The sequence below is a fragment of the Glycine max genome, chromosome 8 (genome assembly GCF_000004515.6).
Source record: "Glycine max cultivar Williams 82 chromosome 8, Glycine_max_v4.0, whole genome shotgun sequence".
In the NCBI taxonomy this organism is placed as follows: Eukaryota; Viridiplantae; Streptophyta; class Magnoliopsida; order Fabales; family Fabaceae; genus Glycine; species Glycine max.
The window spans coordinates 13,445,249-13,517,337 of NC_038244.2; the positions used below are offsets into that span (position 1 = coordinate 13,445,249).

Genomic DNA, 72,089 nt, shown 5'->3' on the forward strand with positions numbered 1-72,089 from the left:
CTCCACATAATTTTCCAGCTGCAAATTAGGATCCAAAATCTGCCCCACATATTTTGACTGGGCCTGGCCTGTACAAAATAGTCTACTCATGTGACACGAGAAATTTGGTTTTTTGCACCCTACTTATTATTTACTTCTCAAGTTCCCGTGTCTCACGTCCATTGCTCTTTCTTTGCCCCCACAACCACAATCAATGGACTCTCTCTAATGAAGACGATGGTACATCTTCGTAGGGACCCTGTACATGTAGGTTTCTTTGATGGAGCAAAGGGGTAGGTTCATCTCTCACCTAAACTCAGATGCCAATTGATAAGGTTGCCTTGGATAATAAACAGCACCTTAATTAAGGTTTTATAAAATAAGTATTTATTATGTTAAGCTTCTATTAAAGAATAATTTGTTTTTATAGTAGTTATTGGAGGAATAGAGTTAAAGTGCGTGGTTTAATATAAAATGAAAGTTGTTTTCATAAATTATTCTGAAAGATTTGTTGAAATAAGTTGAAATCAACTTATGAACACATTATAAGTTATTTTTCTGAATTCTCACTATTACTTACATAATTATTTATGCCATAATATAAGTTAAATAAGTTCTTCAAATAGAGAGACGTGTTCTATAATTTTGAATAAGAAATCTTTTGTTTTATTTATCTCTTATTTTTATGGATAAATAATCATTTTTATCCTTAAATGTTTAGAGCACTGATAAATTCGTCCCCGAAAGATGAAAATTCAAATTTTAGTCTCCAAAAGTGGAAAAGTGCGACAAATTTATCTATCTATTAACTTTTATCCATTACCGCTATTGAAAGAGCTTACATGACATAGATGGACGAAAATGTCACAAAAATGATTGTCAACACGATTGTTGGATAAATTAGATCAAAATGTGAGTAAGTTACCATTGGACCAAAATGTCATTAATATTTCATTTGATCAAAATGTTAGTAATTTTTTTTTGGACCAAAATGTCAGTATGTTTTGATTGGACCAAAGTGTTAGTAAGTTACCATTAGACCAAAATGTCAGTAATTTTTCATTAGACCAAAATGTTAGTATTTTTTTTTTGGATTAAAATGCCAATATGTTTTCATTGGACTAATTTTTCATATCCCAAATTTCGTTTCATTTAAGGGTGAAATATAATTTAATCTTCGTCTTTTCTCCTTTTTTTATCGTTTCAAGCATAACATTAAAATAAATATTTAAAAAATAGAAAAGCAAACATAAGTTAGAACAAACATAATAATAAGCATAATATTGATTAATAAGCATAATTTGTTTATTGATATAAAATTTCTAATGTGATAATACTTTACCCAAAATATGAAACTCAAACAAAAATGTATAATCATTTAGTTAATCCTTATAAAAAATGAGACTCAACTTGATTTTGTCACTACCTAATGCTGTTACAATAGAACATTTTCTAAAATAAATATTCTACCAATGTACAAAATTAAACATTGTAACAGTGTATCAATCGTTACAAATTTATCCAAATTATAATAATTAGTTAGAATCTACTATATACAAAAGATAAACATATCACATATTTCACTTCTTTAAATCTTGGCGTCGAGGTAGCCCTGGTGTAAGTTTGAAACTCATGTAATTCAGTTGGTTCATCCTATGAGATGGTACATCTAAGAATATAATTTGAATTAGTATTGAAGGCCTAACTCGGGGTGGTCTAAACACAGTTGACAACGATGGAGGTATGAAGCTTGTTTCCTACAATAATTATAAATAGTGACTAGTTATGCATAACATAATTCAGTAATAACTAATCAGTTATATGTAAAAGTCCATAACACTAGGAGTTGGAACACTTTGAGTGATAGTTGGAGTTGGATTAAAAAATATGTTACTAGTGTTGTTGTGGTTGCATTTGAGTTACAATGTTTGTTAAAGTAATTATACTTATTAATCAATATTATGCTTATTATTATATATGTTCTAACTTATGCTTGCTTCCTTATTTTTTAAGTATTTATTGTAATGTTATGCTTACAACGATAAAAAAAGAGGAAGATGAAGATTAAATTATATTTTATCTTTAAATGAAACAAAATTTGAGGTATGAAAAATTAGTCCAATGAAAACTTATTAACATTTTGATCAAAAAATTAATTGACATTTTGGTTTAATGGAAAATTCTTGACATTTTAGTCCAATGAAAATGTATTGACATTTTGGATAAAAAAATTACTGATATTTTGGTCTAATGGAAAATTACTGACATTTTGGTCAAATGATAACTTAGTGACATTTTGGTTTAATCTATTCAGCAGTCATATTGACAATCATTTTTGTGACATTTTAGTCCCTCTATGTCACGTATGTTATTTCATTAACAGTAATGAATGAAAGTTAACGAATGAATGAATTTGTCATATTTTTTTTTTCACTTTTTGAGAACTAAAATTTAAATTTTCATCTCTCGAAAATGAATTTGTCAGCGCTCTATACATTCAAAATGAAAATGACTATTTATCCTATTTTTAAACTTTAAGAAAATGTTTATTCTTATTTTTTTCAACTATATCCTTATATTTATCCTTGTTAAAAAGGTGACAAGAACAATAACGTAAAATTAAGAGAGATTTAATACGTATTAAGAAAATTTAAATAATCTTAAAATGAATAAAAAAATATTTTTTAAAATTTGTATTAAAGTTTTTTTTAATAGATGCTATATATAAATCTGAGTATAGAATAATTTCTAAAATTTTAAGCAAACCAACTTATAGAACAACAGAGTCCCACATGGAAAGAAAAAAAAATTTTTGCAGAGGGGGCGACAGCTTTTATTCTTCGACTAAGAATTAGTCTGACATTTCTAGAAACAAAGAAACTTCGTAAAATCTAAAAACAAACAAGAAAAGGAAACCAACTTATATTAAACATAGCGGAAATAGTAGATCATAATTCATTAATAAAGAGACATTAGGTGTAGCAGGTTAGCTTGAATATTTGAATATTTCAATGAGATCAATGTCCTGTTTAAAATTTAATTAGTTAGGGTTGTTAATTTTTTTTACCTCAATTATATTTTGTCACCTATAACAGCTATAACCGACACGTGGGGTGTGAAAATATGCTGCTTACATGTTAGCCACAGTTACAAATGTCTGATTTTGTTTGAACATAATAATGTTTTGTCTGTAACAACTATTTGAATGAATGTGAAACTTTTTTCTGTCAAATTATCAACTATACTCTAAAATGGTATATATATAGTCCCTAGTGTGAGTGACACATTTTAAAAGCTCGTTTCATATTACTCGTGGTATTCGTTCTAATATGAAATTGTATGTCCTTTAAATATTATAATTAATTTTCATTCTTTTAAGACATTGAAACAATATTAAAATATCACCACAAAATTATATAATTCAAAAATATTAAATATTATTTTTACACTAAATATATATTTAAAATTCCTCCTACTTTTCTCTGATCAACAAAAGTTTTCAATTTTATCACCTAACAGACAACTGATCTGTTGACTCAAAATTGTGAATGAGATAAGCTCTTACGGAATATATGATTATATTCTATGTGGAAAAATGAAGTGTGTAAATTACTAAATTTAATAAATTATTAAATAGTAGCCAGTGAGTCCAACTCCAAGTTTTGACTTAGAATTCCATTACCTGATTTATGGGGCAAAGAAAATTAGTGGGTACAACCGTACATATACGGATGACATGTCTCTTTCACTCTTCTTTTCAAGAAAAAGAGTGTTAGACTATTAGACATGCAATAATTGTACTGATTAAATTTTAGTTAATCTATAAATTATAAGTTATGTGTTGTTTTTTTTTTTTTCCTTTTAATGTGGAGCAAAGTTTCAATTGAGAAAACTGGTATGTATGTCTATCACTTATTTTTATTTAAGTGGAGATGAGTTAGATTAGAGAGTGAGATACATTAAGAGAGATTATGAAAATACAATTATAAATTATTGAGAGAGAAAAAATGAGAGAAAAAAATCAATAATTGTGATTTTGACATATCCAATAAAGAGCGTTTTTAAGATTACAATTGCGTATTCGTTCATTATTGGATCAGACTGATTTTTGGATAGCAGGTTCTACGCGTGTGATATTTCAAATTGTTCGGTTGGATTGGGAAAAAAATATCTGGGGAGAGAAAGATAAGTGTTTCGCATTATCTGTTTTATATTTTGAGATTTTATTTTCTTGTCTTTATTGTACCAATTGAGAGTTTATTTTGATTTGACTGCCAATTCGGAGTTTGTTTTGATTTGACTGTTTGTAGCACATTTAATGCACTTTTTGGAGGTTCTCTTATATCTTTATTGATTATAGTGAAGTTATTTCTTTGGTCTGGACGATCCGTAATCTTTACCCTTGCATTGAGGAGTTTTTCATGTTAAATAAATTGTGTCTCTGTTTTCTTTAATTTCTATTTTGCGCTCTATACTTTATTGGTGCTCTTCACAAGTTATTGCAAGTTTGGGGGAATTTATTTCCGCTACTTATTACTCTGTTATAGAGTTTGTTATTGTGTTGGCCTATTTTCCCTATCAGAGTGGTATCGGAGCTCTTTCGTTAAGGGACTGTTTTTTCTACTTGCTTGAACAATGGAGGCACATATGAAGAGTGATAGAGACAAGAGCAGAAGCAAGTCCAGGTCTCAGTACAAGAATGTTAAGTGTCATTATTGTCACAGAACATGACATATCTAGAGGAGTTGTTTTCTATGGAAGAAGGAGAGTAAAGACAAGAAGGGTAAGCAAAAAGAGAAGGATCATGATGATGACCGTGTGACTACTGCTACCAGTGATGATCTTGTTATTCTCTATGACCCTGATTTGCTTAATCTTGTATCTAATGAAAGCATGTGGATAATTGATAGTGGTGCTACACTACATGTTAAAGCCAGGAAGAAATTCTTCACATCTTACGCTCCAAGTGATTTTGGACTCTTAAAGATGAATAATGATGGCGTGTCCAAGGTGATTGTTATTGGTGATGTTTGTTTGCAAACCAACATGGAAATGCAGTTGCTACCTAGAGGAGTGAAACATGCTCTAGATGTCCGCTTTAATTTGATCTCTGTGCAGGTACTTGATCATGCTGGTTATGATAACCACTTTGGTTCTGGAAAGTGAAAACTCACCAAAGGTAACCTGGTTGTGGCCAAGGGGGAAAAAATTTCAAAGTTGTATTGGACAAAAACTTTGGTTGCTAGAGACAATGTGAATGCTATGGATATGGAGGCATCTTTGTGGCACCAAAGGCTTAGTCATATCAGTGAGAAGGGGTTAAATTGTTTAGCCAAGAAGGATATGCTTCTAGGATTGAAGAATGCGGATTTGGAGAAATGTTCTCATTGCATGATTGGTAAGCAAATCAGAGTAGCCTTCAAGAAGCATCCTCCCTCTAAAAAATCTGAGTTACTTGAATTGGTGCATTTAGATGTTTGTGGTCCTTTGAAGGTGAAATCCTTTAATGGTGTTGATATGATGACTAAGGCATTACTAAGAGGGAAGTTTGAAGCTTGCTATGAGATTTCCGGTTTGGCGGTCACCTCCGCATAGTTGTGAGAGTGAGATTTGTTGGGTTTTTTGGACTCCTTTTCTATGTGGAATAAAGACCCAAATGAGAATGCTAGTATGTCTCACTTATTTAAGTGGATAGAGGTCAAATTAGAGACTGAGATACAATTAGAGAGAAAAAAAGTTACAAATTATTGAGAGAAAAAGAATGAAAGAGAAAATCATTGTGATTTTACCCACTAGAGAGTGTTATTCATATTGCAAATGCGGATTCCTATATAATTTATACATAAAAATCAAAGAGTTATAAAAAGATCAATGTTTGAAAATAATATATAAGTATATATATTTTTAATAAAATAGAACATAATTATTGTTAGCATAAGGAGATTGATATCTTTATTGCATAATATTTGTATTGTTAGGATTGATTAAGAACAAAATATTCAATGAAAATATTTATTATATCAAAAATATAAACTAATATAACACTTATATTTTTAAATAATTAAAATATTTCATAACATATAGTATTAAATATTCTTTATTTAATATTTTTACTATGTTACTTAATAATATCAATTTAACAAAAAACAAAATTATATTTTTTTTTACAAAATTCTGAAAATAACTATTTCATTTATTTATAAAAATATTAAATATTAACTTCATTCAAGATTTTTCTTATCACGCCATAAAATAAAAAATATTTTTTAATAATAATTTATCATATTAAAAATATAAAATGATTTAATAGTAGTCTTTTTTTAAAAATCAAAATATTAAACAAGATACATAATTCAACAAAAAATGACTCCATGGACACCTCTCCCCCCCTTACTATGATCGTCCTTTTCATTTGTGGGTGTAATATGAAACATTTATGAGGAGAGTTAAGGAAGGGAATGGTGTGTTTGTTTTTTCTTCTTCGAGAAAGAGTATGGGAGGGAGAAAGATGAGGGGAGTCTATTAACTAGGTAGTTTAGGAAAAAAAATTAAAAGACAACGGGAATGGGGAGTGTAAAAGTTATAAAGGGGAGTGGAAATAGTGAGTGCCTCTGATAAATTTTAAAAAGTGTCTCCTTTATTGGGCTTCCATTCTATGATTATGGGAACTGCGCATCCAATATTTTTGATGGTACACCCCGAATATAATATGTAAAATTTTGATTTTGTCCTTTCGTAAGCTTATATAGATTGACAATTTGTAAGTTCAATACGAATTTCTAATTTGCAAGCCTCATATGAATTGACCGAATTTGTAACTTTCACGTTATTAGTACAACACTTTAATCAATTGAGCTAATAGAACAATTATGTTATAAATAATTAATATCATTATATATAACACTAAAATTTCTAATGTATATTTAATGGACATGTAAATTTACATAATAAATTTTGTGATAATTAATTTTTATCTAATAATTAATTTGTTTACATATATAAATTGTAAATAAAAATCATAGGTTTAATTAAAATTTACATATGTAAAAAAATACCAAATTTATTTAATTATTAATTGCTGTAATAAACATCTAAATACATAATTCAATTAAATACCATATTTGCTTAATTTTCAATCATTGTAGTAAACATCCAAATACATCATTCAATTAAATATCAAATTTGTTTAACTATTAATTATTATAATAAACATCTAAATACAACATTTAGTTAAATATCAAATGTGTTTAATTATCAAATTTTGTAAATAAATTAAATGTATAAAAAAATTCTAAAAAAATTATAATTAAAAAAAAATTCAAAACATACATATTGACGATCCGTATGTTTTGAATTTTTTTAATACGCATCTCTTTTCCTCTGGCGATAAAAAACCACCAAACTTCATCGTATATCCGTAAACAATGTACGTACACCACTGACGACAACAAATACTCACAAAAGGATACTAACAAAAGTAAGTTACACTAAGGGAGTGCGATTTTACGAAAAAAAAGGCGCTGAAAAAATTAAAAAAACTAATATGCTATTTATAACCAGAAATATTCATAAGAACATTTTTGGTATTTTGAAAAAATGCTGACTGTACCGACAAAAATACATGGTGCTCCAAACAGTTCCCTATGATTACGCGTCTCTAGACTCTCTTGTTGAATGGACTGATGCAGAGGGCCCAATGCAAAGCTCTACATATGTGTTTGTGTTGTGTTTTATTTAAAAAAAATATAAGGAACAGTAGTAAAAAATGTTTTTATTAGGTAGATTTTCCGCAAGACTTATCGAATGATGTAAGTTCTATTGGCATTTTATTAAGTTTTACTACTTTTTATTCGACGACTCTCATCAATTTTATTATAATAGAAATATCTTAAAAGAGTACTAATAAAGATAAAGTGTTGGTGAGTTTTGTTAGAAGGTAAGTTAATCATGCCTAACATCCAAGTCTTTGATCATTTTCCAGATTGTGTTTCTTCTATTATCTTGAATAAATTGAAGTAAATCAATTCTTCAAAAACAAAAATTAAGATCAAGTGTTCTTATTAGTAGTGAAAGTAAATATTAAAAAAGAGAATGGGTAATAGTAACAATAAAACAAGTTTTTTAATGACAATATTCTAAACACGGGAATGGAAACATATATCTAAAATAACAGTAACAAGTTTTAAATCGATCATAACATTTAGATCTAAGTTTTAACCTATATAACAATGCCAATTAATAATAACTTCTAAACTCAAAATGATGTCTATTAAATATTTTTTATTGACTTACTGTGAACCAGAATTTTTTTCAGTTTTAACTTTTTTTGTGTCATTTTTACCATTTTTTGACCGATTTTCCTGTATTTTGACTAGTATTTCACAAGGCTGATCTATGATTTATTCAAACTGGACGCTAAATTAGTTCAATAGTCTTTTACTTACATCAGTCGGTCTGATTTTAAAAACGTGGGTTATATATAATTTATATTCAAATATGTTTTTGGTATATTAAGTTAATGTTTTTTCATTTTTTTCCTTGTAAGTTTATTTTTTAATTTTAATTCCTGTGAGATATTTTTTAAATTTCAAATTTATGTTTAATTTTACAAAATTAATTGTTTGAAAACATAGTTGGTCTGTTGGTTTGATATCCAAACTTTTTTAGGCTATTGTTATTACTAAGTAGAATACATTTGCGAATACTATTTTTATACATCATTTATATATAATGTCAATAATTTGATATTAAACTTATAAATAAAACTCACTAAAAGCATGAATGCGTTGTTTATGTTTGGCCTATCAATAAATGTTTCATCTCAAGTTCATTCTTTTGCTGCTAAAGAACATGGTCAAATTAAGATGCCCAAGCAAGCCACAACAAAAACTCATACTATGCCTGCTTTTCGCCGTGCCTAACAAATCTAAGCAAATTCCAGATGGTAAAAATATCCAATCTACATCATCCTCTTAAGACTTACAACATTTATCCTAGACTAAATTAAAAAAAAAAAAAAACAAATTGTGGTCATCAATTGGAGGGTACATGGTAGTATTTCCCTTTGCAAGTGCATCGGTAAACTATGGGGCAAGATTCTGCAATGGAGCACTTGAAGCTCACCATCACCCTCTTGCAGGGAGAGCATGGTCCACATGCATGGGAACAATCTGGTATTGTGGAGCCAGTTGGGTAGAGTTCCATTCCCATGTTTTCTTCTTCCTATGAAATCACAAGTTGGTATACAACAAATAATTACTCACTCAATTTGTTGACCCACAAACTCATGGGTTACCACATTATTATATAATAATGATATTTCCATGTCACAATTATTTGTCACCAACCCTACATTCCTTTTTATAGTTAAAAAGATGAGAGGAAAATTCAAATCTTACACTTTCCTTATTGTTATGGTCTTATGGAACAATGAGTGAAGAAATTGTATCATTAAAAAGTAATGAAGTCACAGTGAATAAATGGAGGGTGTGGCTGATCCTATTGTATCTTATTAGAAAGTAGGGAGTCATTTGATTTCAGAAAACATTTTCTATTATTAGTTTTATTTATAAAAAGTCATTATTTTTGTTTTATCTTTTGCTCTTTTAAAAAAAAATTGTACATATTTTATTATTTTCTGTTTTTACTATTTCTTATACGAACAGTTGATTATATGAAGTAAAAATAATGTGAGGATTTTTTGTTAGTTGAAAGTAAAGGTAAAAAATGAAAACAGAAATTATTAAATTCATATCCTTATGTATAATTTACAATGAGAGAAAATTAAACAACACATCAGTTTCAAAGATAAAGATGCTAATCCTGCAGAAAAGAGGATTTCAATTTCTCATTCTTCCATTTACCATGAAGGATAAAGTGCAGAATAATAGCAAAGAAATTGTGACACGAGAACACGAGAAAAACATTATTGCTACACAACAATGCAACTTTCTAACCTTTTTATCTCTAATCGTTGCTTTCTCTTCTTGCAAGCTGGCCAACTTATCTGCAAACAAGGGAAAAGGCACATATAAAATGCCCAGCCTTTTTAACCAGTAAAATTGTCACAATCATACAAAAGTGTCCATTTTCATGAGATAATGTAATTCTTAAATATTGGATTTTTCAACTTGAAATTTAAATTTCAAACCTCATTTGAAATGCGTTAGGTGAGATTAACTGAAGCATAATGCATTACCATTATGCCTTCTTGAAAAATGGATATGATTTTACATAAACTGATGTAGGGTGTGTTTGGATTCCTGGTAAGAGGGTTTCAAAAATACATTTGAGAGTAAAATCAATTTGAAATTATGTTTGATTACCCTTTAAAGGTATGTTTGAGAATAATTTTTTTTTAAACTCAGTTTGAAAGAAGTAAGATTTGAAATACTTTTGCAAAATGTAATCCAAATATACACATGTAATAGTGGTTATTATATGAAATTAACCTCAATATATTTTAATGTTATTAAGTTATACTCCCTTCCTTCCTAAGATCCTTTTTAAAAATTTATTTATTCTTTTTTATAAGACTCTTTTGTAATTTTTATATGCATTAATTATTTTTTCTATATATTTTGACTTAATTATTTTCTCTCTAAATATTAATAAAAAATAAACAAGTGAATAGAAAAAAGAATAAATGAGTAATTTTAAAATTATAATATAAATAATTGATAAATTTAATGTAATAACTACTTTTATTAAATGTTTTGAATTAATTGAAAGAATATTATAATTAAGAATAAAAGGAACTACTAAACATTCCTAATGGGACAAGACTTTTATTGTGATTGTTATTTAAGCTATACTAATAAACATTCTGACACATGCATAAGCAGATAGTTAGGTAAAGAAAAAGAATATTATATATTACTACATACTTACCATGATTTGGGATCACTCTAAGGCTCCAACCAATAGAAATCACAGTGAAGAAAACCACAATTAGCAAAAATTTGTGAGTTCCAAGTGAGAAGGTGCTCATATTTGCATCAAAGTATAAACTCAAGTAGCTTGAAGCCAGTTTACATTAGTAGAGGAAAAGAAGGCTAGTGATAAAAAAACATGAAGATGAACTTGTACTTGTGTGAGTTTCTTTGATGACTTACACAGAATCTTTGTGGAAATATATATACGAAGATTCAAAGGGCACCCTATTAAATGTGCAATGTGGTACATCTGCAGCATTTCACATGATGCACGGCCTTGTATTAAAGATGTCACAAGTTTTGGTGAGTCCCCAGAAACAATAAAACTGAAAAACATTTATCATCATAAACTATAAATGAAGAGGATATTTAATTATGAAATTCAGTAATAACTTGTAACCTTTTTGATATGTATGTACTGTGACACTGATTTAGACCAAGCAGATTGGAAAGTCTTCTGCCACGCACGCACGGTTTCACCAATCAGAGGAAAGGGAAATAAAAAGTATGAGAAGAAGAAAACAATGTTTGAGAGGTGACATTAATTGAAACATGTAGTAATTCACCAGAGAAAATTGAAGAGGTAAAAAGAGTGATATAAATCTGTGTAACGTGCTGACAAATATAAATATCTGAATGAAAAATTGGATGTTCCAGTAAAAACCAACCTGCAGAAATTTGAATGTTATTTAATTTGTCATCAATCCTACAAGATTCAAAAATTGATTGGTATAAATTTGTGCCCATTATTGTATGTCTTCTTTTAAGAAAACGTTCTTAAAATTAAAGAATTAATGTATTGCGCGGCAGAGATGGCACAACCTGAATTTTACTATTTAAGAGAACGCCAACATTTTGTGTCAGTGATCGACCAATAAAAATCCAACTTAGTACTTTTATTACACAAGTTTAAATTGTAAACAGTGTTACTTTGGTGCAGTTATTTAGCTAACCTTTGACATCAGGAGATGTCTTTTACTATCTATTATTTATGTGATTAATATGTATGTGTAAAATGTATTCAGATAATTAGATATGTTTCCTGAAAAAAAAAATATTAAAACTCATAATTACAAAATATAGTTTTAGTACAAAGCGAAATAATAGTTTGCTTTGTGTTAGTCACATGGGTTGTTTAAGTTTCACTATTCAGTTTGATAAACAAAAAAGCTTCATTGTCAAGTGGCAGATAAACCATAAGGTTAGTTTTAATTTAAATTAATAGGTTCGAGTTTAAGTTGTAGACAAGCAGTTTTATTAAATATTTATTATTTTAAATTGTTCTAGACTTAAATAAATTTATTTTTAATGAAAAATATTCATTAATGTTGTTATATTTAGACACGTATGCAAAATTCAAAATTATTATCTCTTGTAACAGTCTACTGCTACTATATTTTTTAATAATATATGAATAGTATATTTTCATACTGAGCATGAATAGTTTCAATAATAATGAGATCTTATAATATAGGCTCACAAATACTCTTGAAAATGCACTTGCAATGACTATACAATGTTCAATTCAATTCAAAAACGTAAAAGGCACTTAATGCCCAATGAATTTGAAGAGAGTTCACACTTGCAAGGGCAAGCAGTAAATTTATGTAGGAACAGAGACACAGACCCCAAGGGCACGCACAATTGAAGGCATAATAAACGTGAAGATGAGGTCTTCGGAATAAATGAACTTCTTTTCAGTTCTTCTATGCTTTTGATGGATAAATGCATTAATGTCTTTTCTGAACCTTTTGGTTTTATATCTTTCGGACCGTTAATGTGTCACAGGGATTTGGACTGAGCTAGTAGTAGGTATGTATGTTCAATCAAGATGCTGGATGCATGGTTGTTCTAATTAAGTAACACTAAAATTAATCTCCAATTTCCAATCGTTCGTTCATTTTCCTTTATTTTTTAAGTATAACTTAGCAACACATTTTGTATCACCCTTTTTTTTTTGTTAAAATTTATTAAAAATTAAAAAAATCAGGATACAATAATTAAATAACATGTGGAATCCATAAAATTTTAAGATTTTTTTTCATAGATTTCCACCAATAAAAGAAGTGTTAGAAAATATGTGATGAAAAATAAGTGCACAAATTTATTATATGTGGATCTCACAAAAGATGTGCAATTAAATGTAATCTACTTCAACAAATAATTGAAAACATGCTCACAACTTTACTTTTTTTTAGCAAAATCCAATTTTAATAATAAAAAAGTATACAAGGGGTACTCTAATCAATAAATATATATATATATATATATATATATATATATATATATATATATATATATATATATAATATTATTTTTAAAAATTTAAATACAATTGGATAAATTTTTATATACCAAAAATTAAGTTAGTCATGTAAAAAAATTGTATTTCTAGACATGACTTTCTTTAAATATATTAAAATATAATTTGAAGTCTTTATAAGTTAAATATTCATTTATAAGAGTGCAAGAGCTATTTTATCCCATATAAAACACATCAATGAACATCAAAGATGAGACCAAATGCAATCTATAATATATATACATCAATATGAAAATAAATACCTATCACATCTTACCTTTGCCTTGAACCAATGCCAAGATCGGGATTTGAATTCAAATTAGCTAATAAAACATAAATGCATTATACATATCCACAATTAGTCGTATTTAGTATCTATATCTAATTTCGTTTCACTACATAAAAAAAGACATTCATTTAAATAATAAATATGCATAAAATTAATCAATAAAAATATATGAAATCATACAAAACTAAATTACCAGTAAACACAACCCTTAGTTTGCAATGTAATAAACATAGTTTGGTTCATGGTCACTAGAAACATGACTAGAAATGTGCGATTTAAGGTTCAAAACTAATAAATAGAATCTAAAACATAGTTTGGTCATGGTCACTAGTAACATTACTAGTTTCTTAGAGTAGACATCCATGTTTCAAAGTTTCCGTCCCCATTTGCCATGTATATTGGCCCAGGATTGAGAATGATGGACAAGTTCGGAGAGATACTCTTAAATGACATCAAACACCTTGTTTTAGTGGCTTGTGCCCATGAACAATTATCAACAAACCAAATAGTAATTTTCTTCATCACTTTAGCTGTTGTTATTATGTATTTAAGAAACTCCACCTCAAGTTCTTCTCCTGCAAATCCCTTTATGCTAAGGGTCTTTAGTTTGTGATTTATACAATCACAGGGGTCCATGTTCATCCAAAAGAAGATTTTAGGGTAAGGAAAATAACCCTCCTCATTATGTTCATCACCATCATAATCCCTTGCATCACCATCAGCCTCCTCCTCATCTTCATCACCATGATAATCCCATGCATCATCATCAGCCTAAGAAATAAGAAAAATAATCCCTTACGAAATGTGTATTAATTTAGCTTGCATGCTCAAAAGAATAAAAATAATTATATGGAACATGTAAGTGCACCTGAATATTAATTTCAAGAGTTTGCAACATAGGGCATGACTTCAGAGTTGAGTAGAGAGACATGGCATTATTAAGCTTCTCCAAATCTAAACCAATGCATAACGTAGCAAGGTTCTCAAATATATTGGCAAAACTTGAAGTTGAACCTTGAGGTATCTGAAACAATATGCAAATACAATTATATAAGAATTGAAATAGATGAAAATATTAAGAAATTGTATTACACATCTATAAATTATAGCCTTAATTTGTTTGGATTGTATTCAGATTGACTCAACTGTTGTATTCAAAATGTTAAGGTTCCACATTATAATAAACTTCTAAAATTATTATGCCAAAGTTGTTAGAAATGAAATGCAAAAACTATTCATATGAATTCCTTTAATATTCAAAATGATTTTGTAATTATTGAGTCATAACATGATTTCACAACATCTATGACTAAAAATATTCTAAAGTTTGATCCTTATTAACAACATTATTCCAGCAAAAGAGAATGTTTAATTTCAACATAAGGTAAGTGGATTTAAGAATTATCTACCCTTTCAAATGTAAATGTATATTGCATGGAGAGGATTTTGATGAGATTAACATAAAATATTTATCTTAATGGCTTAAACATCTATTAGGCAATTTCAACTAAAATATATGGCAAATTGGCAATCCTACTAATTTAAAAACAACCAAACATACTTATGCGACAATATAATGTGATCATTGAAAAACCTATCGGAGACAATTTGGAAGAGAGAAGGAACACTTACCTTATTGCTACAGCAAGCATGTAGAATATTTTCTGATTGCAAAAGCTTGCTTCGAACCCAGCAATCATTTTGCCCTCCAATTGCATCAAAACAAGAACGAAGGAAATGAACTTTTGGGGTCTCAAAAGTAACCTTTTGAGGCTTACAAACAACAGTATCAATCTCAATGATCTCAAGGTTAATAGCAGAGACATCAATCTTAATCACCTCCATTCTACAAATTCTTAAAAACTTGAGTCTTGGGTTATTTATCTTAATAATTTCCATCATACAATTATCAATGGTTAAATTTTCGAGACACAAGCAATAAGACATAATTCCTTCCCAATCATCTTTATCAACCATCATATTCTTAAAGGTCAATTTTTTTAGAACTTGAGCAAAATCACCACTTGATGGTTTTGTCTTGAGGTAATAGTTCTTCAACTCAAGTTCCTCAAAACTTGAGAAAATCTCAAAAGGCAAATCTATAGTCATTTCATGGTATTTCACACCTTGTGGAGCATTTTGCAAGATGTCCCAATGAATAGGATCAGTTTGCTCCATGGAAAGTTTTTTCAAATTTTTTTCCTTGAGAAGCTTCTTCATCAACAAAACAACATTACCACTCGCACAACTTTCGGGTAGGTGTCGAATATTGCAACTTTCCAAGGGATGAGAGTGTGAATTCAACACTGAGATAATCAATCTTTCTGTTTTATCAATTACATCCAAGTCATAATTTTCGTTGGGATCTACCCTTTGATGTTGAAAAGGCACATCAACACACCTCTTATGGTGTACCCCACAGAGATTAGCTTGGATAAAAGGTTTCATCATTTGGACCTGATCAATGTTAAGATGTGACATATGCATCCACGCCTTTTTCCATCGCTTGGAAAAAACACAGGTTCTTACACCTTCAGTGTTAGGAAGGAGAGAAATGATAGCTCCAACGAGTGGATCGGGAAGAGCGCTGATCAAATCTTTTCCTTCAGTGACACTAATATTTTTTGCCTCTTCTCCTACCATTATTCTTCTCTACCTTGTCTCTACTTCTTTCTGTCAATGAGATATGATAAGTATTAAGTGTATAATGCCTATTGTTTTTAGACCATTGTAAGAAATATGAAAGCCACTAGTGGGACTTTGAAATAATTGAGCTATTTATAACGGTTGCAAGCTTTTCTTTGCTGTAGAATATACATAACATTAACTTTGTAACTTCTTTTCTTCTTTAATATATTCTCTCTTTAAATATGCCCTTCACAATATTTCTTTATGAGTCTATATTTTTTAATTAATTAAATATATGAATTAATGAATGTATGTTTTATAAAATATATATTCTTTCAAGGAAAGTCAAGTCAACATAAACATTTTAATTGCATTTAAGTTATTATATTAAAAACATTTATGATTGAATTTATTGTTTTATATTATTTTTAATGATATATGTATATAGTCTCCAAAATACAAAAGAAAACATAATTTTAATTAAAGGATTAATTATTTTCCTTCAATTAAATATATGAATTAATGAATGTATGTTTTATAAAATATATATTCTTTCAAGGAAAGTCAAGTCAACATAAACATTTTAATTGCATTTAAGTTATTATATTAAAAACATTTATGATTGCATTTATTGTTTTATATTATTTTTAATGATATATGTATATAGTCTCCAAAATCCAAAAGAAAACATAATTTTAATTAAAGGATTAATTATTTTCCTTCAATTAAATATATGAATTAATGAATGTATGTTTTATAAAATATATATTCTTTCAAGGAAAGTCAAGTCAACATAAACATTTTAATTGCATTTAAGTTATTATATTAAAAACATTTATGATTGCATTTATTGTTTTATATTATTTTTAATGATATATGTATATAGTCTCCAAAATCCAAAAGAAAACATAATTTTAATTAAAGGATTAATTATTTTCCTTCAATTATATAACAAAAATTCTCAAATATGAAGTCTTCATAAACATTGTGGTTGTATTAGAGTTATCAATTTAGAATATATGAATAAATGAGGAGAAAAAATATGGGTTGAACTTTTAAAATTCATTTAAACATAATACTTCCTTTGTTCCATTTTATATGATGTTTAAGGTTTTGACATAAGTTCCTTAAAAAAAAGTTGACACAAATATTAAGAAATGAAATTAATATTTTGAATTGCAATAAATATTTTATGTAAGTTCCTACTCCTTAGTTTCAAATTGTATGATGTTTAATAGAAAAATATCATGTAATTTTATAATTAATTAATAATTCATTTATTCTTCCTATACACTACCTTTACTAAGTATTGATTAAGATAATCCCGAAAAAATATTTAATGGTACGTTACTTTTGTAAGACAACGTATATTTTGAAACAATTTTTTCCCTCTAAAACGTCATATAATTTGAAACAAATGGAGTAATGTATTCTTCAGATTTCTAATTAATTATATTTTTTTAATTTTCTACACAATATTAACTACTTCTACTAAGGGTAATTTTTGACCAAAAATTGATACTTCATTGTTTTTTTTATAAAACAAGCAATTTGAAATATTTTTTCTAAAATGATGTATAAAGTGGAACAAAGGAAGTAATATATACCAAAACTTGCTTAAGCTAAAATCATTTTGGTTTAAGCTAAAACACAATTTTGTAGTTTTTTGAGTTTGGCACAAACAATTCACTACATAGCCAAATTTTGTTTTCAAATCATCCCTCAACACTACTAAACTTCAACTATGACAAAAACTCACTTTCCACAAAATCCATTCATCATTTTAGAATCATTTCTAACAATTATAGAATTTAATTACAAAGGTTAAGCTTTCCTTACCGATAATGTCTTCAAGCTTAGTTTCTTAGGGAGAGAAGAGAAGGGTAGAAACTTGAGCCAAAGAAGGGAACTTTACCACCACCAACTCACTACAAGATCACAAATAACCCAAACCAAAACTCCAATTTAGGTTTATGAATTCAAAAAAAATCTCCCCCAAGTCAATCCATGAAAGAGGAAGAAAAGGGGAAATGAAGGAGAAAACTTACCAAGCATAAAAGGGGAAGAGAAGCCACTCTACCTTGAGAGTGAAGGATCCATAACTTCAACCTCCATAAAGGAAAGGAAATCAAAGAGTGGTTTGGGGAAGGCGAGAGAACTTTTAGGTTTTGTGTATTTGGGAAAAGTTTTAGGGATTTAAGGGTTTTTCTCAAACAAAAGCTATCATCTATGATAAATTTTTTAACTTTTAAAATAATTGTCTTATAATAACTCAAATGGTGATTTGTGATTAAATGAGATGTAAAATTATTTTACACCGAATATAGACACATTAAACTTTGTCCCTTTCTCTCTCTATATAAGAGAAGATGCATGTATCTTTTTAATTCATATCATTTATTGTAAAATGATTAAGGATATTTTGGTAAAAATAAAAGTCATATATTTAGAGACAAACACTACTACAAATAGGACATTCTACATCGATTAAAGAAGCCTTTTTACATCGGTTTTGACGCGTCATTGTAGCCGACGATATTGAAAGTTCGTTGTCCTACTACAACGGTTGAGTGACCGTAGTGGAATTCTGACATTCTACATCGGTTATTAGGACAACCGATGTAGAAGTATACCCATTCTAAGACGGGTTGATCTTTAAACCCGTCTTAGAATGTAGGATTTCTACATCGGTTGTCCTAATAACCGATGTAAAATGCTCATCATTTTACATCGGGTGTGGCCTGAACCGATGTAGATTCTTACCCAAAATAAAGCATTCAATATCAGTTGTCCTAATAACCGATGTAGAATGTTCATCATTCTACATCGGGTTTGGCCTAAACCGATGTAGAATTATTAATTATTTTTTATTTTTTTGCTTTTTGAAAGTAAGAATTATGATGACATAAAAATTGGTGGCATAATCATTTCATTAAAAAATATTTCTACAAACTAGTCATTACTAAATTCAATATCATTGGGGGAAAGATTTAGTGGTAGTGGAAACATAGTTAAGAACTGGTAACAAACAAAGACTAATAACAACACCACTTCTTTAGCTTTCACAATTCAAAGCATCACCAAGAAGAACAAAACACACCCATCACACAAAACAGAGATTTCAAAGTTCAAACGTTCAAAGGAAGTCTGAATTAACAGAATTCAAGACATGCATGATAACCATAGAGACCAAAACAGACCCATTACACAAAATATATACTTTATCACATCAGACATCAAAAAGTGAGCAAACAAGTTAACAACAGAGAGCAAGTCAATAAAATTAAAATAACTATTTAAATACACAAAATTTACAAGTTTGGTGTGAGTAAAATAAATATTCTGGTGATTCCAAAAAAAAAAAAAATATGGTCAAATATTCTTAATTGTAATAGGAATTTAAGTCATATAATTTTTATAAAATAAATGTAAAATGTTTGTTTTTATTTTTAGTTTAGTTAATAAAAAAGTAGACTTTTCCAAAAAGAATTATCTTCATAGAAACAGTATCATCACATATAAACTAACCTTACAAACTATCAGATATAGAACATTACAAACTAACCTTAGAAAATTATCAAATATTAAGGTTGGAAGAATCACAGGTGATGCATGAGCCAACCTTGTCATTTCTGGGTAACTAACCCAAAATGAAGCTCGAATAATAACTTGAAATACTTTGCAAAAGGAAAAAGAAGCCCATTGTAGTGAGCAAAAGGAAAAAAAAAATCCACTAGCTGCATACTGAACTCCCCTGGAACTTCCATTCCTGAAAACGCACGTAAGAATCTACACACACCCGCGAAACCATTCCATCTGCTCCCTCCCCTCTTTGGATTTTGACAAAACCCCAATAACCTCAACGCTCCTCTCAAGTCAAGAATTGGCGCTCCGAAGCAGAACGGGAACGGTGCCGCACTCCACCGCTTTATGCTGGTTATGAGGGAAGGAGCAGAGGGCGTAGAGCGTCGTGGCGGCTTCTTTTCTTTCCCTTCCCTTTCCGTTACAGAGGAGTGTCACGAGGGCGTGGATGGAGCCCGGGAAGGCTTCGATGGTGGCCTTGTTAACTTGGAAGACGACGAGGCTGGTGAGGAGGGTGGCGGCGAGGGCGTGACAGTCGGAGGGGGCGGCGGGGGACAGGAGGCCCTCGGCGACGAGGCTGACCTTGGTGTCGTCATCCAGGGAGAGGTGGAGGAGGAGGGAGAGGGCGCGGTGGCGGAGGTTGGCAGCAGAGATGTGTTGGAGGCAGGTTAGGAGGGCGGGGACGAGGGCGCCAACGTAGATGCCACCAACGAATACACGCGGCAGGGCAAGGAAGCGGCATCCGAGGACAGCATCGAGCTCGTTGCAGAAGCAGGTGATGCTCTTGTGCGGGCGTGAGCTAGTGGCCAAAGCAAGAGTTAAGGGAAGCTCGAGAGAGTAAGGGTTCTAGTTAAAGGACCAGAGATTTTAGATTAAAGTACACGCGACTGTTTGGCATGGAAGAAAAACAACAACGTTTCTATATATAAATCCGCTGTCGTTTAGGTTTCCCCTAGTAAATTCTAAGGCGATTTCATAAAACCATCTTAGAATGTGTGTTATAAATTCTTCTTAATTACAAAATTGTCATCGCGTGACATTTTAAGGCGGTTTCTTATAACCGATGTAGAATGCGCGTCGTAAAAATATCAATTTTTTAGTAGTGAAAAATACTATATGTTAAATATTTGCCACTCTCAATAACTTTTTCTGATTTCATCCCTAAATGCACGTAGCTTAAAAAATATTTAATAATAAACTATATATTTTGGGCTGATTTGACCAACACATGGTCAGTTCTTGTTGGACTAGACCAAAAATAGATCAATCTAAATTAATTATTTTTTACAATTTAATGATAATATTTTAGAAATTTAATTTTAAAAATAATTATTATGTAGTTGGTGTTATTTAATTTAAACATATCACTACTTTATCTCTTTTTTTTTCAAAGTATATAAAAATTATTATTTTAAAAAAATATTATTGAAGAGTGCTAATAACATACTCTCTGATGATCTTACTAACATATATAATCTTTTGAATTCATTAGTTGATATTTGTTGAAAATTATAAATTTAATCAGAAACTCAATAAATGAGAAATAAAATTAATTAAATTTATAAATTTTAATTAATAATAAATAAAGTGTTTTAAAAACAGTAGAATATTATTATCATTTTTCATATAATCCAACACTAGGGGTCTATTTTAAACTCATTTTTCTTCACAAAGCCCATTTACTAGGAATCGACCCATAAATAATATTTCCCTCAAGTATCAGTTATAAACCCTAAAGCATAATTCATAACTCACATTACAACTAGAATAAGAAAAAAAGAAAGATACAATTTCTGGTCACGAGAAACATGATAAAACTAGAGTGTCTTCTTCTGGTGCTTGTTCTCATGACTTCTGTGGTTGCTAGAAAAGAACCTTTGCTCGGACGTTGGAGCCCTATCAAGAACATCAACGACCCTAAAGTGATAGAGATCGCAAATTACGCCATTGCAACTTTTGATAAGCGATTCGGTACAAAGAAGAAGTTAGAGAAGATGATAGAGGGTGAGACTCGAACAGTAGAAGGGTTAAAGTATAAGACTCGGATAGTAGCAGGGATGGACTACTTCCTCATCTTCAGAGCCAATGATGAGTACGGTGAATTTCAAAATTACGGAGCAACTGTGCGAGTAATCGAATCGCTCCATTTCAGAAACCTCACTGGCTTTGTTCCTGCCAATTCTTAATGATGTTGTTACACACATCTATTGTCTCATAACGTACGCTACTCTCTTTGTATTGTTTAAACCAATAAAAGTTTATGCTAAGTAAATTAATGAGAATGGGATGTGAATCCTATTTTATACCAATAATCTTCCTTGCATGTTTCAATTTTTTGGAAAATTCATGTCGTATTTTGTGTTGGGGAAGCAATTTTTTTCAAGCAAAAAGTTTGCAATTTCAAATAGCATGTGTGTAATTTTCAGTTTTTTTAATCAGTATCATTAGAATGTGTTATTATTTTATCATTATTGAATTTGCAAAAGATGATAGTTGTGTCTTCTGCTCTTTGTTATCACACTGGATCGGCTAATGAATAAGTAACTAATGTTCAAACTTAAGGTCCACCGATAAAAAAATAATTTTGAGTTTTTATAAAGTAAAAAAGTTTCCACATATATTATTTTGATTTTCTAGGAAATTTATATGTCTTGTTTTGTGTTTTATATTTTCTGTTTTGAGCGGGGGACGAGGCAATTTTTTTCTAAGGGGAAAAGTGTAGCAAATTGAAAAGGATGATTGACGATTGACTGGCTATGTTAATGTTCGTTAAGCAACAAGGTGTAATGCATTCCATCTATTTTGATTATATTTGGTTTTCAAAATTTCATTTGTAATTATATTTATTGTATATTTTTTAAATTTAATTATCTCTAATATTATATATATATATATATATATATATATATATATATATATATATATAAATTACATGTATCTTGCATAATAATAATAAAAAATATATTTATATCGTCAAGAGATGAATAGCCAATACACTTAATATATGGAAGATTATTTCAATAATTAAATAATACGCGACTAAAAGGGATTATAACATGAGATGTATTGTAGTCCGTGCATGTTTTATTTATACGTGAGTAATAAAATAATAATTATAAAATTGATATCAAATTATCATTTAATGGTAGAATTGACAACAGGGACTAAAACCATCATAGGAAAAAAGTTAAAGGATGTCAACCGATGGAACTTTTGTTTAAGGACTAAGATTTGAAATTTGAAAAAGTTTAAAAACCAAAAACTTTGTTAATCCAAAAAAAATTTAAAGCACCTTTTTCGCCTAAAATAAGGGCACTAAAAACAATTTCGTATTAATTATTTTCAATGCACATTTATGATTTTACAGAAAGTAGCTTTTTTGCCTTAAAAAATTGATTCTTAAATGCACATTTATTGCTTGAAGAAAAAACATAGGTTTTAATGGTATCATTTAATATATATTTGATTTCATACATTCATTAATTGAAAATAAGTAATATATATTAAATGCACACTTATTATTTGGAAAAAGAATAATAGATTTTAATGGTATCATTTAAGGATTATTTCAATTCATGCATTCATTAAATGCACATTATGCATTCATTTAATATATATTATAAAAATCATTTATGATATTAAAAAATAAATTTTTTATGCATCTATATTTGCCTAAAATACGGGCACCATAGACAATTTTTTTAGTTGTTTTTTTAATAAATTATATTAATTAGTGAAACGTTTAATAGAAAGTGGATTTTAGAGGCACGTATTATTTGATGTTCATGAACACTCTCTCCATTCCGAATTACATATTGACTGATGCATCATGCATGTTTCAATTTTTTAAAATAAAATATTAAAACATTTATTCTAATTTTGTCTTTTAATAAATATTTTTATTTTGAAAAACTTAATAATATTTATTTAAAAGTAAAAAAAAAGAGTAATTAAGGGTATTTTAATAAATTTCTCCTAATAAAATTTATTGTCTTGATATACATATTTTCCTTAATTTACGCGGACAAAATCTTAAACTTTTAGAATAGAGGGAGTACCTTCTATATTTCTCATATTGACATAAGTCAAAGTGGCTAAGGAGAGAAAAAAGTGTATAATTGAATAATTTAGTGTGTACAAGTCACACCAGTCCGGTGGAAAAAAATTATTGTTGGAATTACATGTTGTCATTAAATATTATCATTACTTAATTCATTTAATTTTATATGTATTTTTGAAATAAAATTTAAAAATTTGACATTATTAATTAAAATTAACTAATTCATCTAAATTTTTAATAGTCTTCGTTGGATTATTTATTTGTTTCTTACTTTTTAAAATTAACTAGCATTTATATTTTTTTTGTGTGAATAACCAGTACTAACATTTATATTAAAGGCAAAAAGAAATAATTACAGTGGGTCCACTGAGAAGAGTTCTTAAAGAGAGAAAGTCAGAATAGTTGATGGCCTAGCATTAAACTTTAACAATGACGTTTTAATTCATTTAATAAAATTAGTATAACTTTTAATAATGACGTTTTACTTCTTAAAGAGAGAAAGTCAAAAGAGTTGATGGCCTAGCATTAAACTTTAATAATGACGTTTTAATTCATTTAATAAAATTAGTATAACTTTTAAGTGATAAGTACAGTATTAAGAATATATATTTCATTCTAAAAGCATGCTAATATTTTATCGTATAAATGACAACACACTACAAGCTTATACAGACAACAACTCCACGTACAAGAATAATGAATATGGCCTTCTTCATGAATATGCCCGGAGTAGCTGTTCTTCTTCTACTTCTTATTTTGCCACCACCATTGTTCATTGCAGCAGACAACAAATTGATTCAAACTTTGTGCCACAACTCTGAGACACCTGAAACTTGTATGAGGTGTGTGCAATCTTCTAAAAAGGCTGTGAATGTTAATAGTACTGTTGGAGTAGCCATGATCGTTATCAATTGCATCAAGGACAAGGCAAATGCCTTGGCACTCAACATGACAAAGTTGGCTTCCACATCAAATGGACATCTAAAGTCCATTTGTAAAAAATGTGCAAAAGACTATGGCCACCACATTGCCAAGAAAGAGTTTTTTTCCTCCAAGCATGCCTTGCGGAATCATAGATATGACAAAGCTGAATCTGCTGTGGCTAGAGCCCTAAGTATTGATCTTGCTTGCCACTCAATTTTGACGAGTCTTCACCATGATGAAGTGCCAAGTCATGTTTTTGATGGTATGAAGACATACGAGGAGCTCTCTGAGGCTGCTTGTAGAATAATGGAAAAGATTTATGAATAAGGGGTAATGCCTAAACAATATTTCTTAAAGTTATGTATTGCTAGTTGCTCAATATCTATAATCAATTAAAATAATTAGACGATCTATATCACTTTAAAAAACAGAGGAATAAGAGCAGATTTATTTGACCGCTAATTTAGTTTATCACTAAATTGATGACAAAAAAATATCAAATGTTAAATCTCCAAAACCTCACTGACTGATTAATTGATCACTTGATTAAGAATTTAGTAACAGTAAATTAACATTATCAAACATCAATTATATATAACTTATTTTGGCAATGAAACTAATCGAACTAATAATTTATTAAGCGCTTGATTTATTTTTATTATGAAAAATGTGTTTTTTATTAGTTAGTTTGTTCATGGTTCACGGTCAAACCGATTTAATAATTTGTTAAGCGCTTGAAATAAAGTAGTCAAATTGTCAAGATGAGCTGCAAAGAAAATTATAAAAACCTCATGAAGACACACCACACACAAATAAGTACAAATACAAATTAATTATTACCAAATTGACATAATAATAATTTATATTTTTTAATTAAGTAATTCATATTAATATCATGATCATCTGAAGAAGAAAAAAAAAAACTTAACCATCACACCGAATGTGAGGTCAACATCAAAAGAAAAAAAACAAAGGTCTTCAAGTCCATCATCGTCTTCATTTAAAGCATATTTCACATGTATCTATTAATGCCTTTGAAATATTTTTTTTTTGTATTTATTGTTTAAATGATATTTAATTTTATTGAAACTGTTCATATTATTTATTTGACTAGTCTTATAAAATTACATCATTTAACTATTCATTTTTTTGCGTTATGAAGATATTCAATAGTTGATTTTATTACATAATTAAATATTCAATAGTTACTTTTATAAAATTAAACTACACCAAAAAATTCAGAACTATTTTATATTAAAGAAAAAAATCAGAAGTAAATATTCATTTTTTGTTATCATGTTGTGGATATGAAATATTTAATAGCTTTGTTGATGATAATTTTTGTCAAAAAATTGGCTTTAGCTACCTCTAGAGCGGTCTCTAATCCCAATTACATTTTTTTATTTTAAATCTGAAACATTAAATTATTAATAGATTTGAATCAATTATACTCAAACCAAGCATAATGTTGATAATTCTTCTTTAAGGTATAGTTCGTCATGACATAATTTTCTATTTAGCAAAAATGTTGTCTTTAAAATTATTTACACTTTATAATACCAAGAAAACATATACTACTTTACCACCTTTATCACTTTTTTCTCTAAACATTTTTAAAATTAAGTTATTTTCTTCTTTTATAAGAGATGAGTATTAAAAATATATAGTTGAATAAGAAAACTAGAAAAGGTAATTTCTTCCCATGATTACCTATTTTTGAGATTTTATTCTTAATTTTTATAGAAAGTTATATATTTCTCGCAAATACTCCTCAACCTCATACTATAGGTCTCTTAATTTTTTAATTTGCCTCAAAATACTTATCAACATCAATTTTTTTAAATAAACATTATTTGTTTTATTTTTATCTATAACAATCAAAATCAAGTACCCAAATATTTATAGTAACTCACATACATTCCTCAATACTCTGAACTACTATGTACTCTTATAAAGATTTTTTTAATAAAAATCAATCTTGAGCATTGATATCTTAGTGAATAAATTAGCAAAATTAAATGATTAATATTTCATTTATTGACAATGTTAAGAAAATATAATTTTATCACAAGTTAAATAAAGAATACAAACAGTTTCAACAAAATTAAATAAAATTTTAATATTAAATGCTAACATTTATATCATAGGCAATAAGAAATAATTAACATAGGTCCATTTAGAAGAGTTGATAATATGAAATTAAACTTTAATATTGACGCTTTAATTCATTTAATAAAACTAGTACTTTCTTAGTCAAGTGTTGGATTTTTAGGGAAAGTCTATTTATCTATTTTTTGAAAAAAAAATTATGGAGGAGATAGTTTTTAAAGTTAAAGATAACATTAGTTATTTTTTCAATATTTTCTTATTTCTTACCTAATTTTTAAATTATACATCCATCATGAAGATGGAAATGAAAACAACTAAAATGCATTTATGGTAGAACATATACAAATGATAAAGTTAATAAGAAACTTTATAACTATTTTATGAGAACAAGAAAAATTATTACAAATTTTAATTCAAAGATGTAATTCAAACCTAGAATAACTTTTAAATGATGAGTATTACAAATATGTAATTCAAAGAACATTGGAATTTAGTCTTATAATTTTTTTTCTAATTTAAGGAAAATGGTTACTTTTGTGTATTTTTGTACAAATATGTAATTCCATCTAGTATTATATGTTTTTTTTTTCAATTTTTAGCCTATGTTTGACAAATATTTTTAGTTAGTTTTTAACTTTTTTTTTATTAACTAAAAAACTTGTTAGTTATGTTCGGTAAACAAATTTCTTTCAGTCACCAATAATATTTCTTAAAATGATAATTTTTAACTTCTTATATTTTATTGTCTTTTTTACTCTTGAAGTATTTATTAGATTTTCTTTTCACCCTTTTTAAATAAAGTAGATTTTCATTAGTCCTTTTCTGTTTCTCTTTTTTCTCCTTTTAACAATAGGTTTATTTTATTTTTGTTAATATTTTTGGATATTTTTTATATCATAGTTTTTATTATAACAATTATATTATTTAAAACATTTATTATAAATTTTTAATTATATATAGTTGGAGACAACAATAATTGAAGTGTGCATGTGTTGTGTACATTACTGAAAAAAAACCTTTTTTACGTCGGTCGAAAACAACATTCAAAGTACGGAATATGCAAAATCATCACTCCTTTCCCACCTTATTATCACCAACCTCAACCGCTCACTCGCGGAAGTCGGCTCTACATTCAGCACGCACCAGCGGCAGATCGGCTTCTGCCCCCGCAGGCCCAGGCCCGTCCAGCGTCCCGTCTGGCAGAGCGGCAATCGCTACACCTTCGATGAGTTCGAGTCCAAGACCAAGTCCTTCGAGAAGACATACCTCAAACGCCATTCCAAGAAGGGCCCAAGCTCTGGCTCGGGTCTGGGCCCGCTGGAGACAGAGACGTTGTTCTAGAAGGCCATGTTGGACAAACCCTTCTCCGTGGACAGTGAATCCCAGTTCATTGGCGGACACTCCGTGAAACATGAGAGCGGTTTTGAGAGCTAAAGGTTCGCTCTTACAGTTCATGAAAGAGTATCCAAATACATTTGTCTTCTCTATCTATGCTTTGCACCATGGTACAGGAGTTGCTGCACGTGGTGCAGAACATATAGAGAGAAGGCAAAGGTTTCCTCTTCTTATGTACTCTCTCAAAACCTTTAGTACTAGAGCATTAAAATAAGGAGTGAACTGAGCAAGACCTGAAATATAAAAACTCATTTTCATGCAAAGGCAATTTTTCAAAACGACCCTCTATGAATATTTCATATCTATGATGGTCAAATGCCAAAATCTTCATTGTTTTACTATTTTAACTATACAAAGACAATTTTCATAAAAATCGCCTTTAAAATATTTATTATATTTACAAAAATACCACCGTTTTGAAAATAACGACGACTTTTGAAGGACTGTTGTTGAACTTGCGTCGTTGAATTTGATTTTTTTAGTAGTCGTATGTGAAATTTATAATTAAATAATTTTTTCATAAATCTAATATTGAAAAAATATTTAATTTTTTTCTTGTCAATTAAAAATAGTTTTAGAAAATCTTATGAGTTAAAATTTTTATCCTTTATAGAAATTAAAGCCGTACTTTTATAATTAAAAGAGAAGCATACAATACCTAATGCTAAAATGAAAAACCTTGTCTTGAAATTAAAATAGTTTACTAATTTATAATTCATATATATATATATATATGCAAATTAATGTAATATATAAAAATTATGAATGAAAAAAATTAAAATAGTGGTTTAAACTTATCAATAAGAACTTTACATGTTAATAACATATTTGTGTCTTCTATAAAAAAAAAAATTATTTCTGTGTTTAAAATGTACATAGTCGCACCACTACAAAAAAAAAGTTGTTAATAATCTACATCAACTACTTAGTTTTGGGATAAGAAGCCTTTATAGAAATAGCAAAAAGACCTTCAAAACCTCATGTAGCCATACACACCACAATTTCCCATTCCACCATATTTGTTTTTAAAATCAATCAATATTTAGTGATTTTTCTTAATTTGACTCATATTCAAACTTTGAGCAAATTTTAATTATTATTGAATCCTTTAAAACTAATTAAAATTATTATTAAATATGTGCATGCATGATTGTGTGTTTGCGTATGTGTGTGCAGAATTTATAGTTAATAATTTTTTCGTAAATCTAATATTGAAAAAATATTTAATTTTTTTTCTTGTTAGTTAAAAATATTTAAAAAAAATCATGAGTTAAAAATTTCATTCATCATAGAAATTAAAGACAAACTTTTATGATCAAAAGAAAGACTTACAATACCTAATGCTAAAATGAGTAACGTTGTCTCAAAGTTAAAATGATTTAATAATTCATATATATGCAAATTAATGTAATATATATTATAAAATTATAATATATAAAAAATAAGAATAAAAATGTTAAAATTTTGGTTTAAACTTATCGGATAACAACGTTAAGCGTTAATAAAATATTTGTACATACTACCAAAAAATGTATTTCCTAGTGTTGAAATTATAGATAGTCACAAGACTAAAAAAAGTTGTTAATCATTGTGCATCAACTACTACTTCCTCCATACCTAAATATAATAGGAATAATATCATTAAATAAGATAAAAGTTAATTAACAACGGCTTATATTTAGTTCAAACAAATTATTGTTCCTTGTATTTAAATCTGGAGGAAATATCTCTTAACAACCTCATATAGCCACTCTTATCCCAGTTCCCCCCTACCCACCTCGAATTTTAATCGACCATTTTTAAGTATCATCTTCGTTTGTTTGTTCCGCAATAGTAAGCGCATGACTTAATGTTGCCCCACAAGGTCCATTGAATATTTATTCCTTTTAAAATTTAAATTTCTTTGTAATAATGAGGGCAATCCGGATAATTTTCATGTCTACAACCTATAGTATTCCTCTTCGTCAGGAAGAAACACATCTAACCATTTATTTGGACTCCATGTGGGAAATTAGTTTGGCACTTTAATTTCCAACCCTTAATTGGTATAAGGGTAATCAAGGTCACTAGAAGACCCAATGTTTTTATTATATATATTTTTATCAATAGGTATCAAAGATAGGTATTACAGATTTATAATAACTTATACACTTGGCTCAACCAAGTGAATTAGACTTTGTGCTTTTATTATGTAATTGAAAGAATATCCATGTAATGTTGATGAAACCCTTGGTTGCAATACATTAATTGTTTCTGGTACAAGGAGATCAAAATATAAGTTTTAATTTTGATAAAGCCTTCTATAGTCACCACAACTAAGAAAGTCCAACTACATGCTATAAACAAATTAATAAAAATATATTAGTGTTTGATAATAAGGGTTTGAGATTTGAATGAATGTGACTACAATGATGTATACTAAGAATGATATTGTTTCTTGTTGTTGTCCTACATACTATCAAATATAACTTTCCACAAAATTATATTTGTATTTATGGCATTGAGTATGGAATTCTTTATTTTGATTTTTAAGAGAATAATTATCACTAGAAACAAAAATTATCAAATGTTTTAATTTTTTATTAGTATAATTTCTATCTATAAAAATTGAATTTTTAAGATAGATATAACATCAATAATATATAATACATTATATAAACATTTAAAGATTTTTAACCTGTGATATTTAATAGTGGTTTTTGTTAAAAAAAGTTAGAAAAAGATTACCACTTGTGTCTTCTTACTTAGCCTTGGTCACAACTTGTTGCTCTCTCCAATTCATAGGAGTTCGAACTTGACTCTTGTTTAACATGGGTGAAGCCATGTTGATTGTATATATATGGTAGGCATGTCAACTCCTCTTCTCAACAAACATATTAAGTCATAATCGTAACTTCGATTTGCACATTTGCTTATATTCACTATTAGTTTCAAGTTCTTGGAAAAAATATTGAAGCGCTCCTTTTTCTCAAAAATGCTTGGATAGACATGTCTATTTTGTTGCATCCTTTTCTAGAACATCTAAAAAATGGGTGATTCATCAGTATTTTTTGAAGACTTTTTAATTGGAGAGGGCGGGAAAATTATGGAAAGTGAAATTATAACATGGGTAATAGTCATTTAACAAGAGGTTTATGATATGAATGGATGAACAGATTTTGAGTGATTTTGTAAATCAATAACTAACATGCAATGATATAATATATAGCTACATGTTGCTATGTGAGTTTTGCTTAAACAGATTCATTCAAACTTTTAGTTGTTTTAAAACAGAACATTTTAAACAAAATAAAATATTATTAAAGATGTGGGGTGTGCATGTGATTGTATGTTTTTGTGCATGTGTGTGCATATTTGTGCAAAATCTATAATTAAATCAGTTCTTCATAAATCTATTTTTTTTTTAAATCTTATGAATAAGAAAATGTTTTAAAAAAAATCTTTGAGTTAAAATTTTTGTCCATCATAAAAATCAAAGGCAAGAAGATTGTATACTTAAAGTTTAAAGTTAAAAGGGAAACGTGGGTACCTTGCAAATGCTAAAATGAATAATGTTATCTCAAATTAAAATAATTTAATAATTTATTAATTCATATATATGTGAAATAATGTCATACATATCTAAAAACATAATATAAAAAAAGACGTAAAAAAATTAAAATGACAGTTTAAATTTATGAAATAAGAATTTTAAGCATTAATAACATACTAATTGTACCTACTGTCATAAAAAATATTATTGTTAAAATATACCTATACTCAATCTTGGGATAATAATCTGTCATAACATCTAGTAAGAATTCTTTTAAGCAAGTAAATGTTTTCTTATCTAGTAAGAATTGAAAGGAACTAACTTTAATTATACAATTCAGTCATACATATCTAGAATCATGTCTATTTTTTATCTTTTGGTTCATATTATTTGAAATTATAACCTGAACTAAAAAATTCTAATGAGCAGAATTTTAGGTGAAAAAATAGGAACATTAAAACTCTAATCAAATTTAAATCAAATTGTTTTTTACTGAGCCAAATTGAGTTGAAAAAAGGTTATAAAACATGAATTTTCATATTGTATGTCTCAATCTTTCTTCTTCGTTTCAAGCTAAAATGACCAGTGGAAATATAATGTTTATTAATGGATGTCGTGGAAGACTAAAGGCAATGTGTATCACAAATGACAAATGTTGAATATACTTCTTATAATTATTAATATATTTCATTTACCTCCTATTATTCTCATCAATTTATCATAATTACACATGTATCTCCTATTTTTTTTCACCCTACAAAGCCCCTTTTAACTTATATGTTACTTATACAATTGCACTCCTTTCTTATCAAACAAAAAACTTAACTAAGTTTTGATGGACAGGGAGCCTAACCCCTAAACACAAACACAATCAAAATAACAATAACCACTCCAAAACAAAAATCCAATCGGTTTGTTCATCATATTTTAATTAAAATCCAATCATAAAAAGAAAAGCTCAAATACTCGCAGTTTTGATATGCAACATATTACATCTATGTACTCGAGAATCAAATGAAATTCATTACTCCTCACACTCTTTGGAAGACCAAATTGAACAAACTTGAGGACTACTGGTTGGATGACTAGGATTTGCACAAACACCTTGTTGGGCACCAATTATCCTATCTTTTAAAAGAAAAATCTCAACAATAATTGCACGTTTTTCAAATACAAGGTGAATCTTATATAACATTACAAAAAATGAAAAGAGATAGGAATAATATATCATATCAATTGAAATCTTAATATTCCAGTTACAGTGTTGCACTGACTGTATCTTATGTTGGAACACATATTTTAATATATGCTTACACAATCGAAATTCATCGACAACATTAAGCATTTTCTTTGCACCACCAATGTAGAACTCCTTTACGAACACTCATGTCACTTTAATAAAACCTTGAATTCTTCTCTAAAGTCATTGTCCATGGACACATCATGCTCACAGATCAACAAACATCGTGAAAGCCTCAAAGACGGTGTGAATTGGTGTTGCGCGCCTTGAACATCCTTTGCATGTCCCACAAAAACGTCATTTGTGACGATAGGAAATGAGCCTGATGCACAACACCAGGAACAATGACATTCATCTGCCGTCCCGGAAGAAACTCATCATGGACGATGACATTCTTTGGTTGGAGTTGAATATGCCTTAAGTTAAGTTAGAGGGTATTTTTGGTTTCACACAAACAAACAAAAATAGGACAATTTGGTCATTCAACATTAAATTTAGAATAGTTACTTAACACTAGAGAAGGGGGCCAAAGTAATGTAAAAAAGAAGTGAATACATGTGTAATTAGTCACCTGAATTATGAATGCCCTACTGTTTGATGAAATTAAAAATATGTTATGAATTTATATTTCTACCATGAAAATCATATTCAATAATGTCTATGTTCCGGGGTGTTTGTTTCATGGGTAGATTTTTAATCCCGAGAATACAAGAGAGGAAAATAATCTCGTGTTTGTTACAAAGTAATAAAATAACCGATCTCGGGTATATTTTTTAGTTTGGGTAAACAATAATTTCAACTTCAACCAATATTAAATCCCAATGGAGGGTTAGGAAATATTTATTCTCATAGGACAAAAATTTTCGCATAAAAATACCCATGTACCTTTTTCCTACTCACTATCACACTACCCTCCTAATCACTCCTTCATTTACATTCTCTAATTTTTGTCATTCTCAAAATTTTTGTTCACTCAATTTTTATTTATTGTCAATCTCATGATTTTATCCACAATAATTTTTCCCTTTGATTCTCCCATTTTAATAGACAAGTATGCTCATCTCTTAATTGTTCATTGCATGTAGGGGTGAGTATACGAATCCTAGTTCCCAAACTGAGCTGGTGGATAACAAACCTATTTTAAAAAAATCCGCATGACCATAGGAAAAATTAGGCCCTGTCCGTGAAATGTGTGGACTTCACGGATTTAATCCACATGTTCATGGACTTATCCATGGACCAACCATGTTGTGTGTTTTAAGACAAGGGAGACACTTATGTTTTGCATTTTTTCACACTCTCTCCACTCTTAACTCAAAGTCTGAAACATAATAAGCTAGCCCTAACCCATGTCTCCTTCAATGGTTCAGCCCCATTGACCCCCGCCCACACCTCCCTCAACCCAGCGACCCCAGTCTCCCGTCGCACCTCTTAATGCTCCTTAGTCCTCAAGTCATCGTTTCTTGTCTCTGCGAGCCACCCACCTGTGTAGTTAGGCAACCTCTTCCCTTTGTTCCTCACGCCATCATGACTCCAACCTCCTTCCCCAATATATTTTGTTGCCAATAAATTGTGACCTCGTGTAAGGAACAATATATCCTTAAAATGGCGATAGGGATTCTCAAGCATGTGGTTGAACCTTTTTGCCATATGAAGTAAGTGATTTTTTTTAAAGACCGAATCACTTTTGGTTTATGGAATGTGGATTGTCATGAACTTGGTTATTTGTCATTTGTTGGTCTTATAATAAAGTATTTTATTTTATGAAAAAAATATCTTCAACACAATAAGGATATTTTAATAATTAATATATATTCTCAAGAAAAAATACTTTAACCAAAGATATGTCTTAATTATTCTTGGAAATATAAAAAATATTTCCAACTAATTTTATAGTTAATTAATTACATTTTTTTTATTAAATAGATGAAAATAATATTTTCATGTTTCATTACTAAAAATAATATTTTAAGGACTAAAAAATTTATTCGGGAAATAACATTTGCTCTAAATTAATTAATGTTACTTATTTGGGGAAATGTTTGTGCAACATGGCAGGCATCCCAATTAGAAAGAAAATAAATAAATATTATATATACTTCACCAAACTTTAAGGAGTATATTTTTCAATTCAAATAAGATGTGCCAAATTTAGAACTGATTATGTAGAAAGAGAGGAGTATCTCACTTCAATAATCTAGAAGCCGCAGAGGAGATCAACTCGTGCATATAGATTCTATCAAGAAGTTTTGATATGATCCAGAAACGAAACGAATTCAACCTGGATCATTATAGATTAATTAATTTATATGATTCTGACAAAGTTTAATTATTTCAAATATATTTTAGAATGAATAGAAGGACCATGGACTAAAACAAGACCCAAAGCAATCAAAAAAACCTTTCAAGATATAATGGTGGAGGTATTGAAATAAAGAAATGTTTCACATATACTTATGAAAATAATTTCAAAAGCTTAAAGCCATAATTTGAGGCTCTTTCTAAATACACCTCCATCTTTGATAAGTTAACCTCCTTTCTTCTAATTAAATTTATTATTACCAATTATATCTTTTTAACGTTGTTTCTACACCTCATGTTTGTGATCTTCATTTTATCTTCACAAACCACCTCCACAAAATCTCGTAACCACACACACCATGAACCACCACAAAATTGCCCCCACCTTGAAACCATCGTGAATCCCTTATTATTTGTTACCTTTACTCCCTTTTCAACCTCCATCATAACTGCAAACAGACCCAAAACTCAAACATAAACAAATTAGATCCAAATTTGAAACCCACAAAATAAAAAACACAACTTTGTCGCCAATTAGGTTATGTTTCAAAAAAGAAAAGGTAGAGACTGTTGGGAGGAGGAAGAATGATTTTCAGTGTCACACGGTAGCCGGCAAAAAACCTGCATCGCAAGAAATAAGATCCAGATCTGACTAAAACTTAAATTGGATAGAACAATTAGTGATAGCGGCTTATGGTCGTTCAATTCAGCAAGGGAAGGTTGTCATGTACCCACCAAGCTAGACAGTCGTGCACTAGTTTCCATATTGATGTATGAAAAATGGAAACCACCATCGATGTTGTGCCCACACCCACCATGAACTACCATTGAAAATGAAGATAGAGAAATCATCTTCATATTTGGATCTAGTTTCATTTTGTGCAAATCTGATTTCAATTTTTGCATACTTGATTCGGTTTTGTGTATATTTGGTTTCATTTTTTTTGTAAATTTAGTTTCATTTTGTGTGAATCTGGTTTCATTTTGTGAAGATTTGGTTTCTTTTTTTTTCGGATTTGATTTTGTTTTTTTCGTTAACAACAATTCTTGACCATAAAACACAAAAGGATTCAAACAGTAGGAGACCCTTCTTCGATCTCGAGTGAGCAATGATTGACCCTAATTTTGTGGTTGAATGAAGTCAATTTTATTGCCTAAGAACCAATGTCAGTGATGTCGTCGACGATGGAATTGAGGTTGACATGGCTTTTGATGGTGGCAAGCAGTTTGAGGGGAAGAAAAGGAAGACACAATTGTGGGGTGAGTGTGAAAACATGGTTAAAAAGGTATAATTAAAACTCAAATAAGAAGAAGGGGTTAACTTAATAAATAGGGAGGTGTATTTAGGAAGATCCTAATTTGAAGTGCACACCTAAGTGTTTTATACTCAAGATGTAATTGTTGACTAAAGTTTATTCGGCTGAATTATATAAGTTTTGGGTTAAAGAACCAAGTATGACCCATTTTCTATTTTTTCATGAATTTTCGGACTTGTTTTTCATGTAATAAGTCCTGATGATTTTTTATATGTTTTAGGTCAGTTTTTATGATTTTTAAGCTTCCTAAACCATTATAATGGGTAGTAGAGTTTAATTTCTAGTGAAAATTTAATGCTTAGTGGGGATTCATTTCCAAATGGGAAGTAAAAATTTAGTGGGTTGAATAGTGGGAATTAATTTCCTAGTGTGAATTAATTGCTTAGTGGAAAGTTTAGAAGAAAGCCTAACCTATAAATAAAGGAAACTATGTAGTTTTGAAACAAGAAGGAATCTGAATGAAAGTTTAAATTTTCTCTCTTTATGAGAGTTTTCCTTGGTTCTTGGACAAATAACTAAATCTGATCTTATAATGAAAACTTATGGTAATCAAACATATGACTTATTGTTTACTTACCCATTTCTTGAGTGTGATGTTACTATCATTCTCTAAAAGAAAACTAAATCAGTTTCTTAGATTTTAAATTCTTCAAGGCGATTCATCTCATTTACGTGTTTATATCACTTGGTATCAAGAGAAAAATATATTTTAAAATAATTGGACCTTAAGGGGATCATATCAATAATCCATGACATTGCCCAAAAGTAGTATTAGCTAAGGTTGGATTAGGTAAAATGGTGTGTATGATTCTGAATATATAATTGTGTTAATTACTCAAAAGAGTTTTAATGTTTATAGTGATCCTACCTGATTCCAGCAAATAGCTTTGGACTTAAGACCAAAATATATATGTAAATGACAATGAATCGTTGTGTAGATATCCTTGTAATGCTTAGGATGTTAAATATGACAATTGTGAGGTTGTATCATCAGTTAAATTATTATTATTTACCAGATGATGCATCACATAGAATAGTTCAGTGCCAACAAATCGTGCTTGCCCGTCATCATATTTTGCCAGATGCAAATAGTCCAACTGATCTCATATTCTGCTAGGTGCAAATAGTTCAACTGATCCAAATAATTATGGATTTTGGAGTGAGATATTAGAGCCGTGTGGGGAAAAAGGGGAGGGGAGTCACATAATTTAGTGATGAAAGCTTCTCATATGATATAAACAAATCAGCCTGCAACAAAAAAAATATAGCATTAACTTGGGCAGTAATACATTTATTTACCCAAACCCATACTTCAGCAAAATAGTCACACAAAAAAATTGTAGGAAAATTTTGTACAATTTATTAATTTTAGTTCTAAATCTGAGGTGGATGTCTCTTTCTATTATGATTTCAGGTTCTAATTGTCACGTTGAAAGGGTCAACCAGTCAAGATGCATACAGGAATTTGACAAATAAAATAACTTTGCACATAACGGTTTAAATGTAATCAATCAACAAAAATGCAACGTACGCAAAGGGTAAATGTCAAATACAAATATGTATTTGACAAAACATGAATATATAAGACATTGACACCAAAGAAAAAGATAAAAGACAGAGTTTCATATAAGTAATTATGTGTTTATTTTGTGTATAAAATACGAATGACTCATATTTACTATAGTTCCAAACAGGAATGCTATGGATTCCAAAGCGATGTGCATATCTACAAACATTTATCCATAAAGCAATCATAAGATAGAAAATCAAATAGCACTCTGGAAACAGAGAAAACAAAGGAAATAAATAAAGGGTTTGGAATTTGCAAAAAAAAATAAAAAATAGCGTTTAAGAAGACATGAACATAAAACTATTGATGAATAATGAATCATATTACATAAAAATACAAAAAGAAGAGCATAAAACACAGGTTCATGCAGCTGAAACCTTATAATTGTTTTTCTACAATAATTAATCATCAGGAAATTTGACTTCTATTTATAGTATCCCCAAGAAAAGTAATCAGCCTGCTCCCAGCTGCAATGGTTTTAGTCACGCTGAATGAGCCTCTGCAGCTGAAGAACTCTCCCCAATCCCCACACTTTTGGTCCAATACAGAAACATGAACCCTTAAACTTTCTATCACAAAGGAATGTGATTGACAGGACATCAGGATGATAGCAGCTTTGAACGGATGGATTCCAGGTAAAAATTCAGAGTTCAAATAGCTCATCATCATTGACTATCAAACCAACTCAGTACAGGCCAGTGCATTTCTCTAAAGGATTCATATATCTTCAAGGCAGACAACATGATTGAGCTGTTGTAACAGGCTCGTTCTTGCCCATCAAATGTTACTTACATGTTCACTATAGTCTATGGGATAAAAAAAGCCATTTATATGTACTGTACAGTAGAATCGTCTCACTTTACAGGACGGACACCAACTGTTCTTACACGAAATCGGTACTGAGGCAGAGACTCTTCATCTTCATCTTCATCGTCATCATCACTGGAATCATCTTCAACACTGTCCCACCGTGCGTAGTCTAGAGCTGAATGTCCTTTTGGTTTTGGAATTGTTTGCCATCCTTTTGAATGTTGCTCGGTAGATTCCTTGTTTGGTGCTTTAGGAGCTATAGCATCTGCTGTGGACTTCTTAGGCTCATTGTTTTGGTTTCTTCCTTGCTTGGATGAAAACTTGAGGTCTGTTTCATGGGGAGCACAATCAGCAATAATAATACCTTTGCCAAGCTCAACCTTTTGATCTGTCCCAATATTAGAAATCGACGAATATTTCTCTCCCATCTCTTTGTTTTCATTCTCCCTTTGTGATATCACTTCAGGCTCCTCATCTTCCTGTTCTTCAAACTCCTCTTCTTCTGATTCTGGTATTGGAGTAAGTGCCTTTCCTTGATCAAGAATATACAAAAAAACAGAAAATTTCTTACTAACAGCTGAAAAAATATTTTGTCTACAGGAACAAAATTCTAGGCCCAGTTTACTATGCTTAATAAGGGTCCTTCCTGCTAGCTGGATGAGAAAAGAAAAGGTGTGGGTAGAAAAAAAACAAGAAAAAGCCTAAGCAGAAAAAAGGAATAACAGCATCATAGCATCAACGATAATAATATCAATAATAATAATAATACCTACTATTATTATTATGAAGTTGGAACCATAAGCCCACTAAGTAATCTCTTAGTACCTTAAAACCAAGTTACCAGTGTGCAATGCATGCAAGTGCAAGTGCAATGAAAATATAAAACAGAAGAGATAGCATTGCCCACCAATTGTGTCTTCAAACGAGCTTGAAGATTTTGATAAACCTCTGAAGATGGATTCAACTCTAAGAGTCTGTTGACATCAAAAAGTGCTGAATGGTACTCCTTCAGGGTGACTAGCGTTTGAGCCCGCAGCATCAATGCCCCACTGTGCTTGTGATCAAGCTCAAGCACTGAAGTACACTCTTCTGCTGCCTGAAATGGCAGTGACAAGGATTGATTACACAGCATAAACTTGCAAACAAAAGGGCAATCACACAGAAATTATAAAGAATGAGATTATACAATCTCAGGCCAATAATTCAACATTAACAAAGCAGCCAATATTTGTTAGAATATGTTTTACACTCTCATGCAATCATAAATCATCGTATAATTGAAAATCATGTAGTTTCATAATAATCATTTTGAAAATCATATCTAGGATGAATTCTAATTAGTTGAAAATATTAAACTCTAGTTGTTAACATTTGATCTATTACAATTACATATAGCCACAGATCCTTCAGAGAAATAAGAGAAGGAAATTAACATACTCAACTCAACTACACAATTTTCCATTCACACCACATAATTTGCATATAATTGAAAAAAAAAATTATTATTACCAGCCAAACCAAATCAACAAAAATATCAACATAATCAGAATCCTGTTTCTTCAATCTTCATACTCTCACTTCCACTTTTAACCAATCAAACAGTTCCTCTCTCTTGAGCAGGGCCTCGTAACTACACATTACACATACACCAGGATTCCATAATAATGAAAATTTGGACTTCTGAACTAATAATTACAAAACCCAACAATTTTCAATAATAGGAGAATCATTAAACTCTTAAAATTAAAATTAAAAAACTAAAATTGGCGCAATTCAACTCAAGTTACACAACATTTTTTTAAAAAAATAATCCAAATAAAACACCAATAACAAATTTAAAAGAGAACCTTTTTGAAATCGTGAAGCTTGAGATAGCACGCGGCTCGGTTGCTATGCAAAGCGATCTTCTGAGGGTTGGTCTTGGCCATGGCGATTGCCTCCGTGTAGAACCCTAACGCCTCTTCGTAACGTCCGTCGCGGTACATCTGGTGGGCGCGTTCGATCCTGTTCGGCGCTGCCATCTCCGTTCCGTCACAATTCGATCGTAATTTTTTTTTTTAAAAAAGAGGAAATAAAAAGGCTTCAGATTATGCAATGGATCGAATCTATCTATCTGTACTTTGGATTGAACTGTGCAGAGAAAATTGAATTCCGGAGAGTTTTAAATTTATAGGTTGAGCTCGCGAATGAAGAGATAGAGAGAAAAGGACATACGATGCAGATGCTCGCGTTGGACGCGCTTCGCCCAATTATTGAAACGCGCGTTTTCCTCTTTCTTTTGTCTTTTAGAAAAATATCAATCAACGATATTAAGGATAAATAAAAAAAATTAATAAATATATTAAAAATAAAAATGTAAAAAAAAATATAAGAAACTAATAAGCACCATTTTAAAAAGTGTTAGTTCAAGTAGTGTTTCAAAAATGATAAAAACGATCGAGAAATTACAAAAAAAAAATTATATACTATATTTTGTCTTTCACTTTTTAAAAATAAGCAATTTTATTCTTCTTATTTTTTAATTGAAATATTTTTTCTCTCACTTTCTAAAATATTTATGATTTTAGTATTTTTTTTCAATTTTGAGACTAGACTATGTACTTTTTTAATTTTTTTTTTAAATAAATTAAACTTGCTAACAATTAGATAATTTAAAAAATATTTACTATGTAGATAATAAATATATTAGTTATTTTAAGTGACCAAATAAAATAATCAAAGAACATATAGGAGCACATTAGGTCAAATCATTGGAGAAGGAAGTTCTTAGGAATACCTTCGTATTTTCTCTTTAAATGGAGAGATAAGAAAATTATTTTTGATTTGATATTTTGCATACCATAACCATGTTTCACCTTAGGTTTTAAATTTACTAAAATTCTCATTATTCCCAAATGACTCAAATTAATTTCGTTCATTAAACCTATATCAATTGATAGTTAAATAAACTTACAAAATTATATCACTTATATTGAGTCCATAAAAAAATATAAATAACTAATTATAATATAACATGTGACTGCATTAATTAATTAATTAGGGTTTATAAAATTCATAACAATCTCTCACTTAAACTTCATATTAACTTTAGATATTTATCACAAATTTTTTTAAATGAACAATGATATATTATTTATTTTAAACTTCTCTTAAACAATCTGATCTATTTTATATAACAACAAGAAATCACCACGATTTTCATTATAATTTAACATCACCAACCCATAATCATCCAGTGTCAATTATTACAATTTTTTTTGCTAGTGATGATATTGAAACAGGTCATGGATTCAATCAAATAGACACGTTACAAAAAGTTACAAATACTTGTCGAGATCTCACTTAAATTCAGTTTGAAGCCTATTATGCAGGATGCTACTTATGAATTTCATCAAAAGACTACAATAGACGGTAGTTATTTGCTTAGTGGTTATGCTGATATTGCTTATGGTATTCTCTTAACTTTTGAGTTTATTTTTCTATTACATCTTATCTTATGAGAGATATTTTAGCAATTATCCATGATGGGCTTTGCCATGCTTTACAATATAAGAATCAAGATTTATTGAATGCAACATCTTTGGTTTACTCTACTAAATGTTTGATTTTAAAAAAAAATGAGGTAATCAGACTACCGAGAATTTTTTTTTCAAGTAAGTCATATCTTTTTTGTGAGAAACATGAAATAAATGTCCCTAATATGACTACCTTGTATGTTTCTAGAAGATGTTGAGCTCGCCAAAATGTTAATCGTATTACAATTCAACATTATTGTCATATTAATTTTTTAAATTTCTACACTTGGTATTAAGTTACACGAGCTCAAAAGTAGATTTTTTAATAATATGGTGGAGTTGCTTACTTTGAATTCATCTTTAGATCTAAAAGATAATTACAAATCACTCCGTTGTGAAGAAATTTTTTGAATTGGTAATAAAGTTTTTTCTCCAATTATTTAACTGATTTTAAGTTTTTTAAAATTATTTGTCAATTTTTTTAATAATTTGTTATTGTTCATGCATTGCGTGTAGTATTACTTTTGTAATGTATACCATTGTTGACAGTAAAATCATTTTAAATTTAAGAGACTAAAAATATTTCAACATAAATATAAATTATAATTTACATGCTAAATTTTTTATTTATTACATATTTTAATTATAATATAAGTTATATGTTTAATATTTATTTATTACAAATTTTACAAATATAAAATAAATATTTATTATATTAAAATACTAGTTTTAAATAATAAGTTAAATTTGTATACCATCAAGGCAGTAGGATGGTAAGTTATTCCACACCGAATATATATATATATATATATATATATATATATATATATATATATATATATATATATATATATATATATATATATATCCAACCAAAAAAAAAATATTTACCTATATATATTATTATATTTACCCAACCAAAAAAAGATATTTACCCATTTACCCATAAAAGAGAAAAACCAAAGGGAGAAGGAAAAATATCAGGGTTGGTGTGTATATGGTTGCCGCTGATACGGCGTAGTCTTATTCTCTCTCCATCACCACTCTAAACCCTAATTAAAAAAATCTTAAAATATCTTCCTTCTTTCTTTCTTCTTCTTTGCTCACACTGATACAGTTACTCCATCGAATTCTCTCTCCCCTCTCTTCAAAACGCGCTGATTCTGGGAACTCCCCGATTTTTGGTTTCGAGTTTTTCGCTTCTTGCGGAGAAAAATCGCGTCTTTCTCATCGAACTCGTCTTCCACACTGAAATTCTACTTCGCTTTTGCTCTTTTACTACAGGTAAAGGTTGAATTTGCTTTTGGTTTTGTAGTTTTCTTGTTGCAGTTTTTTTTTTTTCAATTTGGTTTTTGGTGAATAAAATAGTGTACCCTTTGCCTTTTAGGTTTTGTCTGTTTCTCGTAAGGAACCAAGTTTGTGAATTTCATTTTCTGAATTGTTGTTGAGGGTGTACTGTATTGCAGATTATTAATGTGGACTAAATAATGGTTTTTGATTTTTATTTAATTTTAGGTAAATTTAATTTTTGATGGTAATTGTCAGGTAATTTAGTTAGTGACATATTGGGATGATTTTACTGAGTTATTTTGTTGTGGGTTGTTTAGCGATGCTAAATTTCTGGTGCTGATGTGAAGTTTGTTGATGTATATACATGTGGAGGTCTTAGTGTTTGGAATATTCAATGTCGAGGTTTAATGGGCGTTGATGTCAATGATAATGTTATAAAAGGATGTGATATTTGCGGTTGCCTTCTTAGAGGGTAATATAATTGAGCAAATGTGAGATTGGAAGATTTATTTTGGAAAATCTTAGAGACAGCCAATTGTTCTTATCAGATTTTGATAATTAAATGAAGGTGAAAAAATTGAAGGTTCCCAACCCAAGTTTGTTTTGTTGACATCATTAGGGATTTATTTATTTTGTATGTTAGTGCATCACGTGTTTGTTTCACATTATTGTATTTAATGGACAGAGAGCGATTATTTAATGTACATAATAAGTGAAGTGATCATTATCTTCTAAAGTTTATACAGATATACATCAAAACTAAGTTTCATCAGCTTTCACCCTCATGGCTGGATTGTTGCTTGGTGATGCCTCTCATCATGGAACTTCTCAAGGTGTTTCTCAGAGATACTCTGAAGAGAAGCTGGAGGATGGTTCGAGGTGGTACTTTGCTAGGAAGGAGATTGAAGAATACTCACCATCCAAACACGATGGCATAGATTTGAAGAAAGAAACTTACCTACGCAAATCATACTGTACATTTCTGCAAGACTTAGGCATGAGACTTAAAGTGTGAGTCTTTACTGGTTGCCTCAGTGACCTATCTTAACTGCAATAGGGGGCACTTTTGTTTTTTAAATTTGCCTGTTAAGACTTGTGATTTATTGCAAGTATCCTTGGTTCCTATTTGTTCAACTGATATAAATGTTCATCCAGTGGCTAAATCTTTTTTATATTGTACAAAAAGTAAGGTTGTGTTAGCTTTGATTTGTTTCCTTTTAGGAGGGAAGGAGCTCATCAGGAACATCTTAGCAACTTTATGTGTTTATATTTTTATGAGATATTGCCTGCACTGAAGGGAAAACATTTGTTTATCTCTATTATCATATTAAAATTGATAATAAATGTCAATGAATACCCTAAGCTTCATTTATCATGATGTTGACACTGATTTAATTGTGTTGCAGGCCTCAGGTAACTATTGCAACTGCAATAATATTTTGTCATCGATTCTTTCTCCGGCAGTCCCATGCAAAGAATGACCGGAGGGTGAGTTTGTATTTTGTTATGATAACTTGCCTGCTATTATTATTGAATAATTGTTCTCGGTGTGAATACATTTTTTCTTTTTATATATTTCAATTAGCAGTGTTAGCTAATCTATTTTTTGGCTGGCTTATATCTTCATGGCTATTGTATTTGAATTATTCTGTTTTGATGAACTCTAGTTTATTATGAATTATGACGTATGCATTAGAATTCATATTTCAGGATTCATTGTGCCAATTAATAGAAAGGTAGGAGAGTATGGGCAGCATTGTATTCTTGGAAATCACCAAGAAAATAAAAAGAGAAAAGAAAAAAAAAATCTTCAGTTATTTTATTTATATCTTATTTTGTTAAAAACTTTAAACAGATGTGGTTTAGCTGAAATTTGGTATTAAGAAGGTGGTGCACTATATGATACATATGGTGCAAGTTGTCATGTAAATTGCACTATGTATTATATTATTGTTATAACTCCACATTAAGCCATTGTAGATGTATCATTTATGGTATCTTGACAACTTGACCAAAGAGCAAGCTACTTCAAATTCGTTCAGTAATTGTTAGGGCCGGATAAGGGAAGATTGCATGAGGTAGCTTATAATGTTCAAGTTTTTAGGTGAAGACACGTAAAAGGTTTTTATATTCATAGTTATCAATCTCGGATAGCGAATTTTGGATTGTGGCGTGGAGTGGCTAACTTTGAACTAGGTGAAAAGTCTACAGGAAGAGGAAAGACTAGAACATAGGATTAAAGATAGTCCTATAATGTGTGAAGGACTAGAAGTCAAAACAGAGACAAAGATGACTTTCTTGTGGAATAGTTTAGCCAAATAAACCTCAAAGGCTCAAACAACGATTTTCCGCTCTATATTGGATTTTTAAGCCTATAACATGGCAGCGCCACTATAGCGTGCGAATAGCTGTTATTTTGGCCATTATTGAACCACTATAGCTGCTATTCAAAACCGCTCTGCTATTTGAATCCCATAGCAGTCTAGGGCCACCCACTCTGTTATCCCACTGTAGTGCACTATTGACTACTATGTTTATATTACATTTCTAACACATTAGATTGGTGAGACATAGTTGAGAGAATATCATCTTTTTTTTTCCTTACATTATTCATGTATTGGGTGGTCTTGACAGTGTCCTAGACTCCTAGTGACCTAATCACTTTTACCCCGTCTTTTGGGACTGATGAGGATTGAAAATTATTATCATATTAAATCAGTAGACAGGTGCTTATTTGCAATGTTTTAAATTTTGGATAGCGGTGTTTAGTGGTTGGCTCCAAAAATCTATAGCGATATACCATATAGCGGGATAGTTTCTATTTTGAAATTTGTTATGATTTATATAATGTATGTATACTATATACACATATAAATTCTTAAAAATGATAAAAACTACTCAAAATTAATGACATTCATAAAAAACAACAAAAAGTCTTTTAGACAAAACATACTAGTAAATATCAACAAATGTTAAATACAAGCTTCCTAGTTAGGAATTATCAGTTATCAACTATCATCTTCTAAATTCAAGTCATCTGTATCATTTTCACTATTATTACATTTATAGACTTCATTTTTAGGAAATTAAAATCCCAAAATAGCACTCCGAAAAAGTCCAAATGTGTCTGTTCAGAGGGTTTTTTTTGGAATCAATACATAGTGCCTGCTACAACTGCTATTCAGCCTGCTATTTGGTCTGCTACAATAAACTGCTCCAGTACGGCAGTTACACTAAACTGCTCCGCTATTCTTCTGAGTGTGCTTGGGAAGGTAGAAAGAGAAAGTAATTAAATCTGTTAGTCATGTCAGAAAACTGTCTGAGTTACCACTGAGGGCAAAACAAATGTTTTATTTTTAAAGGGATCAAATTAATACGAAAATTTTTGAGGACAAAATTAATACTTTTCAAATTTTAGAGGGACCTCAAACATATTTTACCCTTAGTTTATCACCCAAACAATAAATCCCATGGCTGCTTAGTTTTTACTTGTAATTGTTGTTTTCTTCATTTGGTAAACTTAATCTTAATGTCATCTCCTTTTCTGTCTAGCTGTCTTTACCTATTTGCTGTCTCTTTCTTTAGCATGTGTTGGAGCACTTTCATATATTTTTCCTTCTCTGTTGATATATATCTGTATGTGTAGTAGTACATTGTCTTATGCATATGATGAAATATTAAATTGGACAAATTGTGATAATTAGTAACTTAACATGTTCTGCAGACCATTGCAACAGTATGCATGTTTCTTGCTGGGAAGGTTGAAGAAACTCCTCGCCCACTAAAAGATGTAATTCTTATTTCATATGAAATTATACATAAGAAGGATCCAGCGGCAATTATGAGAATAAAACAAAAGGTATTTCTTTCATTAAGCAATCTCTACTCCTGAGTCCCAGCGTTGAACTACCTGTTAATTAATTGTTGTCTTTGCTGGGGTTTGATTTAGGTCTCTGGATTGAAATTGAATTTTGTTGTTATTTTCTTTATTCTTTGTGTTTGTTTAACTGTGGATTTATTTCAAAATAAAATTTCTTTTGAACTTATCAATTTTTCCTTACCTCTCTTGTAATATATGTTTTTCTCATGCAATTGTGGCACAGGATGTGTATGAACAGCATAAAGAATTAATTTTACTGGGAGAGAGGGTTGTTCTTGCAACTCTTGGTTTTGATCTGAATGTGCATCATCCTTATAAACCTCTTGTTGAGGCAATAAAGAAATTCAAAGTAGCTCAAAATGCCCTAGCTCAAGTTGCGTGGAATTTTGTAAATGATGGGTATGAAGATTACACAATTTTTTTTAAGGCGAGTGTGGCCTTTGATTTTTCTTTCCTGAAATTAGGATGTGATATGCAGACTTCGGACATCACTTTGCTTGCAATTTAAGCCCCATCACATTGCAGCTGGAGCCATATTCCTTGCTGCCAAGTTTCTGAAGGTGAAGCTACCATCAGATGGGGAGAAGGTCTGGTGGCAAGAGTTTGATGTCACTCCACGCCAATTGGAGGGTTGGTGTCTTTTTATTCAGTACTAGTCGTATAAAGAAATGAGGAAAAAAAGTACCATCTCATTGTCATCTCTCTTTTCTATCATTCCTCTTATGCTTATTTCTCTCTCTCTGATGGTATCTTAGTATTTATCTATTTAATTAGACAGGTTCAATGGTACTAAATTTGGATATCGTATTATCACAACATAAGACCTATGTTGTTCTTATTTATTTGTTTATTATTATTATTATTTTGCAGAAGTTAGTAATCAAATGTTAGAGCTGTATGAACAAAATCGAATGCCACCTTCCAACGATGTCGAAGGAGGTGGGACTTCCAATCAGACCACTGCAAAAGCTCCAATTACTAATGATGAAACTGCAGCTGCAAAGAGTAATTCCCAGTCCGGAGCCACAAGACTGGAAACATCAAAGCCTGTGTCTTCTATGGCCATGTTTGATTCATCAGTCCCAAATCATGTGGGGCGCCCCATCTCAAACCATGGTAGAAGTGGTGATTATGGGAGCACAGAAATGAAACACAGGGTGGAAGGTGATGCCAAAGGCAATCAATATCCTGAGAGGGAATCTCTACCATTTAAGGAAAACTCACATGAAGCTCAAGACGTGGTGAAATCTCGATCTGATAATGGTGAAAAAGAGCACGAAAGCAATGCTGGAGGGACTGAAACAAAAGAACTGACTGAATTGAAAGACAAACATAATAGCAGAAACCTAGATCACAGAGAGGATGCATTTAGCCGGCCTCCTCAGGAAGCCGTTAAGAAAATTGATACAGACAAGGTAAAGGCTGCATTAGAAAAACGAAGGAAAGCAGCTGTTCATATAACTAAGAAAACAGATGTTATGGATGACGATGATCTCATTGAGAGGGAACTGGAAGATGGAATTGAACTGGCTCCTCAGAATGAGAAAAATAAGGAGAAGAGGCAAAGCTGGTCTAAGCCCTCTGACAGATCAGATTATGATAACATGCATGGAAGACATCAAGACCATGAAGATGAGCAATATCATGGAGTAAAGGGTTTGTCATCATATGAACCAGATCTAAGTGCTGTTGAAGAAGGGGAGGTATCCGCACTTGATGACATTGGTGTAGGGCTTCCATCACCTAAGTCAAGCAATCGCAAGAGAAAAGCAGGAAGCTCCCCTGAAAGAGGGGTGGAGGGGAAACGTCATAATTATGGCCCCGGGCCTCACCACAATAATCGATTTGATTACATGGAGGATCGAAACAAGGTCAGTCGGCTAGGCCATACTGAGAGGGACAGCAAAAGGCATGTACAGGAAAACCATGTTTGAATAATGTGTACCATGGTTGTGGCCTGTGTGTGGACCGTTAATGTTCTGAAATATTTTCTGGGCGGACACTTCTTAGCAAAGCAAAGATCCTTGAATGCTTTCAATACTGTTATGATGCAGCCACCTTAGCCTACCATTAAAGCTGTCAGGTCTAGAAACTCTTTGTTTGAAGGACTTAAATTCAATTTTGTTGGAAAGACCGATTTCATTTACTCAATATATATGGGCATATGGGAAAATTGTAAATTTGAAAGAGAAGGGTCGTATAGATTATAGTCGGATTTGTAATGGAAGGTCCATTTTCCTGCAAGATCATCCATGATTTTGATGATTCTCCTTTGGAATAATAGTAGTTATGATGATTATAAACTCGGCCTACTTACTAGATGGAAGATTCTAAGTGTCATTAGTCATATCCTACCTTTAGTACTTTGAAAGAATTGGCTATGTTTGTAGTATACTTGGAAGTGAATGTAACTGAATGTTCCTAACATGCTCCCGTTGAAATACGGAGCATGGATGCTCTTTATTTTTAACTATTGGATGAGATTTAAGACATCAACTGTCCAAAATGATTTTAAAAATGCAAAATAGTTTCTGACACTCGATTGTTGAACATGTTAAGTACAGGATACATGGTAAGCATGCTAGATATTAGATATATAAAGAAAAGAGACTTGAGATGCTGGAATAGATTTTTGCGGTGGGTCAAACGGTGGTATAATCTATTGTTTTGAGAAAGGAATTGGAAGTTGGAATTGCGTTCTGCTTCGGCGAGTGATGGTGGTGCTGAGCAGGAGGTGGGTTTGCAGTGACAATGGAGTTGGAGTCTCTCAACATGGTGAATAAAAGTTTTAATATCAGCTGAGAAAGATCTCACATTTAGTTTCTTACTTATACTTTCAACTATATTATACTTGAAGATTGTATTCCTGGCTATGCGAATGAAGCAGTCTTTGTGGGGAGATGAGTTATTTTTATTTTCTTTTGACTTTTAATAACAAGCCCACATCTTTATATATAAGTGGAGGATAATCTCATGAGCTATATTTTGGGTTAATTTAGAGTCAAGTTCAAATTCTAAGATCATATTGGAATTTATCTAGTGATTGTTGAGGACCTATTAGTGTATCTGTTATCAAGTTATATATTCAGTCCTATGCTTGATATGTCTAATTAATGGCATGAATGAAGTATGTTGAAATTTCACATTTATCATTAATATGACCAAAATAATTTAGTTAAGTAAAAGATAATTTTTATTTTATGAAGATTTTGGAAGTTGAGATGGACTCAAATCCAAATAAATCCTAGTGAACGCATAACTTAGATAAATGATCAGTATACCTCTTTAATAAATTAATATACCTCAGTTTTGTTTTTCATTTTTCTCTAAATACCCTGTAATTTATTTTCGAGTTTCAAATTATTCGCGTTGGGGATTTCTTTCCTGGAAGCACTTTTCTGCTCAGCCCTTCCTATGCTCTCACCCTTATTCCTACACCACGCACCCTTCTTCCTTTGCCGCGCCCCGCCCCCCGAGAAGTATCTCAATCTCTTTCTAAAGATCGGATCTCTTTTCAAAAATTACTTCTTGGAAAAAAAAGCAATTACATATTTTTGGAAAGTAATTTTTGGAACTATGCTTTAACAAGAAAAAATATAGTTATGAAAATTACTTTCTGGAATAGGCAATTATTTTTTGGAGAAGTAATTTTCAACACAGTACTTAAAAAAAAAAAAAAAATTTAGAGGTGGACATATCATACTTTCGAAATTCAGTTGTTACTTAAATGTAGTCATGTAGAAGACGATGCGTCTATCGCGCTTTCTTTTGTGAGAAGGTTAAAGTATAACAATATTCACTTGGAAGTCAATGAAATTATGAAAAATTTACAATTTTTCATAGATAAATCAAATAATGGGAAAAGAGAGGTTGGTGGAAGTGAGAAAGGTTATTTTAGTAATAAAAAAATATTAATGGAAAGGGAGGTACACTTATTAATTAGGCAGTAATAAATATCAAACGTCAATAACTTATGTAAGTGTTTTTTCTAATTGGCATTGTTCTTAATTGGGCAATCTATTAATGCCCACAAAGCCCAATTTCAAGTATAAGGGGAAAAAAACATTTCCACCGTTATAATTTTGCACCTTCAATTTTATTTAGTCATCAATCTCATTTAGTCAATAGTCAATTCTAAGCTTTTCATTCAATAGCTTGGCAATCAACTTAATTCTTAATCTATTAACATTGTTCAACAACAAAGATTCTTTCACAATTAAGCTCTTGCATGGATGCTTTACGACTCAATTCCTCTCGAATCCATGAGTCAAATCCAATTAAGCATTATATAGACTCCAAATATCTAAGCATTTTTCGTTGGCATTCCCTGCTGCACGCCTTGTTTTAATAAATACTCGTTTTTCTTTATGGCATGTCTGTTTAAACTTTTATGTAAACTTTGTCATCTAATTTTTACAAAAAAGCTGATATGCTTAAGTTAATTTTTAACTTAGAAAAGGTCAATTTACTTTATCTTTTTTTTTTTCTATTACAAGAGTTTAAAATTTTTTTTTATCCTAGCATGGTCTAATTGAAATTCTTATTGATTTCTGCAAGATTTTAGTTTTTTCAGCTCGCGTGTGGTGGGACATTCTTTTAGATGAACCTGGAAACTCTGTTTCATTCATATAATGTGCAAATTCAGAGAATGCTGCTAGCTGCAACAACATGGATCATGTTTAGTTTTGCTGTTCTTATATTTGTCACCCTTCTTGCCTTCTGGTATATATGTGGGACATACTATCCTGCATTACACAAATCTCAAGTGTTGATTTGATGATTTCTTTTATTAGCCAAAAGAAACAATATTATTATGTGTTGATTTGATGATAAAATATCAAGACCCTTGATTTTAGAGGTTAAGGGTTGAAAAAAAAGATAATTGTTATTGTTATACTTTTTTATTGTGCAACAGTAATAACATAAACATGACACGTTTTTGTATTATATGTGGTGTGAAGTGATCATATATTTTGTTCTGTGAATGCAAGCAAGGCCTTGTATAAGGATTTATTTTTTTGGTGATTAAGGCATAAATACGTTTTTATCTATTAATTGGGCAAACAAATAATCATTACAATTACAAAGCCTCACAAATCAGAAGAGTAGATGTAAATTGAGCCAAATAAACACTATCTACTAATGGTAGAAAAATCACTTTGATACTCTATTTATAATAACATATTGATCGGTTTGCTAAAGTTTACTTCATTTTAAGATCTAAGAGGCACGGGAATAAAGCATTTTTTTTTAATCTTATATGGGTGATTGGGGGGTAATGGGGTTTCACACTAGAGCTTGCATAACACGAAACTTGTAAGAGAGTCCCTATAAGTCCCTACCACAGGCTGCAAAATTGTGATTCTCTTGAACACATTTTTCTCCTCATCAAAATGAGTATCTTTAAAAGAGTATAGAACAATAAAAAGTAGATGATAGCGTTTAGACAAAGGGTGCATGCATGACCTGAATTGCTAATGGAAAACTGATCCTGTAGAAAAAAAGCATGGCAAATCTTTGAGCAATGGATCTCTCTGGTTGCAAAGAGATACAAAATAAGTGTACTATGGAACAGAATAATAATTTTTTTTGCAAATGACAAATGATGGAAAACAAGAAATAGATACCGTAGTGATCTTATGCGCCAAAAATCAACCCTAGATTCACTTCCGTGCAACACCCACCATTGCCCCAACATGAGCCTGTTGGCTCCTCAACCACTTGGGGAGACTAAAGTAGATGTGAAAGACAGACATGTGTCACCAAATTGTTCAATTGGTTTCATGTGTTTCTTGAATTTTGGTGCACCCTTTAAACGTTTGTTTTGGTTTAATATGGCTCTTAAACCATAACCATAAAGTTAGCCTATATGTTATGTATGTTCTTAATCAATCATTAGATTCTCTATCAGTCAAGGTTATAAATTATGATTTCCGAATACATTAATAACAATTAGAATATCATCATTTTGAGTAGATGTGAAAGAGAGACATGTGTCACAAAATTGTTCAATTGGTTTCAGGTGTTGCATGAATTTTGGTGCATGCACCCTTTAAACGTTTGTTTTGGTTTAATGTGGCTCTTAAATCATAACCATAAAGTTAACCTATATTTTATGTTCTTAATCAATCATTAGATTCTCTATAAGTAATGTTTCAATAAATTATGATCTGCAAATACATTAATTACAATTACTACTATATATCAACATTTTGGAACATTTTACGGCTGCATTGTGCATTGTAATTGTTGTCACATTTGCCCACACTGATGTGACTACAAATGCGACTGAAACAGAAATTTAAAAACAAGATTAAAAGATTTGAGGCTACCTTTCCCATTTTGATTGTAGTTTTTATACTATTGATTGATCCCAAACATATCTTTTCTCAGGACTTAAAGTTGCTTGATTTCAAAGCAAGTTCAAGATTGTCGTTTGAACTTTGAAGGCATTCAATTAGTCATGAAAATTTAGAACCGGCCATGAATTTCTATATTCAATATTCATTCCTTTATAGCAAGCTTGAACTGAGGAAAAGAGTATTTTTTTTGTTCAGTAAGTATTATTTCTTTATTTTTAAAAAATGGATAATTAAATATAAATTACCATGTAACCTTTAATAATCTTTTATTCATTTTTTAAAACATTAATTATACAATTCTCATTTTTTTTAAAAGTAATGCCTCCATCTAATTTTTCTCAAAATTCCTCCATCAAAGACAAACGACTTAATGAAAGATAAGGGCAATGAGCATCCAAGCAGTGTGTCATTTCAAAAGATTCGGTCAAAAAAGAGCAAAGGAAAGACCTGTTTCCACGCACTTTTGTTACATTATAAGATAACAAAAAAGGTTTGCCATTATTAAGACAGATTAACTAAGCTAATATAATAATATTATATTGTTCAATCGCCCTAACTAATAGTCCTTTTGTTACCGTGTTTTGTCAAGATCTTTTAACGTTGGAAAAAAAAATATTTGTTACCTATGGTGGGACATTTTTGTAGTTTTGGAGTTGCAAGTGGGAGGAAATATTTGAGCCTTAGGGAAAGAGCAACATGCAAAGGCACCTGATACTACGTACTGTCACGAAGATAACCATCTTCAATTCAATTCTATCTATTACTTTGCTTTTTGTGGCAAATAGTCAGAGAAAGATGAAATTTGAGGGAGAAGCTAGCAGTAGATTATTTATTTATTCTTATCATGTTATTATTAGAAAGTATTTATCGATTTTGTTGATAATTAATTTTTATTAGAGAATTTGATGATCATATTTAATAAAATTTTTCATATTTTAATTGTATTTTTTTATTCATAAGAATTAAATTTAAAATTTTATTTAAGAAGATCAAATTTTATGTCTAGTGACTCTAAAATGTTGTTTACCAAGTTGGCCATAATAATCCTTTAATAACGGCTGATACTAAGCTATAGTATGGTGGGAGGCCAGGAATCTTAGAAGATAACAAAAGATTGTGCAAATGTATATATGCCTTTCATAAAAATGATATTGAACCAGATACCCTTTTATCAAATGCGATAGCAAGTGTCAAACACAAAATATCTTTGTGCATGACTTTAAATATCTATTAATTTTATGCTTTTGATGAGAGCACTATACTATAGAACCTAGGTAAACAATAATGCTTGCATTTTTTGTTGGTGAATATGTGAACTATTTATGTGGATATATGAATGATGATGTAGTGTGTGTGCTCTCAGACATCAAGACAAAGCTCTTTTTAAGCATCCTACTAATTTTATGTTATAATATATTATCACTGATATGGATGTTGTTGTTATAATGCGGACCTTGAATCATATGCAACTTTAGGTGTATTTTTAAATTATATCTCCAAAAGTGATCTCAAATCCCACTTGTTGAGTTCTGGTGATGAGAATTTTGAACGCGACACTTTCGGTCCAAGTGGTAGTGTTTCATGGGATTGAAAATTAATTAGTGCAAATTATAAGAAAGGGATTATTTATGAAATGGGTATATAAACCTTTAAAATAATTTACAATTGAAAAATGTTCTTACTGAAATTGATTGTATATGTTGAGGTTAGAGTTTGAGTGTGTGAAAATGTTTCTGTTTTTCTCTTCTTCATTTTATAATGCGTAATAACATACTTTGAAACTATGGTTTCCCTCTTTTTTTAAATACTATCAATTATTGAATTGATAAAGATATTAGCTTACATTTTATTAGTTTAAATATAGTTTAACTGTAAGAAAATTCGTGATAGATAAATATTTTTAATATAAGAGTAATCTAAATTTAATATTAATTCATATGACAACACATTTATGATTAGTTATTGATTTAACATTAAGAGATTTATAACTTTAACAATTACACTTCAAAATAAATACAAACATGACATCACATTTATCATGACTATTTAAAATCTAATAATCATTAGAGTTCAATCACTAGCTAGTTAATAATGACATTTAAATAATCATAAGTAGTTAAACAGTAAAATAAACATACAAAATATAATGAACCTGCATAACCAAAAACCGTTGGTTCTGATATATATATATATATATATATATATATATATATATATATATATATATATTATGTGTGGTGTGATTTGCATTGTTCTAGCTCAATTTTAACAATAAAAAACAAAAGAAAATTGAACTAATTAATAAACCAAACCAAAATGTGCGATTTTTTTTTCAATATTTTCATCAAAAATAGACTGTAGAGTGTTGTGGCCTAAAATATTTTGAATTATTAAATTAATCAGTTTCTAATTTTTAGATTAATTTAATAATTCAAAATATTTAATCCTATTTTTGAATACTCGTATAGACTATAGAGTGTTACCTCAATATTCTAAGACAAGCAAATTGCTTTCGTAATGGAGCATCATAGTCCTGATCACCTTCAAATATGAAAAAAGAAAGAAAAGTGCAGGAAATCAAAGATAGATAGTTCCTTTGTGGGGTAATGAATTTCTTATTCTTGTTTTAGATCGATATGTTTTTAATAGGTATTGTTTTAGGTGGATATAAGAATTTTTCGCTTTGAATAGGTCCATAAACGCCCATTTTCAAGTGGGAACTGCTCATTGATTAAAGTGATTGTTTGGTATGTCGTTAAACATACTTCAAAGTGAAAAAAATCTATAAAAGCTCAAGTGTTCAACCCTTTATTCCTTTGAGAGTCCCACGTTAGATCCCTTATTTATAGTGTTAAAATTGGATCCGACGATTCGGTTCGATCGGAAATTGACTAAGTGACCAGTTTATATTAATTACGGGTGGATATCAGTGTATTGAATTTCTCTCACGGAAAAAAACTAACAAATAAAAACTAACATTGACCTTTTAAAAAAATGTATATATGTATACTTTGTCTTTATAAGAACTTATAGAAACAAATTTTATTCAATGAAGTTGTAACAACAACATACTGATGCATAAAATATATATTCACTAAGGAATAAGGATAAATGTATCTTATTCGGTAGTATTATAGACTTAAAAGTCCGAATATCATACATTAAAAATTAGTTGTGTTTCAAAATAATCTAAATAATATAAATTAATAATTTTGGGTTTTTACTCTTGAGTTGAGGGTTGTTGTGATTGTATTTAAGGAAATAAAACTAAAAGACATACAACAACTTTAAGAAAGAGATATGTATGAGAGGTGAAAACTCGAATTAAGATTTCACATGTATTGTTTCCCTCTAATTCCTAATTCAATTCAGACATCTAAGTTATCAAATAATTGTCTAATACCTCTTAATTTAATTGTTAGCCTATGATCAAGGTTTGATAATACTCTTCCCCCTAAATTAATCTTGCATTGATTATTCGGGATTCAATTCAGGGTTAAGGATGAACACCACAAAAGTTTGTACAAAGAAAGTTCATGCCATCAGTTTGGTCATGCTAGTTTTATGAACCCTATCATTCTATAGTTTAGTTAATTATAAGTAGATGTTCACTAATATGTAATTGACTAAGAGTTAGAGTGATCAGTCCCAATATAGAATAGAAAGTAGTAGAATGACACAATCATCTAAATAACATCGAATGACTTTTTATTGAAAAGAAGGATTAGGGTTCACAGTACAACTACATCACAATCAGAGGCTTAAGGAGTTTAGCCAACCATGATTATAGAAAAACCATATAACATACAATAATGCATTGAAAGTAAAAGAGATCAAACCCTTACAAATTAGGACCTCAATTGTTTCATTGCAATTCTCTCTCTCTAAAGCTCTAAAAAACATAAATTGTATATTGAATTTTGAATGTCTAAAATTCAACTTCTTATATATAAACTCTTAAAGATAATTACTTTAATTAGACACACTATAGACAAATATTCTTATATGATCTCTAAAGATAATTACTTTAATTAGTCACATTATAGATAGATATTCTAATATGATCTCTAATAATTACTTTAATTAGACGCCTAAAGATAATTTCCTTAATTAAGCTCACTACGATCATGGTGATATCTATCATGGTCGATATCAGAGTCCTAGCCTTGAAGCTTGAGATATTGTGAAATGACGAGGGCCTCATGATTAACCATGGTCTTTCTGGTTGACCACGACAGTGGTCAATTTACCACAACCATTATCAAGTGAAAATAACATTAGATTTTTATGAAATTATGCATTTCCCAACTTTTTCACTTGATTGATTAGTTATACTTCTACAAAGTAAAAACTAATGTCCAAACGTGCGTTCTCTCAAGAAAATGCATAAAAAATCACAAAAAATAACATAAAATATCACTCAAATTATGGTTTATCACATACATATATGCATGTTGCTGGTGCAAAGATATAAAATGAATGACATAGTCTGATTTAAATCATAATTAAATTGTTATTACATATTGAATTGATGATTCAATCTAAAGATACAAAACATATTTAAATTGATTTGTTGATTTGGATTGATTTGCCAGCTATGAGATTAAGATGTAATGTTGCTATTATGGATTTGAATTGATCACGCCAATAGTCTTCTTAAGTATTCGTTTTAGGATGAATACTCACTTTAGTTCTTGAAAGTGAAAGGCAATGATATATTGGTTCTTGAAGAATGAAAAATTTAAATTTAATTCCCGAATCTACAAAAAATGCGATAGACTGGTCTTGTCATTAACTCTCCTTCGTTATCCCTAATGCCCGTGCATATATGGCACCTATGGACTAAAATGTCATGGAAAAGAGTGCCACTTGTGTTGCTTACTTGGCGGGACTAAAATGTTATATATAAGATTGACTTTTTACTACTTGGGTAACACATAAATTAACAAGTCTCATTTGTTACCTTTTTTCACCAATGGAAAAGTCCTTTGCCATATCATGTTCTTGCATTCTTTAAGTGAAAGAGACAAACTTCGACAATACCATAGCCATCGTGAAAGAACTTTTTTCATCCTAGTACTTGAAGATGAAGGCAACTGTTTCTTGTTCTACACTTCTTCAGAAGGTAAAGCTTGAAATAAATATTGGTGCATTATTTATTTTTTTGAGTTTCAAAATTGGTTGGTTGTGCATGGATTTTTTTATTTATTTATTTTTATTTTGGGGGTACTCTTTTTTTTTCAAATACATCTTTGGGGTCGGGTCAAAATGCTGAAGGTTGCGGATTTTGAAAACTAAGTTAGGGTTTAGGGTTTGTATTGATATCTTTGTGTTTTATTGTGGGTTCACTTTAGTTTTTGGTAAATAAATGTGTGTGTGCTGATTGATTTGGGTTTAGGGTTTGTAATGAGGTTGTTGTTATTGTTGAAGTTCATGTTTTTATGTTTTGGTAAATACATGTGCTTGTTTTTGTGTTTTTATATTTGTCACGGTGTGTATGTTGATGCTTAAAAGAAACATGAACCTTGTATGTTAAAAAAATTGACAGTATCATTGTTTTGATGTGTTGTAAGATGTCTTATCACATCAATGTACTTTCATTTTGCTTCTTTTCCCATCAAACCCATCCTACGACTCTTCACCCATTCAGAATCAACCCACAAAATTTAGGAGAAGAAGATATATGCAACAAAAAGTATATGTGTGTCTTTGGGGGAGAAGAAGATATAAAAGAGGAGATTTGGAAGTAGCCATTAGGTTTCAACGGCAACAAAAGAATGTTGATGTAAAAAAAAAAAATACAATTTTCAAAATTGACAAATTTAGTCCATCGATAATATGCTAACATATTAGTCCATCCTCGTTCATTAAGGACATGACAACCAGTTTGCACACATGAAGTACCACATAATGGAGCCAAATGCCTCTGGAGAGTTAACGACAGTACCAAGTTGTTGCACTTTTTATATATTCAAGGAGTAAATTCAAAATTTTCATCTTCCAAAAACAAAAATGAGTATTTACCCATTTTTTTAATCTACCATATTTCATCCTAAAATGAATTTGAATAGCTTTCCTAAAAATTTGCCAATTAATAAAAATAACCTCATACCACAATTTAAATGGTTTATTATAAATCTAAAACATAATTTATATATCTAAACATATTTATTTATTATGGTTTTGATTATAATATAATTTACATATTAAAAAATGTTTATTTATCATAAATTTTAATTATATAAAAAACATTTCTCATATACCATATACAAATTAAAAAACTATTTTTAAATAAAACGATATAGTATTTACCTCTAAATAATATATTGGACAAAATCCACTGCTAGAAAAAGCATTTTCTACGACGACAAAACAATGACAGTTCCTCAGGAACCGTCTTAGTATATAAGACAATGACAATTTTGTAAATATGAGATTTTTCAACGAAGACGATTTTACAAAAATCGTCTTGGACATTACCATTCTAAGACAATTTCACGAAAACCGTCTTAGAATGATTGTCATTCCAAGACGATTTTGCAAAAAACGTCTTAGAATGATTGTCATTCCAAGATAATTTTGTAAAAACTGTCTTAGAAGTGAATATATTTTTAATTTTTATATCATTGCCTCTACTCTCTTGTACATCACTCTCCCTCTCACTCTCCGACTCCTCCTCTACCTCCTTCGATTCTTCCCTCTCCCACCTACCTCCTCCACAACGAACCCCCTCTCCCTCCACCTCTTCCACTCAATCTCCCAAACCCTCAACGATGTCATTTCATTCTCGAAAACATGCCAACCAGAAAATTTCTGCGTGATCGTGGTCGATGGCGCGCTCGGCCACCGCGTTCCTCTGCTCAACACTGATGGTCTATGCAGTGATCACCAATCCAGGGATCATGGACAAGCTAGACACCAATCAATGTTTGCGACCTTCTTTCGACACAAGACCTCTCTCGGCACCAAATCTCCATCTCCTGATCCAGCGCCTGGATTTGCAATCCCTCTAGATTTGCTCTTAGGTGTAGTCCTACTTCGTCTCGCATCGCAACGATTTCACATGCTTCTTCTCCTCTGCAACGATGCCATTTTATAGGTGCATGAGGTCTCCGACGACGTCGCCTCCATCCTTCGACTCCTATCTGACCGCTCGATCGATGTTGAGGTGTGCGACTTCATGTCGGAGATGAAGGAGAATAAGGAGGAACTAAAAAAAGGAACTGCTGGGATTGGTTGGAACTGTTGGGTATGATATCTTTCATATAAGGTAATTGGCTTAAAGAGTAAACAATCATATATATCATTTAGCATGTATAAATTGTCAAATTAATATCCGTGCAATGCACGACTATTTAACTAATTTGTTAAAAATAAATGTTTTATGTGATTAGGCATGACAATTCTCCCCATTCGAGACCCTGCGGTCAGGAAAAAATTCCCCACGGGAACGAGGATGGGGATGAAAAACCCCCCACAGCTAATTTGGGGACGGGGACGGGACTATGCTCCCTGCCCCGCAGGGTCCCCGTATCCCCGAGTATACAGAATTTTACTTATATACCCTTATAACTTATAATATGTATAACATAAATATAAGGGCTAATATAGTATTTTACTAGTAAAAAAAATACAAAATAAAATTATCATATATATAAGTAATATCTCACAAGTTATAAAGACACAAACATTATCCAAACCCTAAAACGCCGCATCAAAATTCAGATTTCGTTCCTTGACTTCCTTCTTCACCTTTGTTCCTTCTTCACTGCTTCACCTTCGTTCCTTCTTCACCGTTCATTTCACCATTTCACACTGTGCATATTTGTGCATTTACGATTTTATATGACTCATATTTGTAAATTTTGTTACTTGTTTGTTGTACAGAAAATGGGTACTATTATTATTGACCTTCATTCCTTCTTCACTGCTTATGTGATTTTATTATTATTATTATTGATTTATTTTGGTATTTTTAGTCATGTTTTAAACTTAGAATTAAACCTTAAATTTATTATTGTTGAAAAATTGAGATAAAACAAAAACATTGTATTTCTTTTATATGATTTTTGACATTTTTTTAATGTAAAACGGGGTCCACACAGATCCGACGGGACAAAAAATACCCATACCACGAGGAGCGAGGATGGGAATAACTCCCTGCCCTCGCCCTATGTGGGTGTCATGCCTATATGTGACATTTTCAATTAAATAGGTTTTACAGAAATATTGAATTAAAATTGAGGCCTTATTTTTTTTAAAGACCAATGTTTTTTTAAAGACTGTTGAACAACCAGTCAACCACGTTGTTAATTTATTAGTTTTTATTAATGAAATCTCTCCTCCTAGGATGGCCCAACCCAATGTGAGGCATAAAATAAAATTTGAGAGAAAAATTTTTTACTTTCAAAAGAAGAGTGATATGTGAAATCTTTTAGCCAATATTTGTGATCTAAAGTTTAAGCTTTAGTTATTTTATGTTTGGGTCAACCTTGCTCTCTCCACTTATTACCAAGCTAACCTTATAACTCAAATTAAAATTAGCTTATGAATTAATTAAAATAAGTTTACAGAAAGAATTCTTTTTAATTTTGCAGAAAACAAAATTAAAGCCAAATTTATTTTACAGCTAGCATGAATAACGTAGATAATTTATTTAATTATTATAAAGTTATAAATACACACTAACTAATTTAAATTCATCCTTTTTTATTATTACTTTAACATTTTATTGGGCTTCAAAAATAAATTATTAAACTACACAGATGTACATATAAAAAATAAAAATACGTCATGTATAAAATAAACTATTAATTAAATCTAAAAGATAATGTATTCACAGTCATACTATATAATAATTTGAGTTCTCATTTTATTTTTATTTTTAAAAGAAGAAGATAATTAACTTCTATATGTACTTTGATTCTTATACAGTCACCTCTGTCTTTATCATTTAATGACATATTTCTTTTAAACATTTATGTATTAAATTAAATCAAAATTTTCTTTAATAAGTTTTTCAAATGACAAGAATTTTAATTAGTTTCATTAATATTTAAACCAATACAGTTTTTCAGTTAATAATAGGCATAATGGGATATACATATAGTACCATTTAATATTTAATATCAACTAAATTAATTTATAAGATGTTCTTTGAATTAAAAGTTTTAAATACTTTTATTATTATATTTCAATTATTAATTTTGATGATTAATAAAATAATTTTTATCAATTAAATTATCTTGTTTTAAATATTTTCATTTTTATATTTTAGGTGTATTCATGAATATATGTGTAATATAAATTATACTTACCACTTAGATTTGATAGTAATGAGTAATTTAACCCTTCATAAAATTTAGACATTATCGTACAAATATTAGAAAATATCACATAGATATGATTTCTTGTAATGTTGAACACTTATCAATTTTAGTTTTATTTAAACTTACAATATTTGTGCAATATATTAAAAGGGGGCTTGATAGTTCACATTATTATACTTTCACACACTATCTTTAATAGAATCGGTACGGTTTAGAAAAGAGAAAAAGTTAGCCAAAACAGAATCCTTTTGTCATTCCCCATCTTGGGTTGTAGAGGAACAATTCCTGTCACTGAAACAACATATATACTGTACTTCGTAGTTATTGCTGTATGTTATTGTTAATATATAGTAGCTTCATCCTCTAATTAAGACAAACTTTAATTAAGACAAAGCTCTTCTTATATATTCAATTATCTCTTCCAAGTTGTTTACCAAGCAATACTCATTTGATTAATAATATATATAAGTGGAGCCAAGAATGTTTCTGTAATTCTGTTACATGTGTACTCAAATTGGTTTCAGTAATGGGGTGTCCATCATGCTCAGAACAGAACACTAAAAGAAAATTCTCTTTTTTATCTAAGTTCCTTGAATCCTCGTTATGGGAAGATAGAAAGAGAAGAGAAGGAAAATAAAGTTATTTAAACTTATCTAAATGCAAGTTTTATATTTAGTGGCTTACATGGATTAGAGATTATTGGAATAATATCGATTCTTATCAAATTAATTTTGATAAAGGTTGCCACAGGTTACTTTTTAAATTCTTAATGAATCAATTCTTGCCAAATGTCTTTCCTTTGCGACCAAAATAGACTTTTTGAGTCCAACCCAATGCCCTATGACCCGTCTTTGGAGTCAAAATACGATCTTCTGACCGATCTCATGCAACTATTATTTATTTGAATTTAGCTAAATAGTTGTTTATTTAAAGGCTTAATTATATAATTGTTCCCTTAATTAAATTAAATTGAAAGTTCAATCGGGTCCCTCAATTACTAAAAAATTCAATTAAATCATTTAATTGTTTAAAATACTTTAATTGAGTCCCTTAATTATTTACAAGTTCAATTAGGTATTTTAATTATTTAAAACAATATAATTAGGTCCTTTTGTATAATGAAATATAAAAATTTTAATTTAACTTTTTAATAATTGAGGGATCAATTAAATGACTTAATTAAATTTTTTTAATAATTGAGAGACCTAATTGAATTTTTTTTAAAACAATTGAAGGATTTGATTAAAATTTTTAACAACTAAGGGATCTAATTGAATTTTTTTAAATAATGAAAGACTTGATTGAACTTTCTAATAATTGAAAGATCAAATTGACCTTTTAATTATAATTAAAGGACCAATTATATAATTATATCTTATTTAAACATTTTTATATAAAAATTATTTTATAATAAAAGAATTAAAAATCAATCCAATTACATAATTTTTTTCAATAAGTATTTCAAAAATATTGCATAGTATTTTCTAAAATGTGACGTTTGCTTTCCATAAAAAATATTAGTAGTTAATTAAAATAATATAATATAAGCTCTCTAGAACCATACATATATCATCAACATGGATATATAAACTAAGAAAGAAAAGGCCCAAAATTAAACAAATGTGGTATGTTTATGTTGGAAGTTTCATAGAAGTTATAATAGCCATTGTTGAGTTTGTAAGTAAGTTGTCGTGAGGAGTTAGGGTTGGGATTGCGTTGAATTGTTGGGGTTAGTGTTGGGGCAACGGGTTAGGGTTGTATAATAATCGATGTTAACAAAATCCTTTTATTTTAGAAAAATGTCACCATACATTTTTTGACATCAATTTTCATATAATCGATGTCAATTAGATAATGTAGAAAACATATTTTGTAGTAGTGAGTTGTGGGAGAAAGAAAAGGTTGGAGGATTGATTGTGAGCTTTAGCGTGTCTACTTCAGAGGAGAGCTCACCATTTTCCAGGCTTCTGTTGACATAGTTGTGTTTTTCATTACCTTATTCACATCACTACAACTTTGGTTGCCCATCTAGCAGATGTGTTAGGAACCCCGTGTACCCTATCCCCTTGGGTAATCTAGAGACAATGCCCAGCTATGTGTTGATATTGAGGTGGTGACTTGTCTCCTACAACTTATACATAGGCATTTTGCACCATTTTTAGGGACTTTTGTGGACTCTTACATTTGTAGAGAATTTCATTCTCCAATTCCTTTGAAGTCACTTTGTTTTAAAACTTTCACCAAATCTTTTGATTCTTTAGTCATACTAGTGAGAGATATCTAGGGTTTGGAGATTTTTCAATGGATATTTAATTTGGAACTTTAATGGAGAGCTTTCATAGCTTCTTCTTTGTCTCTTTCTCTAGCTAAGTTGTTTTTAGTCATTTTGTTTTTGTAACAATTGAAATAATTATTTTTACTTATATATGAGTTGAGAGGGAGTAATAGTCTTTGTGAGATGATAGTTTCACTTATCACTTTATTACTTGTTGACCTTATACACTTGTCAAATTACATTAATATTGTGAAAATTCATTTTCCATATACATTCATGCTTATCAAACCACTTAGTTCACTTCCTTCACAATAATCCACTGCACATCACTTTCACAATCACAACTTACCTATCAATGGAGGGATATTTGCTCTCTTCGTAAAGGGTGGGGAGTGAATGTATGGGAAGTGGTTTATTGATGATGTTGTAAAATAAATAGGGAATGAGAATTCTATTTTTTTTTGTCAAAATATCTGAATTGGTAATGCCCTCTGAGGGATTTATTTGAGAATGTTTTTTAAATTAAATGAAGGGTAGAAGATTCTTGGGACTAGATGTTTATTTGGCGGCGAGATTTCATTGTTTGGGAACTGGACATTTTGGTTGGATTTCAAAATTTAATTAATTCAGTATGAGTCTTGTTTGGTGTGTGGAAGATAAATGACTCTGGAAATTTGATAACTTCAATCAACACTTTCATGGTGAAATCTGCAGCTTACTCATTTCAGAATGCAAAAATGTTCTGTGCTTCGCAGATTTTAATTAGCATTTGAGGCAAAGGTTTTCGGGGTTTTGTGGAAGAGTTTGGCTCCATGCAAGATCTTGGGATTTTCTTTATGGAAATTCCTTTTGAATGAAATCCCAACTAAGGTGAACTCATATATGTCAAAGTACTTAATTTGGAAAGTGATCTGAATTGTGCTATGTGTGGACAACTTGATGAGGAATCTGCACTAAACCTGGTTAAGCTAGCGTTGTTCTTTTTCTTCACAGTTGTAGTATTTAGTGATGCTATTTTCCAACTAATCTACTAATGACCTCCGTTTCAAGAATAATGGCATAAATATCTGTTTCAAATGAATGCTTTCCCAACTACTCATAGTTACCTACAACCTCATATATATAAAACAAAAATTTCATGAACATTTTAAGCATGTCAATATTACTAATAGATTACACTTAATTAACGGACTACATACTCATGAAAAACAGTTTTTTATACTAAAGCTCAAGGCTGTGTTTATGTTTGATTGTGTACACATTGCATTCAGTTGGTGCACGTTCCAAGGCACCATTTTGTGAGAAGTAAAAATTTCTAGCTTTACTTTTAACGTCCATTTGAGAGGTTCAAAATGGGAAACGAACACACTCTAAGTCTTTATTTTAATTACCTGTAATGAAAAAGAATTATATATATATATATATATATATATATATGAAAATTATATGATGATGATACAACTCATTCATAAAAGAAAATTCTTTATAATAATAATTAATGTAGAACCGGATATAAATTTTTACAGCCGCAACAGACAAAATTTGCCGAACATTTAACATTCATCCACTCTAAGAAATCATATTCTGTTATGAGTTTGAGGTCATGGAAAACAACAACAGCAACTTCATAGACATATAATCAAGACGAATATGTCTCATTATCGTACAAAATTAATCGCCCATCCAATCATGGGGGCACTTTGGCCTACATATATGTGACCTATAATTCTTTGCTTCCCAAGGGTAGATCTGTTTATAAACCTCAAGTCAATGTACTTATGTTTCTCTATAAATGATGGGTATATTAGGGCAAGTGAAGTATTTCATGAGAAAAACTTCGGGTAGAGAGAGAAATATCTTGTACTTGATTTGTTTACCAAAACTCTAACAACCCCATGTGTTAGATTCTTAGCCTATAACTAGGATAAATCTTTACAAGTACTTATGGATGCACAGCTTTGAAAGTGTACAAAGGAATAGTGTGCACATGAAGGCCCTCTACAGTTTGCTTTTCCAGATATCGCTTCAGCTTTTCCTTCTATATGTAACTTAAATTCCTCTTCTCGTTGGCTATAAGTTGCTGAAAAATTAAAATTCGTACTTTATTCTATTTGCATATATTTGTAATCTACTTTAAATAGCTTTTACCTTTGACATATAATATCATTGTATACGAATTATGTATTGTGTTTCTCTTCCTTCGAATCTCAGTCTAGAACATTGATTGGATCGATATTGATCAATTGTTAGTACAGTTAGAAAATCACTCAATCAAGGACATTTGAAAGTTAAAACACACGTATTTCCAATTGGATGCGTGGAAATGATTTCAGTTCAAATTGTTCGTGAAAGAAGTTTGATTTGTTATATAACTTAATTACTTAACTGCATGAAGGAATATACGTAGTTTGATATTGAATTTTATTTTATCAATTAGAATTCTTCCAATAAAAGATTTCTGACGAATAATACGTACATATTGTACCATTAAAAGAGTGTATTTTTTACGTATATTGTATACAATTTTTTTATGCATATAAAAAATCATATATATAATAGTAGTTTATCTAAAGAAATGAAAATAATTTATTGTATTGACAATAACGTTATTTTAAAATGCCAATCCTTGGATTTCCAAAAGATTTACATGAGATCTGTGGGCCGAGTTATGATAGTTACCCTACATATGACTGCTAGCTAATAGGTTAAGCCATGAACACTTTATTAACATAAGAATTTTCCTTTTTGACTATAAAGCTCACAATTTGTTACCTTTATCTATTACTGGACTTATACTTGTTTCCGCATATACAAAGAGTTAATCCATCTTCATTTGATTATATATATGTGCGTGTGAGAGATAAAAGATGTATAACTAAAAAGATGTATTGCTAAAGAAACAACAAGTGGAGTGGTGGGTTAACAGACAAGGAATCGTACTATTGCACATTTATGCCTTTCTAATATTTACGCGTGAAAAAGTAAAATAAAATATTATGCAATTTGTGTATTTAATTTTTTTAAAAGAAAATACCAAAATAGGAACTTGGTGCATTTTGTGATTATTATCAATTTTTCTATCCCCTCTTAATTGTAATACAAATGTTGATAAAGAATAAATATTTTGGTAAGTATTTTCAAATAACCATCAAGCAATCAATAATAACTTATTTATTTATGCGAAGATATCTTTTTTGTTCTTATAAAATTAAAAATGTCCGTTTATCTTTTTTACAATTTTTTATATGTTTTTAGTTTCTATAAAATAAAAATATAACTCCGTTTTACCTAAAGCTATCTTTGGATTAACCAAGCCTAGCTTCAAGCTAAAGAATAATACATTTCAATTTAACATAAACCAAAGTCATACTAAAATTTGATAGGGACTAGAAACAAACATTTTCATTTTGAAAATTCTCTTTTTTTTTTCAACTCCAATCATCCTTTACTACACTATTTTCCTTGTTATTGTAATTGACACAAAGAACCTACAAAAATTTTATCACATCAAATGACCTAATGAGGAGGCATATTCTTAACTCAAAGAACAAAACTTGAGCTTTGTCATCATTTGCACGAGTTGGAGAAGAAAACAAAGACGTTTGTTTAATCAGAGTATAGATGCGATTGAGAGATCTCGTTGTTCAAATAGTCGTTGGGGCCTTCATCAGAGTTGAATTACAAGAGGTGTTTGGCGACAATGACAAAGTAGATCTTGGTATTGAAGCCCTGGGATTTTGATATCAATCCATGAGCTTGCTGCCAAGGATGGCATTGATGAAGTCGAGGAAGTTCTTGAGGTTCTGTGGTTTTATAAAATTACAACAAAAAATTATTTTTTTAACAATTTTATATAACCGTTAGGGGTAAAGAAATCGAATTCTGGTTAACATACTTAACAGACCTAATTAGTTACTGAATCTTGGTCTTATGGTCATGTTTTAACGCTACAGCCTTCAATAACATGTAAACCATTCCATTAACTTACTAATGTGATTCTTAAAAAAAAATCTAATGTGTGAACTTTTTTCATTTAATTAGTACTCCAATATATTCAGTCAAATTATAACAAAAATAATCATGTACGATGACAAAATTTTCATGTCAACTTTTTTTCATAAAAGACATTAACCCAATTCTCACCTAATCATGTGGACTTAAATCCTATAGTTTTTGAAAATGTGGTTTTAATTAGCGTGTGACAAGTTTTATCAGAATGTGATTGGAAATGAAGCAAAACACTACTAGAAAAAAAGCTTTCTATAGGGTTTTATAACACATTCAAAGACAGTTTTGAACCGTTTTTGAAGCCAACATCATGGAAAATTAAAACTTTTCATGACAGTTCTCAAAAAATCGTCTTAGAAAAACTATCATTCTAAGATGGTTTTCAAAAAAATAACCATCTTAAAATGATCATTAATATTGTTTACTACAAAAAAAAAACACAACATAAAACTTGTGTAAGCAAGTTTCTAAAAGAAAGGTTAATTTTTTTTTCTTATATGTAATATAGCATTGGCTTGTGTTATGGGTGGTTTTGGCTTTCTTTTGAAACTTTCCTAACATTAACATACACCTTGTGTTGTTGTGTTGGGTTCATTAGTAAACAATTTTTTTTCTCTTTATGGTCCCAGATTCCGTTGTTATTAGCATTCAATTTGCTTACTAACATAAATCTTTTTTCCTATTAATACACATCTAGCCGATCGATTCAAAATTCAGTTCCAATTAGTCACCAAATACCTGGCAATAAAACTTATTTGGATTCTCTTCATGCAGATTATGAATGTCGAAAGCAACCTTTGCATCACAACCAATTCCTAAAACCAAATATTTGTTAGATTCAGAACTAGTCAAAATGATGCAAAAGATGTGTGCTTGGGAAGAATAAAATAAGAGAAAAATAATTGCTTTTTTTTGTTCAAAAACTCTCTTGAAAAGGTCAAATAAATGGAAGCTATGGTGAAGGCAAGACTTCTGGCTTACATATGGAGTTGTGATAGCAAAATGTCCAAAGCCAATTCAAATATCATATGAGGTCACCCCATAATTTGACCAAAAACATCATATGTGGAGTTAAGTCATGTCATGTCCAATTCAATCAAACCATAGCATTAGCATGCATGAATGCAAAAGGTTGACAAAGAAAAACATACTATATGTTAATTCCACAACGAATAGGCATTGTTCAGGGCTATCAATTCTAGAATGTTGAATTGGACATCAATGAATAGATGTTTCATGGAAAAAGTATCATGAACTTTTGAACATCATCATTTCTAGTATGAACATTATTATGAAGTTTAAAAATGCAAAGTTAACGAATGCAAAGAAAATACCGGTGTGTAAGCTTCTCTAGCTGTTTCTTTTTTGGGTTTAGTACATCTTATGGATTTTCATCATCCTATATTAGAACGACAAAGCATAGGTATAATGAATCATCTCAAGTAAGTTATATCCATAGCACAATAAGACAACAAGTGCTGCAAACTAAATTTCATCCAAATGTAGGTTTCTAGTTAAGTGCTATACAATTGCAATGAAAAAGTATTCGCCAATGGCATGATATACCTTAAAATGAGGCCACTATGTATCAGAAAAACTAAATGGGTTCCCAAACATAATTTGTCTTTGCTTTCCTCTAGTATTGTCTAGTTGTGATAAGTTTCTTCTCCTTTGCATCAATAATCATACTATAGGCAATCCTACATTTATAATTTACTACATCATAGGAACAAATCACAGTAATTCCAAAACATGTAAAAGCAAGAACCAAAACTGAAATGATAGTAGCAAGGATGAAAGAAACCAAAATAATCATTGCCTGTCTTTTACACTAGAGCATGGCTCCATCAACTCCAGTTTGGCAGCAACCTGCGCAACATAACCATCTACGATTTTATTCAAATATACTAATAGGGTTTTTCCAATCAACTATGTAAAAATAAACAATACGCATCAATATGTATTCTAGTTAGAAACACTGAAATAGAGAAACAACACAATTTAAAAAATTCAGAAAATGTAATCAAAGTGCAGAAAGTCACCTCTGTAACATCTTTGGCAATTCCATACTTTTCAACTGTCATGATATCAACTTACTACAATGCTAGAAAACAATGAAAAATATTAGCATCCAAATGTACCTTAATCCACAAAGCTACCAATTTTATTTAGTCTATTCTATCAATGGAATCTAAAATATGAAATCCGCCAAGTTGTATTGATAATCTAGAATTCTTCAATGGTGATGTGAATGTGATGAAGAGAAACCCTAGTATAGATTCCTAATTAAAAGTTAAGCCTAACTGATGGGAAAAGATTAGAAAGAAAGAAGAGTCAGCCACCTTTGGAAATGACAATAGAACAAGCCTAGCATGTGGCTTAACAACAAATCTATCTACATTTAATACAAATATCAGAGGCCGAAAACCCTTAATACTACAACCTCCGCCTCCGTGTGC

The 72,089-nt window shown here is 30.1% G+C and overlaps 6 protein-coding genes across 7 annotated transcripts; 3 read left to right on the forward strand and 3 right to left on the reverse strand.

Annotated features, from left to right (window-relative positions):
* Positions 1–8,884: 8,884 nt before the first annotated feature.
* Positions 8,885–11,089, reverse strand: LOC100800695 (protein EPIDERMAL PATTERNING FACTOR 2-like). Its single transcript, NM_001254304.2, has 3 exons — positions 10,870–11,089; positions 9,936–9,985; positions 8,885–9,201 (listed from the first exon to the last, which is right to left on the reverse strand). The coding sequence occupies exons 1-3, from the start codon at positions 10,967–10,969 to the stop codon at positions 9,013–9,015; spliced, it is 339 nt and encodes a 112-aa protein (NP_001241233.1). The 5' UTR covers positions 10,970–11,089; the 3' UTR covers positions 8,885–9,012.
* An 8,919-nt stretch (positions 11,090–20,008) lies between these two features.
* On the reverse strand, positions 20,009–20,754 carry LOC100806569 (U-box domain-containing protein 8-like). The gene is made up of 2 exons (XM_003532884.4): positions 20,734–20,754; positions 20,009–20,560 (listed from the first exon to the last, which is right to left on the reverse strand). The coding sequence occupies exons 1-2, from the start codon at positions 20,752–20,754 to the stop codon at positions 20,009–20,011; spliced, it is 573 nt and encodes a 190-aa protein (XP_003532932.2).
* A 713-nt stretch (positions 20,755–21,467) lies between these two features.
* On the forward strand, positions 21,468–22,023 carry LOC100801232 (cysteine proteinase inhibitor-like protein). The gene has a single exon (NM_001254448.2). The coding sequence runs from the start codon at positions 21,523–21,525 to the stop codon at positions 21,898–21,900; it is 378 nt and encodes a 125-aa protein (NP_001241377.1). The 5' UTR covers positions 21,468–21,522; the 3' UTR covers positions 21,901–22,023.
* Positions 22,024–24,426: 2,403 nt separating this feature from the next.
* LOC121175305 (uncharacterized) lies at positions 24,427–25,099 on the forward strand. The gene has a single exon (XM_041018251.1). It carries the CDS (start codon positions 24,471–24,473, stop codon positions 25,023–25,025), a length of 555 nt encoding a protein of 184 aa, XP_040874185.1. The 5' UTR covers positions 24,427–24,470; the 3' UTR covers positions 25,026–25,099.
* Positions 25,100–38,462: 13,363 nt separating this feature from the next.
* LOC100801778 (protein unc-45 homolog A) lies at positions 38,463–41,227 on the reverse strand. Its single transcript, XM_003531445.5, has 3 exons — positions 40,819–41,227; positions 39,879–40,067; positions 38,463–39,498 (listed from the first exon to the last, which is right to left on the reverse strand). Exons 1-3 carry the CDS (start codon positions 40,990–40,992, stop codon positions 39,016–39,018), a joined length of 846 nt encoding a protein of 281 aa, XP_003531493.1. The 5' UTR covers positions 40,993–41,227; the 3' UTR covers positions 38,463–39,015.
* Positions 41,228–43,459: 2,232 nt separating this feature from the next.
* Positions 43,460–50,126, forward strand: LOC100802312 (cyclin-T1-3). 2 transcript variants are annotated; one of them, XM_006585348.4, is made up of 7 exons: positions 43,460–43,770; positions 44,514–44,787; positions 45,183–45,264; positions 47,501–47,635; positions 47,880–48,055; positions 48,135–48,286; positions 48,527–50,126. In XM_006585348.4, exons 2-7 carry the CDS (start codon positions 44,561–44,563, stop codon positions 49,588–49,590), a joined length of 1,836 nt encoding a protein of 611 aa, XP_006585411.1. In that variant the 5' UTR covers positions 43,460–43,770; positions 44,514–44,560; the 3' UTR covers positions 49,591–50,126. The 2 variants fall into 2 exon arrangements, with proteins under 2 accessions (XP_006585411.1, XP_003531494.1); XM_003531446.5 differs by having other exon boundaries at positions 44,523–44,787.
* Positions 50,127–72,089: the final 21,963 nt, after the last annotated feature.

Bases quoted from the DNA above. Each gene is read 5' to 3' on its own strand.
- LOC100800695 (NM_001254304.2), bottom strand. From the start codon at position 10,969: ATGAGCACCTTCTCACTTGGAACTCACAAATTTTTGCTAATTGTGGTT. The intron at 9,986-10,869 runs GTAAGTATGTAG...CCTTGTTTGCAG, and splicing joins TAGAGTGATCCCAAATCATG to ATAAGTTGGCCAGCTTGCAA. The intron at 9,202-9,935 runs GTTAGAAAGTTG...GTGATTTCATAG, and splicing joins CAACGATTAGAGATAAAAAG to GAAGAAGAAAACATGGGAAT.
- LOC100806569 (XM_003532884.4), bottom strand. From the start codon at position 20,754: ATGTCACGCGATGACAATTTT. The intron at 20,561-20,733 runs GTAATTAAGAAG...TCCTTTAACTAG, and splicing joins TGTCACGCGATGACAATTTT to AACCCTTACTCTCTCGAGCT.
- LOC100801232 (NM_001254448.2), top strand. From the start codon at position 21,523: ATGATAAAACTAGAGTGTCTTCTTCTGGTGCTTGTTCTCATGACTTCT.
- LOC121175305 (XM_041018251.1), top strand. From the start codon at position 24,471: ATGAATATGGCCTTCTTCATGAATATGCCCGGAGTAGCTGTTCTTCTT.
- LOC100801778 (XM_003531445.5), bottom strand. From the start codon at position 40,992: ATGGCAGCGCCGAACAGGATCGAACGCGCCCACCAGATGTACCGCGAC. The intron at 40,068-40,818 runs GTTCTCTTTTAA...CTGCCATTTCAG, and splicing joins AGCTTCACGATTTCAAAAAG to GCAGCAGAAGAGTGTACTTC. The intron at 39,499-39,878 runs GTGGGCAATGCT...GATCAAGGAAAG, and splicing joins CTCGTTTGAAGACACAATTG to GCACTTACTCCAATACCAGA.
- LOC100802312 (XM_006585348.4), top strand. From the start codon at position 44,561: ATGGCTGGATTGTTGCTTGGTGATGCCTCTCATCATGGAACTTCTCAA. The intron at 48,056-48,134 runs GTATGAAGATTA...TGTGATATGCAG, and splicing joins TGGAATTTTGTAAATGATGG to ACTTCGGACATCACTTTGCT. The intron at 48,287-48,526 runs GTTGGTGTCTTT...ATTATTTTGCAG, and splicing joins CACTCCACGCCAATTGGAGG to AAGTTAGTAATCAAATGTTA.